This window comes from Lampris incognitus, chromosome 3, assembly GCF_029633865.1.
Source record: "Lampris incognitus isolate fLamInc1 chromosome 3, fLamInc1.hap2, whole genome shotgun sequence".
Taxonomy (NCBI): Eukaryota; Metazoa; Chordata; class Actinopteri; order Lampriformes; family Lampridae; genus Lampris; species Lampris incognitus.
In genome coordinates, this window is record NC_079213.1 from 102,273,704 (window position 1) to 102,334,651 (window position 60,948).

General features: G+C 42.1%; 4 protein-coding genes across 5 annotated transcripts; 3 read left to right on the forward strand and 1 right to left on the reverse strand.

Annotated features, from left to right (window-relative positions):
- Positions 1 to 6,801: 6,801 nt before the first annotated feature.
- Positions 6,802 to 27,526, forward strand: prkacba (protein kinase, cAMP-dependent, catalytic, beta a). Of its 2 annotated transcripts, none has more exons than XM_056276421.1 (10): positions 6,802 to 7,120; positions 11,895 to 11,956; positions 12,562 to 12,690; positions 13,298 to 13,396; positions 15,410 to 15,492; positions 17,183 to 17,309; positions 19,454 to 19,549; positions 22,536 to 22,658; positions 23,013 to 23,177; positions 23,462 to 27,526. In XM_056276421.1, exons 1-10 carry the CDS (start codon positions 7,075 to 7,077, stop codon positions 23,585 to 23,587), a joined length of 1,056 nt encoding a protein of 351 aa, XP_056132396.1. In that variant the 5' UTR covers positions 6,802 to 7,074; the 3' UTR covers positions 23,588 to 27,526. The 2 variants fall into 2 exon arrangements, with proteins under 2 accessions (XP_056132396.1, XP_056132395.1); XM_056276420.1 differs by lacking the exon at positions 6,802 to 7,120 and adding an exon at positions 9,766 to 9,916.
- A 625-nt stretch (positions 27,527 to 28,151) lies between these two features.
- samd13 (sterile alpha motif domain containing 13) lies at positions 28,152 to 31,905 on the forward strand. Its single transcript, XM_056276432.1, has 5 exons — positions 28,152 to 28,311; positions 29,243 to 29,360; positions 29,965 to 30,007; positions 30,125 to 30,236; positions 30,917 to 31,905. The coding sequence occupies exons 2-5, from the start codon at positions 29,333 to 29,335 to the stop codon at positions 31,058 to 31,060; spliced, it is 327 nt and encodes a 108-aa protein (XP_056132407.1). The 5' UTR covers positions 28,152 to 28,311; positions 29,243 to 29,332; the 3' UTR covers positions 31,061 to 31,905.
- Positions 31,906 to 32,050: 145 nt separating this feature from the next.
- uox (urate oxidase) lies at positions 32,051 to 45,138 on the reverse strand. Its single transcript, XM_056276428.1, has 8 exons — positions 45,003 to 45,138; positions 43,299 to 43,511; positions 41,971 to 42,087; positions 40,743 to 40,821; positions 39,760 to 39,946; positions 34,677 to 34,800; positions 33,882 to 33,965; positions 32,051 to 32,455 (listed from the first exon to the last, which is right to left on the reverse strand). Exons 1-8 carry the CDS (start codon positions 45,021 to 45,023, stop codon positions 32,381 to 32,383), a joined length of 900 nt encoding a protein of 299 aa, XP_056132403.1. The 5' UTR covers positions 45,024 to 45,138; the 3' UTR covers positions 32,051 to 32,380.
- Positions 45,139 to 48,602: 3,464 nt separating this feature from the next.
- dnase2b (deoxyribonuclease II beta) lies at positions 48,603 to 60,733 on the forward strand. Its single transcript, XM_056276426.1, has 6 exons — positions 48,603 to 48,705; positions 48,988 to 49,162; positions 55,865 to 55,943; positions 56,582 to 56,743; positions 57,933 to 58,130; positions 60,373 to 60,733. Exons 1-6 carry the CDS (start codon positions 48,632 to 48,634, stop codon positions 60,705 to 60,707), a joined length of 1,023 nt encoding a protein of 340 aa, XP_056132401.1. The 5' UTR covers positions 48,603 to 48,631; the 3' UTR covers positions 60,708 to 60,733.
- Positions 60,734 to 60,948: the final 215 nt, after the last annotated feature.

The following is a 60,948-nucleotide window of genomic DNA, read 5'->3' on the forward strand; positions in this document are numbered from 1 at the left end:
CTGTTTTCCCAGAGGAAAACTGCCTTTAAAATGACCGTCACATGTGGGGGGGTTGTCCACTACAATGGACTTGTTGTAAAATTTGAACAAAATCAAGTTTTAACATGTTTTTCTTTGCCATGTGTGTTTTAACACCCCGACACTTAATTTATGTACAAAAAAATAGAAATTAAATAACATTATTTTTCCTGGGTCTCAGGATTAATGTAGCTCTTTATAATAACAACACCTGACATTGTCCCATAGAAACCTGTAGCTTGCGGTCCTGGTTGTTCAATCAGTCCTGGAGAGAGAGGGCCAGCGGGCAAAACCACTACATTCATTTCAATCTGTGGGGTAAAATTGTGGAACAGTCTGAACATGGAACCCACTATTTTTCTGTCTTGACTATCTGTGTTTTAAACTTTAGTTGAATGCCTTGCATCTTGCGTTTTCTTCTTGTTCTAATGATTAAACATATGTCTGTGTAAATTTGTAAAAAGAAAGAGGTGTGTTGTGTATGTTTTTTCATTAAAAAAGTGGGTTTTTTTTTTTAACTTATCAAAGTTTTTTTTTTTTCCTTTTCATGTTTACATTTAACCTACTGTAATGTGGTTTAATTCTGTTCCGGGAGGGGGCCTTCGGGACGGGGCAGAAGTAGATAGAGGGGAGCAGGGTGTGGGTAAATGGGCTTTGGGGATATTCAAATGTTAAAAAATATCATAGAGTCTTTCAACTGTAATTGTTCCGTTCGATTTGTTTTCCTTGAAAAAATGTAATTAAAGCAAGGAACTCATACAAACTACAAACATTACACAGTTCAAGAAGAAGTGCAAAGGACCGGTTATCAAGAGATATAGAGATGACGAAGAGTTGTGTTAACTGTGTAAATTTTATTTACCTCTAAACATTTATTATATTTTTTTCTTCTTTCTATGACACCGAGTGGATATTTGGGTTACGTAGCATTGAGATCTGTTTATTCTTGGTACATGACGTTAGGGTGTGTTTTTCTTTTCCTTTTTTCTCTTTCGCTCGTTTTTTTTTTCTTCTTCTTTTTCCTCTTATTGTTCACAGTAGCTGAGTTTGTATTGTGCAGCACAACTTGCATTGAATGTGAACTACACAGCACAGTGGGAATTGAGTTTGAGATGTACAGTAGCTGAATTAACTTAAGAGTAGGTGAGAAGGGGTAGGAAAAAAAAGTGTACTTCCTCCTGCTCCTTTTCCAACATGTAACAAATATTCTGATGCATATGGAGATTTGCTCGCTGGGTTTGACGTGTGGATTTATTGATCACTTCAGATTATTGGCAATGGATCATCATCTGACAGATGGTGGTGGATTTTGCGAAAAGGATGGAAATGGCTGTGGTGAATACATATTTCAAGAAGAGGGAGGAACACAGGGTGACGTACAAGAGTGGAGGAAAGTGCACACAGGTGGACTATATCTTATGTAGAAGGGGCCATCTAAAAGGGATTGGAGACTGCAAGGTGGTGACAGGGGAGAACGTAGCTAGGCAGCATCGGATGGTGGTCTGTAGGATGACTTTAGAGACCAAGAAGAGGAAGCGAGTGAAGACACAGCCGAAGATCAAATGGTGGAAGTTGAAGAAGGAAGACTGTTGTGTGGAGTTCAGGCAGGAGTTAAGACAGGCACTGGGTGGTAGTGAAGAGTTGCCAGATGGCTGGAAAACCACTGCAGAAATAGTGAGGGAGACAGCTAGGAAGGTACTTGGTATGTCATCAGGACAGAGGAAGGAAGACAAGGAGACTTGGTGGTGGAATGAGGAAGTACAGCAAATTATACAGAGGAAAAGGTTGGCAAAGAAGAAGTGGGATAGTAAGAGAGATGAAGAAAGTATACAGGAGTACAAGGAGATGCAGCGTAAAGCAAAGAGAGAGGTGGCAAAGGAAAAGGAAAAGGCGTATGGTGAGTTGTATGACAGATTAGACACTAAGGAAGGAGAAAAGGACTTGTACCGATTGGCTAGACAGAGGGACCAAGCTGCAAAGGATGTGCAGCAAGTTAGGGCGATCAAGGATAGAGATGGAAATGTGCTGACAAGCGAGGAGAGTGTGCTAAGAAGGTGGAAGGAATACTTTGAGGGGCTGATGAATGAAGAAAATGAGAGAGAGAGAAGGTTGGATCATGTAGGGATAGTGAATCAGGAAGTTCAGCGGATTAGCAAGGAGGAAGTGAGGGCAGCTATGAAGAGGATGAAGAGTGGAAAGGCAGTTGGTCCTGATGACATACCTGTGGAGGCATGGAGATGTTTAGGAGAGATGGCAGTGGAGTTTTTAACTAGATTGTTTAACACAATCCTGGAAAGTGAGAGGATGCCTGAGGAGTGGAGAAGAAGCATACTGGTACCGATTTTCAAGAACAAGGGCGATGTGCAGAACTGTAACAACTACAGAGGTATAAAGTTGATCAGCCACAGCATGAAGATTTGGGAAAGAGTAATAGAAGCTAGGTTAAGAGGAGAGGTGACGATCAGCGAGCAGCAGTATGGTTTCATGCCACGAAAGAGCACCACAGATGCGATGTTTGCTTTGAGAATGTTGATTGAGAAGTATAGAGAAGGCCAGAAAGAGTTGCATTGTGTCTTTGTAGATTTAGAGAAAGCTTATGACAGAGTGCCGAGAGAGGAGGTGTGGTATTGTATGAGGAAGTCAGGAGTTGCAGAGAAGTATGTAGGAGTGGTGCAGGATACGTATGACGGAAGTGTGACAATGGTGAGGTGTGCGGTTGGAATGACAGATGGGTTCAAGGTGGAGGTGGGATTACATCAAGGATCGGCTCTTAGCCCTTTCTTGTTTGCAATGGTGATGGACAGGTTGACGGACAAGATCAGGCAGGAGTCTCCATGGACGATGATGTTCGCGGATGACATTGTGATCTGTAGCGAGAGTAGGGTGCAGGTTGAGGAGAGCCTGGAGAGGTGGAGGTATGCACTGGAGAGAAGAGGAATGAAAGTCAGTAGGAGCAAGACGGAATACCTATGCACGAATGAGAGAGAGGACAGTGGAATGGTCAGGATGCAAGGAGTGGAGGTGACAAAGGCATTTGAGTTTAAATACTTGGGGTCAACTGTCCAAAGTAACGGGGAGTGCAGAAGAGAGGTGAAAAAGAGAGTGCAGGCAGGTTGGAGTGGGTGGAGAAGAGTGTCAGGAGTGATTTGCGACAGAAGGGTATCAGCAAGAGTTAAAGGGAAAGTTTACAAGATGGTTGTGAGACCAGCTATGTTATATGGTTTGGAGACAGTGGCACTGACGAAAAGACAGGAGGCGGAGCTGGAGGCGGCAGAGTTGAAGATGCTAAGATTTTCACTGGGAGTAACGAAGAAGGACAGGATTAGGAACGATTATATTAGAGGGACCGCTCAGGTTGGACGGTTTGGAGACAAAGCAAGAGAGGCAAGATTGAGATGGCTTGGACATGTGTGGAGGAGAGATGCTGAGTATATTGGGAGAAGGATGCTGAATATGGAGCTGCCAGGGAAGAGGAGAAGAGGAAGGCCAAAGAGGAGGTTTATGGATGTAGTGAGGGAAGACATGCAGGTGGCTGGTGTGACAGAGGAAGACGCAGAAGACAGGAAGAAATGGAAAGGGATGATCCGCTGTGGCGACCCCTAACGGGAGCAGCCGAAAGTAGTAGTAGAGATCATCATCATTCTGGAGAGGGTCAACAGGAAATGTTACTCTTGTCTGAGCCATGTTTTCTAGTTAGTTGAAAATAGTCCCCTTTACTAAAACCATATTTGTAATCATTTTATCTATCAGTAATAAGTGAAATCTACCAAAAGAAAGGGCTGCGGAAAGAAAACATTGCTGAATGTAACTGAACCATTTTCACACAGAATTCCTCCCAGGGCTATAATGTATTCAAGCAGAAACTGTGAATATGCAAATGACTTTTTTTTTAAGAAATAGCTCGATTTTGAGCAGTCTACCATATACTTAAATGGAGCCAGAACCACAAAGTGGGAACCACGAGAACCAAGAATGGATATGCTCTTATTCTTCTCTCACTCTAATGCGTGATTGTTTTTGGGGTTTTTATTCTTGTCTCTTCTCCCGTGTATGTGAATGGTGGGATGTGAGTCTCCCCTATGTGTAGTCTGTCCTCCTGCCAGGTCTACATGGTGATGGTGATCACGTGGCTCAGGTCCTAGGATGTTCCGGTGGCATCTGGACACTGCTTGGCATCCTCCTCGTCATATTCTTCATCCATTATCCGAACTGTTTATCCTGCTCAGGGTCATGGGGATGCTGCAGCCTATCCCAGCAGTCATTGGGCGGCAGGCAGGGTGACACCCTGGACAGGCCGCCAGGCCATCACAAGGCCGACACACACGCACACACACACACACACACACACACACACACACACACACACACACACACACACATTCACACATAGGGACGATTTAGTATGGCCGATTCACCTGACCTACATGTCTTTGGACTGCGGGAGGGTATCATCATCATCACTGTTGTTAATATTAACAACACTACAACACAACAATCTTCAGATATATATACACAAGGATTGACTTATACAAATGAAAAAGAGATGATAAAGTGCAATGGTGCAGAGAATATATCAGAGATGCTGAAATAGATGTTAGCGGGTTACTTACATACACGCATGAGGTAGCTGGGCATGACAGAGCATACCAGTGTACGTACAATGTACAGTACAGTATACACAAAATATATTCTCTGCACCATATTCTTCATATATTCTATAATTCCATTATAAATCTGTTATCCTCTTTCAATGTTGTATTGTGTAAATTGTGTTAACACAACAGCCATTGCACGTTGTCCGTCTTGGGAGAGAGATCCCTCCCTCCTCTGTTGCTCTCCCTGAAGTTTCTTCCCAGTTTTTCTCGCTGTTAAAGGTTTTTTTTTACGGAGTTGTTTTTTATCCAATGTGAAGGTCAAACGACAGGATGTTGTGTTGCTGTAAAGTCCCCCGAGGCAAATTTGTGATAATGGGCTACACAAATAAAATTGACTTGACTTGTGACATCAGCTGCAAGGCATGGACAATGAATGGATTGTCCATTGCAGATGAATAGCTCTGCCCATGGACCCCGTTTTCATTATCCTGTTTTATCTTAAACTGCAGTCTATTTCTGAGAAAAAAAAACAAGTCTTGCTACTGCTAAAAATGATATTACATCTGTCAATTGGCCTTTACCCTTTTTACTCTTTTTTTTTTACAAGTTCAAGAGAAACCATGATGATTTCCTAGAAACTGTGTCGCTGGCCGTTGTGCTAGATGAGAACTTAACCTGCCCCATAGGTTCACCAACAGGGCCAATAACGAATTAACATGCTGTAAGGCAATTATCACACCTCTAATAAGATGTGTTCTTTGTTATAAATTGCAACATTTTCCCTCTCTGTCATGCCTGGCGTTTTTTATTTATTTATTTATTCTAAACTAAACTCAAAGTGTACCCTTATTGTTGATGTTAATAAATTTGATGTGAGTTCGATTTTTATTTTGTTTTTTCATTGACCTGAGGAGTTTTGTGTAAAGATTGTAGTTTTGACAGAGTTAAATGCAGACTAACATTTGAATTAATTAAAATTTAGATGTCCTGGTACTATCTTTTTCTACTATAATCTCTGGATAAATATTTGGAAAGCCTCTTTGATTAGCCCAATTTTTACAATTACGGTAATACAGCTACTATAAAGCCATGGAAAAGAATCAGTCAGTCAACCAATTACTCTATCTATCTATCTATCTATCTATCTATCTATCTATCTATCTATCTATCTATCTATCTATCTATCTATCTATCTATCTATCTATCTATCCGTCTATCTGTCTGTCTGTTATAACTCATGACTGTTGGAGGACCTTATCAAGTATACACAAAAATTACACATAAAAAATACAAATTTTAATTATGATAATTGAATGAAATTGGAAGATAAATTGCAGTTGTTCTCACCTGACTTTTAGGTTGTGATTCTATTTGTGCAAATAAAATATACTTCGTGTATAACTTTCCATCTCTGAAACTCCAATTTTTGTTATGAAAATAGTGAGATAAACTACTAACAGTTGTTATCTCAACAAATTAGGACAATAATAGGGCAAATACTAGATGGTGTTCTTGGACATTCTTGTGCAGAATAGCTTTTTTGTTGTTGTTGTTGTTGTTGTTGTTGCTTGTTTTGTTTCAGCAAAAGGGCGGCTCTCAAATGGAAAATCGACCCAAAGATGACCAGCAATCTATCTTTGAAAGATAAGCGAAATAAAAATGTTTTATCCTTTAGCTGATATCGCGGCCCCCATCTAGTCATCACCATTCTGAAAACCAGAGAGGGAAAGTTTGAGCCACAACCCACTTTTCCCTCCAAGTGTCTCCAAATGGAGAACAAGAGACCAGAGTTTCAGAATAATAACCTAAATATTTAGCAAAATATTTCAAACACAAATGTTACCATTCGAAAATTAGTTAATCCTATATTTGCTGCATTTCTAAATGAGATATCACACAAAAAATGTCTAACATTTTGCGCCCCATACTTACATGTATGAATATCTATGTATTTTAATTTCTGATTGACAGCTTCTTTAATTAAGTTTATCTTCCTCTATTTATCGTCATTGCTCACTCTATTTGAATTTGGTATTTTCTTTGATATGACATTCCTTTTTGAACGTTAAAAGAGGTAGAGAAAGCAAATCCCGGGTGCGTATGGCTTACTTCCGGCATGTGCGTCACTTCCCGTGTGTGCATAATTGTTTTTCTCCCTGGTATGGGTGAGACGACAGACAAGCGGAGACGGGCGGAGAGCCTGCTGCGCTTTGTTTGAACTCCGACCGAACCGGATATTAACAGCATATTAACCGGATATCCGAACATCCACCGAACGCGCCGACGTTCTGCTCGGCACGAGGCGACGCTGACGTTGTTGTTAGCCGGCCAAGCTAGCGCCAGCGGAAAATTTGTTAGCGTCAGCTAGCTTACGTCGGCTAACGAAGAGCCCCGCTAGTTAACCCCGTCACCGTCATCGCTTTTAGCCGGCTGTGCGTGTCTGTCGTCCTGTCTTCCTACGATGGGAAACGCGGCTACCGCCAAGAAAGGCAACGAGCAAGAAAGCGGTGAGCATACGACCGAACGATCTCGCTATCTAGTTAGCTTTAGTATTGCGTTCGCGACACCATCCAGCTCGGTAGTGGTCGATGTGGTTAGCCTGTAGCCGCCGCTGGGTGGTGTTAGCAGACTACCAGAACATAGCAATGTTTATAGCCATCTCTGGCTGTTTAACTGGCAGGCAGCCCTTCATGACTGCTCATTCAATTTAACGAGACTAAACCTAATCCAAACAATTAGTTATTGCAAAGATCCTTTCATTCAAGTTCTTCTTTATTCGGGGTTCAGAAATAAGACAGAGAATATAAATGCGTTGTACCATACAGACATAGAGTTATCGAAATGTCTTTAATTCTCCAAAAACCCTGCAAGCTGACAGTGTTGGTCTTGCATTACTGACAAGGTTCGGGGAAAGTTCAACCCCTGTTTTGTAATAAGGTCTACAGTGGTAACAAAATGTACCAGGACTGATTTGACCACTAATGGAAATCATATAGTAATTTCTCCAGATGCCTGCATGGTGCAGCCGTGAGGGATCTACATATATTAACTGTTGGAACTTCAGCTGTCGACCACAGAAATAAAATGAATTTCTTGGTTAAGTTGACAAAAGTATTTCACAGGCATTTAGAGTTCTTGTCATAAATTATGTTGAGGTCATAATATAGCAGGTAGAATATAGATGGTAAATGCAAATAAATTTTATGTTGCGGTCATTCAAGGCAGGCCAGTTAACCCTAAATCACAGTTCAGTCCCAGAGGGCTATGCGATCACAATCACATCACATCCTCCAACAGATGTAAATAGAATGAATGACCAGGTGCAACACCCCACAATCCTTAGACCCTTGATTTGGATTAATAAAAACAACTCCACTGAAAAAACAATCCGGAAAAAAATGTGAGAAACCTCAGGAAGAGCATCAGAGGAAGGATTACTCATCCAGGATGGATAGACATGCAGTAGTTGCCGAGTGGACAGAGTAGGCAAACCGTAACACATTTACATTGATCCCTTAATGTGGTATTAAATGGATGCACAAAGTTTTAGTCAAACAATGTGGAATATTTTTATTGACACATCAAACATCCTCCCAAACAGCACATCAGGCACCACCCACAGACGCCACCACAGAGCAAGAAACTGAGAAGCAACACCCATTGTTTCTCATTCTTGTCAGTTGATTCAAAGAGGCAAATCCTTGGTTCAATGTTATGAGAGTATTTTTATATTGAAGCCATCCTTTACAGCTAGCAGTTACATTAGCAGTGCACACAGTTCCTCACTTCCTTCTTACCAAAGATGTTGCTGGCTTCAAGGCAGATTAAGTCAGCAAACATGTTTTTTTTTATGTATTTGCAGTAGAAGGCCTGGATTGTACTTGTCCGTCCATCATCAAATATTGATTTTGGCAAAGCAGACAAATGATTGTAGTTCAGCTGTTCAGAAGGTTTCCAATGTTGCTTTATATTTCAAGCAAGGACTCTAACATGGCACACTTGCTAAAACGCATTTCTTTAGTTTCAGGTTTGCAGTAGCTACCCAACATCAATATCTAAAGCCAGCTGTCAACATGTTTACGACAAATCAAGATATTACACCTATATTACCTCATTGTCATAATGTCAGGAACTACTTGGGTGGGGGCCAAACAAGTTATAAATTGAAATCTAGCTTCTAGTTAACTCACGCATTAAGAAATTCAGTCAGGATATCTAGATTGCTAACGTTCTCTATCACTTGAAAGCTGTAGCTTGGACATTATGTTGTGTTTTGATTGCGTTTGGCAGTAATCACAAAGTTAATCCACTAAACTCTACCATGTCCAAGCAATCAGTCTGAAGAGTGCTGATCTTGACCTGCTTTCTGAATGGCAGTGTCCAATCAGACACAAGGACCAGTGACACCTGTAGCTTCCATAGGGAGGTGCAAAGGGTTGTGCACAGTGACACCGGCTGTGATGAATACTGCAAGATCCTTAGAACACATGCTAAATGTTGAGGTGGGGTGTGACAGAGGACCCGTCTCAGCTCACTTTCTATTTGGATGTGACATCTTTTACATAACATGTATATCTAAGGCTTTTAGAAGGCACTTTAACCAAGCATGACTTGTCAAGAGTGCCTCAGTTTATAGATTAAAAAGAATCCTAAGTAGCCAGTAGGGTCTACTTAATGATTTGGTCATCAAGTTGGCATGAGGCTTTAGTGAGCATAGAACGTGCTCACTAAAGGGCATGATCTTGTCACTAGGGTAGCTAGTGGGTGTTATAGGGCTTCCATTATCTTATCTGTACGCTGTGTATCAAGTGAACCCAAGCTGCACGATGTGAAAGCATTAGAGCCTATTACCTTGGCCTTAAGTGCTCAGTGTGCTTCTTTTTTTTTTTCATGAATGCCAAACAAAACCACGCATTTGTGCCTGGAAAACACATAAAGCATCCAACTGGTACAGTGTAGTCAAAGGAAAAATGCAGTTGACTGCTTTAACTGAAGCGCCATACTTGAACAGGAAGCTTAAACCATATGTGGTAAGTCAAGCATTGCAATGTATTTCACTGCATGCAGGAAGGGCTTCACTCTGAGCTGTGGTGCAACACTGTTACTTGGGCTGGAGCTTTGTTGATTAAACTTCAGGGAATTCCTCTCAAAAATGGCCCAGGGAAAGGATCATTCCTTCCTAAAACTGGATGACTTTGCCAGCCGACTGTTCAACAGATACCGCAAGGGCAACCAAGACCAGAAAGGACAAGAGAGCGAGGGGCCTCATGTTTCTGAGTTCACTGTCATTTGGGATAACTTGAGTAAGAGAGGATGTTGCTAGCAGATGATTTTTTTTTTCTTTCCTGGATTGGGTTAGTCTCTACTACAGTTAAGCTACATTGTTGGTTTGGGTTTTGTGTGTGCAGTTTTGTGTTTGGATTTGTAGAAAAGCTTTTGTTGAATTCACGTTTTGTTTTTAAAGCAAAACATATTGGAAATTAGCCTAAATGGAGCTGTGTATTTCATAAGTTTGATGCTAAAAGTTTTCCGATGTACCATTGCTCTTACAAGCAGCCGTTATCACTTCCTCAGGCCTCAGAACCACAAACTGCAACCTGTTTTAGAGCTCTTCTTGTTCTGAGCTGCCATGATCTTACTCATAATTTTCCTTTTTACTTTAAACAACCGCTGTCTCGAAAGTGACAGAAAATGACTTTGCAGTTCAAATGAGAAAGTTCTTCACTGTGTTGCAGAAGAAGCATTTCTGACTGAAATGTGGCAAAGTAAGGTTGCCGCACTTCAGCCAGGAAGAAACTGTCAAGTAACTCGGGCGTTATACGTATATGTTCAGTGTCGGATGTTTGCTACACTGTCGGAGAACAACGCTTTGTATCGTGCAACATTTTCAACACTAAAACCACTCTGCTCATCTTATTATCTATGTCCTGTCATTTTGTGTACGCTATTTTCCAACTTTGTGTTCTGTGTTCTTTTTCAAATGTCTGCTGTTACTTGTTTTTTTAGATATTGCTTTGCTGCAGATGTTTAAGTCTGAACGGCATTTTTTCAGTGTAGGCTAGGGAGAACATCCCCCAACACTGGTAAGAATCAGGCATTTAAGTTCAGAGAGTGCTGTGAGAATTGACTATTTCTGAAAAGATATGTCCATGTATTTCTTTTTAGCTAACAGTATAGAACCTAAATGTTGGTTTCGCCTAGAATACTCGGTAATAATGCTCTTACTATAGTAGCAATCCTTTCGATTGTCAAAATATGTCAAATTATTTTCATGGACATAAGAAATGATATAATCAGTTGTCTTCCTGATAAAAATATATATTTCTGTTCAAATCCAGAATGATTGAGCAGGCTTTTACTTGCGGTTGATGGTAGGCATGTCTTATGTCGTCCTTTTCAATGATGTTTTGTTGTGTCACATTTTAATCCACTTGAATCGCCAGTGTTATTGTTTTTGGCACTTCTTAAACCTTTCTTCCCTCTCTTTCTCCTCTCCATTATTTCCATCCATGTGGGTGAATGTTCCTGCAAACCCTTGGTGAACTGTAGAGCTTTTTGGTATGCTCATTTCTGCATAAGCCGTCCTAGGTCACAGAGAGAGCGCGTTGGGCTTCAACCTCAAATTAGTTCATGGTATATAGGCTGACCATGCCCGTATTTTGCCTAAAATATCACATCAGCTTCCACACATACAGCAGTACCTCATTGCAAGAGATGCATGCAAAGCCTCCAATAACATCACCAGGTACACCGATTGGGTCGAGTCACCTGCTGCTCCTCTGTGACTTTGGACGGCTCATGCCTGCTGTGATTTATTTTCACCTTGCACTGTCTTTTTAATGCCTGCACGGTAGACTCAGTTATGTGATGCCTTTTGGTCTCTCAGACTCCTTTTTTATTGCCCTTTTCCCCCTCAACCACCTTTGAAAGGGATGCAGAACAGCCCGTTTTTGAATTGGCCCGATCCATAAAGCAAACAAGGGCTCTTTGCATCTCTTTATAATTTTAAATTGCCTGCCCAGGTGTTTGGTTTTGGACTGTGTAGTTTATGAGTGAGTTTTTTGTTTGTTTTTGGTTTTTTTGTCCCCTCATTGTCAAGTACAGTACAGCCTCTTTAGTACTTGACATTGGCCTGACCTTAGTATGGGTTTATTTGGCAAGTGTACCGATCCCTTCCCTGAACGTTCTTCCCGCTAAACTATTGTAGCTACCTGCCTACTTTGCCCGTGTTTGTGTACCCACATGCTAATGGTCGCCTCTCGTCTTTGTCCTGTTTTGTAGTGAAAGAGTTCCTAGCCAAAGCCAAAGAAGATTTTCAAAGAAAATGGGATTGTCCGCCACAGGTACAAGAGATGGAAAAATATTTGCAGTGAAAATCGTTCAAGAGGGAGTTTGTGACTTTCATTTCTTTAACCTTAAGGGCTCCGCTGGTCGGTAGTTACAAACCGATAAGACATTTTTATGTGATAGAGCCCAGCCACTTCCTCTTGTGCAAATCTTGTAGATTGGAGAGGAAAATGTTCGTTGCGCAACTACACTTTCAAAAATAACACAAGTACACCAGAGAACCCTTGTTAATCTTAGTTTTCTAGTTTCCTTTTTTTTCTATTGTCATTTATGTATTTCGAAAAAATAATACACTTAATTTGAAAACTATAATACAAATACCATGCGGTTGTTTTGATTTTTAGAATACATGTTATACTTTTGTGTATTATTTATCACACAGACATTTGCAATGTGAAATTGTGGGCAAAATACAATGGTGGTAAAATATAATTTTTTCTAAAATGTTAACAAATACATAATGCCAATTTGCGTGTCCGTTTTTCTTTCTATTGTTAAAATGGCATTCATGGGCTGTATACAGGCAAACCCTACTAACAGACTGAGATGTCTCCTGTTCACAGTTTACTGGCTTGTTCACGCTGATATCATGTCTCCCCAGAGCACAACTTGCCTGGAAGACTTCGATAGGCTCAAGACCCTGGGCACTGGCTCATTTGGGCGGGTCATGCTCGTCAAACAGAAAGGAACAGACCAGTTCTACGCCATGAAGATCCTGGACAAACAAAAAGTGGGTGATAGTATTAAAGTCGCAGCACTCTCAGCCAACATTAACAAGAATTAGTGAAGTGATGTACTTTGCTGAACCTTTAATCTGTCAAAGGCGAATCTTTGCACATTTCACAAATGCTGCAGCCAGTTGTTATGCGCCTATCAAAAGGAAATGGAATGTGTCATACATTTTTGGTCACGACAAATGGAAACCACCTCATAGGCCTCTCTGCAAATACTGAAATGAAAGTCTTATGAGGTTAGTGTGTGTTCTACACATTGGTCTTTTTTTGGTGCAGTCTGACTATATTTTACAAAGTTAACTTGTCAAGAAGGAAAGCTAGTGAATTTGTACATTCACAGCAAAAAAATGTGAATGGGTCCTCATTTGTTGGTCGAACTGCTGCTGAACTGTATCCGTACATCACAGGTCTCAATCGTGTGGTATTTTCAAGTAATATAGCACTGTTTTGGGGGGAGAGGATGTTCTAATGACTTGCCTTTATCAATTATATCTAAATGTACAGAACACACACACACACACACCACACATACAGTTCTTGAAGGATATATCCTGCACAGTGTACTGTAATTTTGTCTCACGCCTGCATTCAATGTTTTTCCAGGTGGTGAAGCTGAAGCAGATAGAACACACGCTAAATGAGAAGAGAATACTACAGGCTGTCTCCTTCCCCTTCCTCGTCAGACTGGAGTACTCCTTCAAGGTACACACTCACCCATTCCAACCAGTGGTTCAGATTTATTTTGGATTCATTAGGAATTTAATTCAGGCGACAGGCACAGGCGCAAATCCATGAATACTGGGATGGCATCCAGCATTTTACCTGTGCCCCTGTCCATAGGGTTAGTGGTTGTGTCAGGAAGGTCATCCAATGTAAAATTTTGCCAAATCATTATGCGGATTGACAAGACCATACCGGATCGGTCGAGGCTCCATACGGGATCAGTTGAGGCCTGGCTGAACAACGGGCGCCATTGCTGCTGTGCCCTCACAGGGTACTGATGGAAACTGTAAAATCCGCTGTGGCGACCACTGAGAAACGGGGAACAAGCTGAAAGAAGAAGAAGGAATTTAATTCTTTTTTTTTTTTTTTTTTGGAATTTATTTTGACACTGGCTCCCAGGATGGCAAGCATTCTATTTTTATGATTTAGATGAAGCGGCCACAGTAATTGGTACATCACAGAAAAATGTCAGTTAAGTATCTTTCGAATAAAAGACGACCTTAAAACCATGGCTGACAGAATAGACTGAAAATACCAGGGTATACTGAAATATATCAGCTGATGGCTATCGTTACTCAAGGCAGCTTGTGAGCAGTAAATGTTACCCCAGAATATGAGAGGGGGCAAAACGAACCAAAAACATTTCAGCAGAACTTCCAAGTTAAGATATGTTTATCATGGCTTGAAAATTAAAACAAAGAAATTTAGAAAAACATTTAACAATTTCCCCCTGGTCTTGTGCATGGGTTGTTTCAATTTCAAGAATCAAGAAGGAATGACTCAAAGATCAGCCCACTGCAAGCCCCCCTTATACAGGTCATTATATAATTTTTCCTCCAACTATGAGCTGCTTAGAATTCTTTGAACATATATAGAATAATGCCTTGTTAACACCAGATGTGGTGTGAGAAGGTATGAATGCTCACAGTTAGTGCAGACACACCAGGAGCGTTCACTCAAGCGTCACACGCTAGTGTACATACTTTAAAAACGTTGTTTGACACTAGATAAATACCTAAGTATCTTTTTTTTTTTCTAGGTTACTTAAAACATTAGTCTGTTTCTCTCTCTCTCTCATACTCTCACTTCCTACACCTCTTCCTGTGTGGGAAGATGGCGGTGCGAATTCACATTTATGGAGGCCTCACCCAGTACCGTTGATGCAGTGTCTGCATCTAAATTTTTGTCTTCCTTTGTTGGCTGCGAGAGCTTGGTCTGCTGCGTTGTGGGCCCAGGGACTGCGGCCTTGCCCGGAGCTGCACCCGAGGAGGTAACACCGAGGGCGGTCTGACAGGATGCGGAAGTGGGGCCGGCTAAGCTAACCAGTAGCCCATGCAGACCGGCTGTTCCGATAACACCAAGGGTGTTTTTGATGCCGTTGTGTGGAGTGCGGGGAGGTGTGTCAAGAGTGTCTGGCTGGGAGAGCTGGCACTGGATTGGCTGGGACCGCTTGGTGTGGTTCGTCCGGTTGCCACAGGGACCACGGCCCCTGCCTGGATCTGCGCCCGAGGAGGAAACACGGAGGGCAGTCTGACAGGACGCGTAATCAGGGCAGGCTAGGCTAACTGCTAGCTCATGCAGACCGGCGGCTCCATTATTCATCCTGGCTAGCGTTTGTTCCCTTGGACAGTGATTTTTTTTGTTTGTTTTTGGTTTGGATATATGTGTTAGTTTGAATGTGTGTTCTTGTAGTTCTTGAATGTGTTTTTGTCTGTATGTTGCACTGCTGTGGGCTGGGGAAATAGCATTTTGTTTCACTTCATGTGCGCAAGTACATGAGGTGAAATGACAAAAGTGTTCCCAATTCCTGATATAGACAGTGATGGTAGGCTATCCTGTTAGTCTTAATGTTCAACGGCCTTTTAAATTTTATCAGTAGGGGTATTCATTAACAATGACAAAAAGGATGATGTGATTATCAGTTTTATGTAAAATTCTGCTTCAAGTAATGCTTCATGACTATGACACTCACTGTATGTCCTTGTTTACCAGGACAACTCAAATCTTTACATGGTGATGGAGTACGTCCCCGGTGGCGAGATGTTCTCGCATCTCAGGCGCATTGGAAGGTTCAGGTAGTGTGAACTTTTTTTTTCTTTTTTTTTTTAATGTGACTTGAATGGTTGAAATTCAGAGCTTCAGTGTGTCTCTATGCGGAAAGCTGTCTAGAAATGTTTGAAAAATTAATTTAATAATTTCCGACTTTAAAAAAGATTGCAAATTGTACACAAGGCCATGAAACAAATGAAAAAAAATGTTTGTGTGGATTCCTAATGCTCAGGATATTACATGATTTGATGTCCATTGATGGTTAGTTCACAAGTTATGAGATTTTTTCTTGTAGAAAAATGATCGTCAGCTTGTACCGCTAGCAAACATTAATCCATATCTTTTAATCACATACGGTGGAAGAGATCTCGGGAACTCTATTTACATATTAAAGTTCAATGGAATTTCATGCATATAAATGCCCTTTTTGACAGTTTCTATAACTTGGGCTTTTAATACAATAACTAATCCACAAATGTCCAATTCATGAAGTTTTGTTGTTGCAAATTTTATCGGTTACCGTTTGGTTGGACTTGCCTAGGAAAAATAATTTGGAGCATAGTGTTCTATGTCGTCAGCATAGTAACCAAATGCAAAATAATAGGCAGGTATTAGCAGATTTGAAGAAGAGAAGTTGTTGTGTAAAACAATCAGATATGACAGAACAAACTGGTAGAAGAACTTTACCAACAAATACCACGACATCAATCAGTAAAACTCAGCTTCATCTAGTTTGTTTTTGGGGTTTTTTGGGCGGAGGGGAAGGTGTTGACACAATAGCACTGCTGACTGTCATTCATTTTGAATGGAGCTCCTGCATTTTGGGTGCTCAAACACCAATACTATTATCATAGGCATCAATACATTAAATAAAAACAAAGCCTTTAAGCCACATTTAAAAAAACCTTTAAGCCTTTTAAGTCATAGTTTAAACACAGGGTTTTAAAACACCATTTCTATTTGGTTGTGCTAATTTTTTTGATTAAGATTCACCTTGTTGGGCGTGTGGGTGGTATGGTGGTCTATTCCGTTGCCTACCAACATGGGGATCGCCGGTTCGAATCCCTGTGTTACCGCCGGCTTGGTCGGGGGTCCCTACAGACACAATTGGCCGTGTCTGTGGGTGGGAAGCCGGATGTGGGTGTGTGTCCTGGTCGCTGCACTAGCACCTCCTCTGGTTGGTCGGGGCGCCTATTCAGAAGGGAGGGGGAACTGGGGGGAATAGCGTGATCCTCCCACGCGTTATGTCCCCCTGGTGAAACTCCTCACTGTCAGGTGAAAAGAAGTGGCTGGCGACTCCACATGTATCGGAGGAGGCATGTGGTAGTCTGCAGCCCTCCCTGGATCAGCAGAGGGGGTGGAGCAGCAACTGGGACGGCTCGGAAGAGTGGGGTAATTGGCCGGATACAATTGGAGAGAAAGGGGGGGGGGGTAAAAAAAAAAGAAAAAGGATTCAACTTGTTTAAGCATTTGTAATCTCATATGAACATTTGCTACATCTACTTTTGTTTATTCCCCGCTCTCTGTGTTTATTTCTATGGCACAAACTATTATCATGTTTGTGTCACTAATGGTTCTAAAAGTCTTCAATTGTGGCCAGTCAAACCTGTAATCCAGGGTCACAGCCCTGATCCTTTGCTTAGCATTGTTCCTACAGTAGAGACTTGTCTGTGTTGGGTCCATGTCTGATTGTCTGCCTTCTTTTCCTTCCTTTAGTGAACACCACGCACGATTTTATGCAGCTCAGATTGTACTCACCTTTGAGTACCTACATTCACTTGACCTCATTTATAGAGACCTGAAGCCTGAAAACCTGCTCATAGATCAACATGGGTACATCCAGGTAAACAGTCATTTATAGTTTTAGCAGCTGGCCATAGCACTGAATGGAAGTCGTAATATGGGTTCTTGTTTTAAGTGCATCATCCAGTAATCCTTTCCTGAAATCAACAGCCAAGTCAAACCTCAGGTTTCTTTAAAGTATCTACATATTTGTTATCCTACTGTAATTGACCAGATATTTTGCTCATATCATCTCAGGGAGAAAAGTGAATGAGAATGAGACTCATTCCTTCAACAGGTATTGTTGGGTAACCCTTGAGCAAATACCTTACCCCAAACTGATCCAGCAGGTCAACAGTAGAAGATGATAGGGCATTCACAACTGCTGCATTTTAATAGTCGTCAGCTAACCCCAAAAAAGTAATCGATTAATCAAGGCAGATATATCATGTTTCTGTCACCCAATAACAACGATCAGTTCTCTTCAAAAAGGTCTCAAATACAACCAGTCAAGGGTTAACTAAGTGGGATCAACCTGGCAATGGATGAAGTAGGAGAGTCCTTGACTGGTTCTGAGATGCTTTTTACAAATTAGCTGCAAACTTGCAATCTGATTGGACTAAACCCCCAGCAAGCCAGCCTGAGCTGGAGATACTGTTTGACTGCAGTAACAACGCGACTGCTTTCTCACAGGTGTTTTGGTTTAAACCAGTGACCGCGTTCTGGTGACTTTAAGATGAGTGCGTCCATGGTTGTCATGGTGATGGCAGCTGTTGAAAAGCCTAAAAGCCTTAAATTGAATGTTCAATACAGTATATGTTCGTCTGGTCCTTTTTGCCCTACATTATTTAAAATTAAATGGTGTCACCAACAAGAAGCATTCACATTTCTTGAAGTCACTTTCAGTGTGGGAAAACATAGATTATCAGAGCAGCTGGCGTCTAATGAGGAACTTGACATTATAACGTTACAGGTTAAATTATTGAATATGGGTTCCTTTCCAGCTGTGGATAATGATATAAAATACAACTGCACTGCTGGCTGCAGTTTGTTTCCCACATTAAAAGAAACATTACGGGGCGTCCGGGTAGCATGGTGGTCTATTCCGTTGCCTACCAACACGGGGATCGCCGATTCGAATCCCTGTATTGCCTCTGGCTTGGTCGGGCATCCCTAGACACAATTGGCCGTGTCTGCGGGTGGAAAGCCGGATGTGGGTATGTGTCTTGGTCACTGCACTAGCGCCTCCTCTGGTCAGTTGGGGCGCCTGTTCAGGGGGGAGGCGGAACTGGGGGGGAATAGCGTGATCCTCCCACGTGGTGAAACTCCTCACTGTCAGGTGAAAAGAAGCAGCTGGTGACTCCACATGTATGGGAGGAGGCATGTGGTAGTCTGCAGCCCTCCCCCGATCGGCAGAGGGGGTGGAGCAGTGACTGGGATGGCTTAGAAGAGTGGGAGTGGGGTAATTGGCCGGGTACAATTGAGGATAAAAAGGGAGCAAAAATCCCAAAAAAAAAAAAACGTTACGAGAGGTGAATGAGTCTTGCTGAGCACAATTTAACTTACGTAAATGGTTAGCATAGATAATAAACACGGATGAGTGTGCATTTAAAGTTGATTTTAAAGTAAAATTAAAGGCTTTTAGGGGGATACTACGCATTCTGTTCATGTTTTCAGCAGCTACCATCACTAAAGTCACCAGTTAACATGGTCATTCGTTAAACCGAAACACAGGAATAGCGGGAGTCTTTCCTTTTCTAAATACCATTAAATTCTGTTTATTTGACATGGCATACCGTAGAAAATGATTGTTCCAACAAATCTATGTTGGAACCACAGCGCCTCCAGCTGCATATCTGCTGTAGATGCATTGCCACTGCTTTATTGCTGCACAGCACAATGCTTAGAACCACACATGAACGATTAGTCTACAACTATGCACAGTGTCAACTAGTGGTCTTCATAGTCGGCTAGTCGCCTATTCTGGGAAACCTCTCGAAGATGGTGGGTATATTACGCAGTAAATGTGTAGAACTGAAACACAGTGTTAAAGACACATTCTCAGTCATTCCTAAATAGATAAATAGAATTTTATTAATAAAGAGTGACTCCTGTCCAAATTGTGCTTGATTGAAATTTTTAACATATTAACTAGATTCTTTTACTGATTAGTTATTGTGGTGTTGCTGTTGCTCACTGTCCCAGGTCACAGATTTTGGCTTTGCGAAAAGAGTAAAAGGTAGAACCTGGACCTTGTGTGGGACTCCTGAATACCTGGCACCAGAAATCATCCTCAGCAAGGTGGGTTCCTCATACTCAACAAATCCCACACACACATAGACTGTATAACTGTGCCTCAAGGTTATTCAGGTTGTTTGTTTTTGCACATAACTCTCTTTATAAGTCTGCACCAGATTCCACCACATTCTTACTTTACACTTAGTCCAGTTTGTTTCATAGATCCATCCAGCCCAAAATGTGGAAATAAGGACATGAGCGCAGTGCATTCTGAGCTCACAGCAGATTGTTATGGTTGTTTTTAGCTTGCTGACTAGCTAGGATATGAATGAGTTTTGGCAGAAAGACAGATAATGGATTTATCGTACTGAGTTGTAGGCTCAAATGGACAAAGTGTGGTTATAAATCACTAGCAATCCATCTCTTATGCTGTTTCTAGAGTATTTAGGTCTTTAATCCTACATTGCATTGAATCATGTCATCATTTCCTTAATTTAGTTTGCACTTTGTTGAAATCACCTTTACGTTAGAGATTGTCTGCACTATGGTCTAACTGGAAGCAGACTGATACCTCTGATGAACATTTTGTGCTCGTTTGGTGCAAACCAGAGTTCGCATTGAGCATTCATACCTTTCAAAAAGATTCAAATTTAACAGAAAAGGGGCATCCGGGTAGCGTGGCAGTCTATTCTTGTTTTTAAATGTATGTATTAAATGTATGTATGTATTAAATGTGTTGTTGTTATGCGGACCCAGGTAAGACTAGCGGTGCTTTAGGGCACAGCTAATGGGGATCCCGATAAATAAACATAAACATATTCCATTGCCTAGCAACACGGGACTCGCCGGTTCGAATCCCGGTGTACCTCCAGCTTGGTCGGGGGTCCCTACAGACACAATTGGTCGTGTCTGCGGGTGGGAAGCTGGATGTGGGTATGTGTCCTGGTCGCTGCACTAGCGTCTCCTCTAGTCGGTCGGGGCACCTGTTCGGGGGGGGACTGGGGGGAACAGCGGGATCCTTCCACGTGCTACGTCCCCCTGTTGAAACTCCTCGCTGTCAGGTGAAGAGAAGTGGCTGACAACTCCACATGTATCAGAGGAGACATGTGGTAGTCTGCAGCCCTCCCCGGATGGGCAGACGGGGTGGAGCAGCGACCAGGACGGCTCAGAAGAGTGGAGTAATTGGCCAAGTACAATTGGGGAGAAAAAGAGAAAAATCCAAAAAAAATAAATGTTAACAGAAAGGTCAGAAAGTCCGGACCACATGCTGTAGGTATAGAAGCCACCTTGGTGGACATACAGTGCATCCGGAAAGTATTCACACCCCTTCACTTTCCCCACATTTTGTTATGTTACAGCCTTATTCCAAAATGGATTAAATTCCTTTATTTTCTCATCAATCTACATACAATACCCCATAAGGACAAAGCAAAAAAGGTTTTGTAGAAATTTTTGCAAATTCATTAAAAATAAAAAACTGAAATATTGCATGTACATAAGTATTCACACCCTTTACTCAGTACTTGGTTGAGGCCCCCTTGACAGTGATTACAGCCTCAAGTCTTCTTGGGTATGAAGCTACAAGCTTGGCACACCTATATTTGGGGTATTTCTCCCATTCTTCTCTGCAGATCCTCTCAAGCTCTGTAAGGTTAGATGGGGAGCGTCGCTGCACAGCTATTATCAGGTCTTTCCAGAGATGTTCAATGGGGTTCAAGTCTGGGCTCTGGCTGGGCCACTCAAGGACATTCACAGACTTGTCCCGAAGCCACTGCTTTGTTGTCTTCGCTGTGTGCTTAGGGTCATTGTCGTGTTGAAAGGTAAACCTTCACCCCAGTCTGAGGTCCTGAGTGCTCTGGAGCAGGTTTTCATCAAGGATCTCTCTGTACTTTGCTCCATTCATCTTTCCCTCGATCCTGACTAGTCTCCCAGTTCCTGCCGCTGAAAAACATCCCCACAGCATGATGCTGCCACCACCATGCTTCACTGTAGGGATGGTATTAGCAAGGTGATGAGAGGTGCCTGGTTTCCTCCAGACGTGACGTTTGGCATTCAGGCCAAAGAGTTCAGTCTTGGTTTCATCAGACCAGAGAATCTTGTTTCTCATGGTCCGAGAGTCCTTTAGGTGCTTTCTGGCAAACTCCAAGCAGGCTGTCATGTGCCTTTTACTGAGCAGAGGCTTCCATCTGTCCACTCTACCATAAAGGCCTGATTGGTGGAGTGCTGCAGAGATGGTTGTCTTTCTGGAAGGTTCTCCCATCTCCACAGAGGAACGCTGGTTCTTGGTCACCTCCCTGACCAAGGCCCTTCTCCCCCGATTGCTCAGTTTGGCTGGGCGGCCAGCTCTAGGAAGAGTCCTGGTGGATCCAAACTTCTTCCATTTACGAATAATGGAGACCACTGAGCTCTTCAGGACCTTCAAAGCTGCAGGAATTTTTTTTTACCCTTCCGCAGATCTGTGCTTCGATACAATCCTGTCTCGGGGGTCCGCAGACAATTCCTTTGACTTCATGGCTTGGTTTCTGCTCTGACATGCACTGTCAACAGTGGGACCTTATATAGATAGATGTGTGCCTTTCCAAATCATGTCCAATCAATTGACTTTACTACAGGTGGACTCCAATCAAGATGTAGAAACATTTCAAGGATGATCAGTGGAAACAGGATGAACCTGAGCTCAATTTTTAGTGTCATAGCAAAGGGTGTGAATACTTATGTACATGCAATATTTCAGTTTTTTATTTTTAATAAATTTGCAAAATTTTCAACAAAACCTTTTTCGCTTTGTCATTATGGGGTATTGTGTGTAGATTGATGAGAAAAAAAAGGAATTAAATCCATTGTGCAATAAGGCTGTAACATAACAAAATGTGGGGAAAGTGAAGGGGTGTGAATACTTTCCGGATGCACTGTATATCTTTGCTCGTTTTTAAAGATACATACATTTATTTTTACCCAGATGGCTATGGTAAATTCTCCTTAAAGCTGACAAGACAGAAGGCTAATGGAGCTCTTTTTTTGTGTTGTGTTATGATGTGACTGCCTCCAGGGCTACAACAAAGCTGTAGACTGGTGGGCACTGGGAGTCCTGATCTATGAGATGGCTGCTGGATACCCTCCCTTTTTCGCAGATCAGCCAATCCAGATCTATGAGAAGATTGTTTCAGGAAAGGTACAGAAAAATAGTTGTTTGGCAAATTATGGATTTTAATACTTTTCAAATGTTTTTGAACTCTGACATTACTGTTACACTGAATATAAAGGAGGGTTTGGAAACCACGAGGACACAATGTCTTTTTGTTTTTAATTTAAAAAAATTTATTGGTATTTTAACAAGTTTACAGTGAATCCTCTCCCACTTCGGACCCTTACATCCTCTTGTAATTAGAAAGAAACACAAGATAAATGTTTGTTTTTTAACAACTTTCTAGTAAGCAAGCTTGCCTAAAACAAAGTTTAAGACAGATTTATTTGTACATATACTTCAGGCTGGATAATCCCGAATATCTCTTTCTCGTTGGGTCAGGTACGATTCCCCTCTCACTTTAGCTCTGACCTCAAAGATCTGTTGAGGAACCTGCTCCAGGTAGACCTTACCAAGAGATTTGGGAACCTAAAGAACGGTGTGAATGACATCAAAAACCACAAGTGGTTCTCAACAACAGACTGGATCGCAATTTATGAGCGAAAGGTGGGTCTCTTCTGTTACTGGTTGACACCTATTCTTGTGAGAAGATTTATAAAAGATGAAATTATTGTATTTTTAAATTAGTGTAGATAAATCAACTGCTTTGCTGCCAATTATATGTATTTAACCTTATTTAAGAATTTTGTTTTATTTATGAAAATTCTGAAAAATAAATTTTAGGTAAAGATCTTTTGCTAAAATATATATAAAGCATTTGGAAAAGGATCTTATCCTATTGTGCTGCACTAATTTTCCCTGGCGTAATGTTTTTCCTCCATTGTGTTCAGGTGGAGGCTCCCTTCATGCCAAAGTGCAGAGGGCCAGGAGATACAAGCAACTTCGATGATTACGAAGAGGAGGACATTCGTGTCTCAGATACGGAAAAGTGCGCAAAAGAGTTTGCTGAATTCTAGTGAGTGGGCCAGGTTCTTGTCAGGGCTCACACGTGGGGATATTTTTTGCACTCTTTTGAAGGGTGAAGGTGGAGCTGAGACCATCATGTGTTCAAAACAATTGCCTAGTTCCTTCATTCCACAAGGCTGAATGAGGTCCTTCCTGCCATGATCCCTCTCGCGTGCAGTTAGCACTAACTAATACACAGGCGCATCATGCAGACACTCCTCGTGCTGCAACACAAGAAGTACTAGACCATGTTCTTTTCTTTTCCCTTTCTCTTTTTTCCCCCCTCCATTTTCTCTTTTCTTTATCTTTGCTGCTTTCTAGAATTTTGTCCTTTCTCCACTTATTTCAATTCAAGCGATCATTTGCGAAGTGAGACAAAAACCAATTATATGCCCGTTTCACAGTGGCACAAAGAGTGATTGATTGTATTAGCTGGTATTGCACATTTTGTGATTTCAGTTCTGGGGAAATAGAAGAGGAGGTTTTGGTCCCTGATCCTGCCAGTGAGTCTTGTCTGTTACATGCCTGAGTGTGTTTTTAGGGTTCGATTCAACTTTACTGGCCCGGTCTATAATCCTAAACATTTTGCTGTCCTTAAGAAGTAGAACCTTGTCTTTGTGCATATAGAAATATACATATATCAGACATGAGATTTTAAAACACCTTGTGTTTTTAAAGCATGACCAAAACTTTAACAACTGATAGGCAGTCAGTTGAGGTTAATACTGAACCTTTAATTTCAGTGTTTTTCACACCTGGGCATTCAGTACTTGAACAGAGGGGTTCGCATATAAAGGCGAGCCTAACTATGACACAGAACTATGTCCATGCTGTATTAGTTTATCACTTGTAGCATTTCTCCCTATCTGCTGAATAGGGCATTTTCTTTTACCTCAGATTAGGTATGGCATTCAAATGAATAAAGGACAACGTATATTTTTCAGGTACAATAACAAGTTTCATTAGTCGGAAAGGAAATTCATGGGTTTAAACTTAAGTAGTTGCATAAAAAGGGTCATCTTTCGTTGGCACATCCAGAAAATATGAAGAGCGTCGACAAGACTTTTTTAACACATTGTTAAAAGTTGAATGGTCAGTTTTTTGGTACGCAGTTGTGGCTGTGAAGCAATGTTGGTAACAAGGACAGGTTTTGTCCAATTTGGGTCATTTCTCACTTTTAAATGCTAAAGGTTCTTTAGCAAAAAGCACTCGAAAGGCGTCGTCTGTCTGTCACATTTGTTTCATTTCAGTTTTGAGTCTTGCATCTTTGTCTGTGTTACATTTTTACTGTCATGAAAAGCTAGTGTTGCCTTGAAAACGTATTTGGCTCCTATTGCATTTTTTCTATAAGAAAGCCTTGGATTCAAATGTATTGTAACGTAGATCTTTATTTGGTCCCCATCCAAAACAAAGGAGGAGAAAGAAAATCAGAAACAATAATAATCACGACAGAATTTTTTTTTTTTTTTTTTGGGTAAGATTTGCATTTTGTAGCTCACGGCTTGGTTGACCCAGTCAAATAGTGTGATGACAGCCCATGTTGTCTTTGGATAAATCTCTACCCACATTACACACTGATGGAGCAATATTTGCTCTTTTTTGTCTCACATAATTGCTCCGGCTGTGTTAGGTCAGTTAGGAAATATTATTGAGCCGAGAGTTTGCAGTAGTGCCTCATGTTTCTCAGAGTAAATAAGGTCAGAAGTCAAAGTCGGACTCATCTGAGGCCACTTCTGTGGTGCTTAGGAAGTGCACTGAGGGTCGATGCCCCCATCAAAAACACCACCTTTCCCCCATGTTTAAATTCCCCCTTTAGTCTGTTTTGGAAAAGAAGCACAAGTTTTTATCCTGGATTACTCCTAATTGTGCACTATTGGTTAACCAACCAGTTCTGATTCAAATTGACTTGACTGCTAAAAAATCAGTTCCTGACTCTGAGACCATCTCCATGGGGTTGCAGGTTGGTTTGGTGACCAAGGAGATTGTTGTAAAGCTAGTCAGTTGGTCGAGCTCCACAAAGAACATTATGTTTCTTCTTTTAATAGTCAAGACACCAAAGCTGTCATTGTTCCAGCTGTTTTGATACTTTTTGGGGGAAACGAGTCTTTCCGCATGACCTGTGACCTTTCAACAGGAAGCTCAGAGTGCAGGTCAGTTGCAGAGCAGCACCTCCCAGAGCCGGAAGGGCCTCAGTGACTCGGTCAAAGATGGGGATTTTTGTACAGGAAGTGTATGGGTGATGGAACCTCCTAGATAAGCTTTTTATTTTGCACATTGTTGAAAGCAATGATGCAATGTTGATTTTGTTAACCATTATTTCACATGGTGCTCAACAGTGTTGTAGTACTCGAGTCCAGGACTCTGACTCGAGTCCTGATTTTCGTGACTCAACTTGGACTTGAGCACTGGTGACTCGGACTTGGACTTGGACTCGAGCATTGACTGCACTCGGACTCGGAAGTTGGAGATGAGGACTCGGACTTGTTAATTGATAAAGACTTTTTTAGTTTTTTTGTAATAGGCCCTAATAATTTGGCATAAGATATTGATAGCTATAGTAATACCGTAACATTATTCAATGTTATGGTATTAATATAGCTATCAATCTCTTGTATGTCAGCTTTTTTACGGTGCCAGAGTGGAGCACTGGAGCCAATCTTGGAAGTCGACTCAGACTCAACCTTGATGACTCGGACTCAGGTAATGGGGACTTGACATTGACTCAACTCGGACTCTTCTTTGAGGACTCGGACTCGAACACTAGGGACTCGAGACTCGACTCAGACTGGAGGTTTAGTGACTCGACTACAACACTGGTGCTTAAGGCTTTGTGGATGCCTAGATTGAATTCTCAAATCTTCATAGTTCAAAACGAAATTTTCAATCAGATTCTAGTTCCTAATTAAAACTTCACAATCTGAGGCAAGCAAATGTGACAAAACTGTGGAGCTCAATACTTTTTTAAGGCACTGTATGTTGATATTGGCTCTGCCTGAATATGGCGTTGTAATTTCACACGTCTTTTGTTGTCGTCTTCCTCAGAGTAGGCACATGATGTGGCATTTCATTTAATTCTTATTTTAAAAGGCACAACTGTTTTATCATGCCTTTTTTATTTATACTTAGAGGTGTCTAATAAGTTTTATCTTCTAAATGTTTAATGTTGCATAGTTCTCTATGTATGAAGGATCCAGATGTTTTATTTACAGAAGTGTTTAACAAAGAAAAATATTGGATTATTTATTTGTACAACTTTCGTTTCCCCAGTACCCCATATAGAAAAACACGTCTGTTTTTGCCGCAGCTAATAGACATTGATACTCTCATGCCTATTTAAAGTCAGTCAGCTTTTCTTTTCCACTTCTGAAATGAAGGTCATGCTTAAACGGGGATTTAAAATCAATTTCAGAGTTTGGTAAGAGAAATAAATGTAATAGGTAATGGCTGAGCCTTCAGGGAAACCCAAGGTAATTTTCATTTGGAAAAATGTATGAAAAGTTTATCCCCTGGGAATTTAGCATGTTTAAATCCAAAATGCCCTAAATGTGTAAATCTTTCCAGAAATGTGCAGTAAATCCACAATGACTATGATGTGTCATTATCCCCCAATATGTGTGTAATGTTTCTTAAAGTTATTTGATGTGAAATGATGGCACTTTTTTCCTGAGCCACCTGACACTCCTTACAAAACAATATCAGTTTAATTTATAACTTCTTTATAGTCACACATGCCGATATGGCCGTAATATGGAATATCTACATATTTAGTTTGTTGGATATTTTGCACAATGTCATTTAGAAGGCTGACACTTTTCCCCACCCATATTTAATTGTATTTGCAAGGGAAGTATAACATACTTTGCTGTAGCAGGTTTTATGTAACAAAAGATATATGTCACTGTAATAAATTAAACTCTTTGTATTAAAAATGAGGATTGTTTCTGTTTAATCCAAATTGAAGAAAGATTTTTTTGTGAAACAAATGTTGCAGAGTCTGTGATAAATGTGAAATCTTGCTCACACATATTTCGATATTTTACCAGAAGAAAATTCTCAGTTCTTTGTTGGGGTGAAATATTTTATTCGGTCATCACCATCTGAAATGGGTGCCTTTTTTTAGGTTAATTACAAGCTTTTCCATATACAATTAGTTGATTAGTGTATGAGAAGTATGGTGTATTAGTATGATAGTTTAAAGGTATGTTCATATTAGTATGTTACTACAATTTAGTAGTGTACTTAGTTTATTGTAACTGGTTATTTTCTTGCCCGGTGCGGGATTCGATACGGGGTGTATTGCACCACAAGGCGATATCACTAACTGCTCGGCTAACGGGACCCGTTAGCTAGGGGCTAACGTGTCTTATTAGTAGTTTACATTATGTATAATAAAAGTACAATTCATTAGTATAAGAGATCTGTTCAAATTAGCGTATTTATCGGCTTCAAACTGGCATATGAAACAACACATGAATGCTCATTGGAAAATTAAAGTGAACCTCTTCTATTATGCTAATGGGTCCTAAAACTTCAACTCCCATGAACCGTTGCTGTCTTGTGGCAAAAGGAAGCTGAAACCGATGAGCAGAAAGCTGAGACGGTTGTACTCATTTTATTGTGGGGAAATATTTATTTTGCCGTTTGTAAAATATTTGTTATTAGAGGACTGCTAGCTCTAACAGTCGAAAGCTGAGGAAAGCTGAACCCCGGTCTAGCTGGATTCATCTGAAGGCAGGTAAGGTTAGCGTTGGCTAAGCAGACTGTTTTATACCATGTTGGCTCTATTGGAAATTCCAAGTAACGTTAGCATCTAGCTTCCTGACGTTAGCTAACGTCTATTCTGTGTTAACGTCATGTTTTACCTTTGCTGCCTTTTCTTGCGTCATGTTTACGATGGACAATACAATCTTCCGTCGGACCGTTTTTCAGAGACGTGAAAACTGATGCAGCTGTCAAATCCCCCGTCTATAAAATCTGACGCTTTGATTAAATCTGATCTCACTTTAATTTGTTTCATATTTTACTCCACTGTGATTAGAATGGCACGAATCTGTTCATTTGCTGGAAAACGTTCTCATTTGCTGTCTTTTGGTGTGACGTACTGGGCTGACATCCGCTTACTTGGGAGGAAACATTGACTTTTGCATCACTTGAAAAGTCACGTCAGTGTTGTTTGTGTCGTCCGATATCCACACGTTTGTCTGAGTGGAGGTGAATGAGTTCGTTCTGGACACGACGTTTACAGCCAGTCCATACCAGCTGATTCACCTTTCTGGGATTTTCTTACTTGGATTGTTGAGCATGCATAAAAAAACATCCACTTTTACATTTAATATTTCGTAATATTCAATAATGGTACTAATCACTGTTAATTTAAGATGAAGCATTCACTGTAATATTTTACATATGGTTTAACGTTTGGTTTAATGTGCCATAATGGTGCTCATCTCTGTTTACCTCAGAGGAAACTTTAACTTTTGATATTTCGTGTAATGTGATATAATGGTAATAATCACTTTGTTCTGTGAAGAGACATTCACATTTTATATTTCATTTGATGTGACATAATGGTACTATAGCCTCGATAACTTCCGTAGAAACATGAACTTTCACTTTTTTCTTCTTCTTCAAATGTGATATAATGCTAATACTCTCTGTTGCTTCAGAGGAAACGCTCACTGAATGCCAGACTTGAAGAGACAAGATGGTCCCGGTGGAGCCGTCAACCCACTAAGTTCACCGCCAGAAGACGTCTGATGAAAATTTCTCCTAACAGTACACGTTGTAAGAAAACCTCTTCTAGCAAATTTGGAAACTTACGCTAACCTTTATTGTTTGAGCCAGCGCACAGTTAATTTTATATTTTCACTTGGATTCTCAACCAGTTAAAGGTCCCATGAAATGAAAAATATATTTTCATTCTTGTTACCTTCTATCTTGAGTAATGTTTTTATCTTCTTGTGTCTTGACCAACGTTTTTCTTATTGTTTTATTAATACAGCCTTATCATCACATTAACAAACTAATTGTGCCTTGTGTTGCAATTCTTTCAAAATCGGTTCTTTCAAGTAGAATGCAGTTGTTGATGTGCTACTATACTGTTTTGATGTAGATATAGGGAAGATTTCTATTGCATGAGGAATTTCCTTCCTGTGTGTTGAAGGTTTAGCCACATGGACCCGACATCTAATAGAAGGCACTAATATCCCAGTACATGCTTCTATAAGAAGAAAATGATTTATGTCACCAACTGACTTTAGTGTCAAGAAAAAGCTTCAGAGAACATTGTCTGTCCATGTTTACATTTTGAACCGGTTTGTACACTTGCAGATTTTAATTTGATGGCTGTCTGGGGTGATTTATGTTTTTATTTTTATTCTTTTATCAGCCGGCATGGATGACAAGGCAAATGGCTCCGTGGACACTAAAAGGTATCAGATTAATTTTATGCCCCCAAGGAGGGATTTTAACAGTCATGTTGATTGCTTACATTGTAAAGTACGTCGTGAATGTCTAAGAAACAAAATATTTGCATGGATGTTATCTAGCCCTACAGAAAATGGACAGCTGCCGGATCCTGCTAACTGGGGGGTGGCGGACGTCGTCAATTACTTCAAAGCAACGGGATTCGAAGAGCAGGCCACTGCTTTCCAGGACCAGGTTAGTCAATGTCAGTCTTTTTGCTTTAACTTATCTGATGAAGCGAGCAAACCCAAAGCATTGAAACCAAACACACATAGCAATCTTTAGTATGCGTGTATACTTTTTAGACTGTACTGACATGTACACTGCATTAAACACTTATTTTAAACCAGTTCAGTATTCCTGCTGTATATATTCATGTTTATATGTTTTCTTATCAGTGCAATGTCTCTCTTAAAAGTGCAAATACTGTAGATTCCCACTAAAGGCAGATACAATATTACCCATTTGTGATTGATAGTTCTTACTTTCTGCAGCATGTATGAAAAGATACTTGTCACTCCCTAATTCCTTACTTAGCCAAATCAGGTACTTCTTTTAGGCACATAAATATTTTTTTCACAAATAATTTTCAACTGTTACGTTTTTGCATGGTGTACAAAAAGATGCCTACCAGCTGCAAATTCCTCTCATGGAAATTAGATATTTGGTTATTTTGATCATTTCAGGTATGTAGATATTTTTCGTAGAGGATGTTTGACTTAAGCTATTTCTACTACAAAACATTTGATTTCATGTCCTTGTGACTTTACGTCGAGCATCACACAATGACAAGATTCCTAGTGTTAACTTTGCCATCAGTAGAGTTGAACTTCTGAATAGGCTGTCAATCAAGTAATTCTCACCCCACCTGACAGGAAATTGATGGCAAGTCCCTCCTCCTGATGACGCGTAACGATGTCCTGACAGGACTGTCCATCAAACTGGGCCCTGCACTGAAGATCTACGAGTATCACGTGAAGCCACTGCAAACTCAGCACCTGAAGAGCAATGCGTCGTAGCCCCGCAGGGCTGCCCACCCACCCAAACACCCCCACCCCCAGCGACAATCAGCGTGTCAGGAGACGCCAGGCTAGCTGCCGCTTTACAAAGACTCCTGGCCACACTGACACCTTAGAGGGAGGACAGGAACAATTTGAATGCTGTTTGATTTTGTTTGTTTATTTGTTTGTTTTTTAAAGCTTGGAGCCTATTGGTGGGCTGCAGATGTGGTCTACTCAGCTGTTTACCCTTTCAGGCATTCTTATTCCTGCTGCTTGACAAATGTATTTCATGTTTCTTTTATTTTTTATTTAAAAGAGGGATCATTTTGGGGCGGGATACTGCTGGTTTGATTTTTGTTTTGTGTGTATGGGCGTGTGTGTTTGGGAAGTTATTTGACTAATGTTGGTTTAAAAAATATTTGTATATAAGATCATATTATTGTTGTTATTATTATAATTGAAAACTGTGTGTGCTCCATCGTATGTGAAAACTTTGATACGTACATGAACAGATCCAATTCTGTTTTCGCCCTTTAAGTTTTTATGCTTTCAGCTGCAGAGCTGAATGTATAAGTTGTTCATAGCATGAAATGAAGCGTTTTATTTTTCTTCTTCACGCCTGAAGCAGACCAACCCTCCTGCACACCAACTGTACCCCTATAGGTTACCGATATGGAGCTATTTATTTAAGACAGATTTACAGTCCCTTGATCTTAACTGTGGTGCTTTTGGCATTCTCAAAGACATTTGAAGTACATTAAGTATTGAAGTGCTGCGTATGTAAAACCAATGGTGTATGTCTAACAACACTGGAGTTTGAATATTTGAATCAGAGATTTGCAATAAATGGTGCTCTTTTCTCACCAAAGAACAATACCGATTGATTACGTTTTCGTTTTTTTTTTCCCTAATCAAATAGTTTTTTCAGTCATTGTCTATACCTGCTTAATCCAAATGCGGGTCATTGAAGGTGTGAGTCTATCCCAGAATGCATTGGGGATATGAACAGGGAGATGCCCTGCATAAATCACCAGTCATGGTTTATTGTACATTTAATTCATATGGACAAAGGCTTGGCTCATACCTGAATCCATGGTTTGCCATAAAAAGATTGCTTAAATGCTGCCAACAGAAATAATGAAAGACTCATAACCCTACAAATTATGTTCTTTATAAAGAAAATGGTCAGGCCTCAGCTGTCCGGTTGTTAAATAGCTTACAGCAGGTTCATAGGCGATTTCTGAGTAATCTCTACAGCTCTGCCTCCTGTTGTATAAGCAGGGTTAACATAACATTGTTCTGTCTAAATGTTTCTGTGGGGTTTTCCTGCAGTTGTCTTTACAGTCTGGCTAGCTGTTTCCTGCACACGGTCCCCGTGATGTTCCCTGACGGGTTATCTAGAGGGAGAAGAACCTAAAAGACAAAGGAAATGTGTGAATATCAGAATTTTACCATAACTGATCAACTTAGTAAAATAATAATGACAATAAAAACTTTACTTTGTGCAGCACTTTCCAGAAAAGAATTCAAATCTTGAAGTCAACAAATTCTTCTTTTAATAAATTTAAAGAGTAACTAAACACTGGACAATTTTCCTGGCATCTACAGGTTAAAAACCATGTGAAGGTTAAAAACATAAGCAGGCTGTCATGGGACTCCATGATGTTAGCATAGCAGGATAAACACTGCTGCTGATAATGGATCCGTTTGATTTATCAGCATTGACAGACAGACAACAGTAACATTTGTCAATACTACTGTCAATGCTGATAAATCAAACAGCCATTATTAATGTTATTATCTGCAGCAGTGTTTATCCTGCTATGCTAACATCACAGAGTCTCATGACAGCCTGCTATGTTTTTTAACCTTCACATGGTTTTTAACCTGTAGACATCAGCAGACTCATTAAAATGGTCTAGTGTTTATCAATCCATCCAATATCTGAACCGCTTATCCTGTTCTCAGGGTCGCGGGGATGCTGGAGCCTACCCCAGCAGTCATTGGGCGGCAGGTGGGGAGACACCCTGGACAGGCCACCAGGCCATCACACAGGGCTGACATACACACTCATTCACACATTCATACCTAGGGGCAATTTAGTAGTACGGCCGATTCACCTGACCTCCATGTCTTTGGACTGTGGGAGGAAACTGGAGCACCCAGAGGAAACCCACACAGACACAGGGAGAACACACAAACTCCACACAGAGGATGACCCGGGACAACCCCCAAGGTTGGACTAGCCCGGGGCTCGAACCCAGAACTTTCTTGCTGTGAGGCGACCACGCTAACCACTGCACCACCATGCCGCGGTTTAGTTACTCTTTAATACCATACATTACAGCCGTACAAGGGAGTATAAAATTGGCACAGATGTTTGGGCCTAAACCTTCGTCAGTGTGCATAACTTTACTGTTAAGTCTCAGGGCTTTTACAGCTTACCACCACCAACAAGCCACTAATTACAATCACCATTAGCTGTACAGGGAAGAAGTTGTAAAACTCACTCTGGAGTCTAAAAAAAAAATTCTAGCGCCGCTAGAATGCATGATATTAACTTTATTAAAAGAAGAATTTGTTGACTTCAAGATTTAATTTTTTTTCTCTCTGTATGTTCTAAACCATTCTTTTTCGGATTTCTACTCCAGTTACACAAGTCCTCTGCTTTTCTTTTTTTTCTTCTTCTTATTTTCCACTTTCATAACAAATTTTTGAAAGTGTCACAACATGCTTTGCTTGATATAATAAAAATGATTAGAAAGTGAAAAGATAGCAAGTATAACTAGCAAAGGTTGTAAGTGTATGTGCATGATGAGAATTGTTGGTTTTTGCTTACTTCATCCTTGTTGGTTAGGCCCATTTTGGTCATGTCTATGGTGAAGTAATGTTGGTTCGGCATGACAATCTCTACCTCCTCCACCTAAGAAACAGTAAAATCTCAGTCTATGCTTGTTTTTTTTATAAAGATTATGATTTATGGTTGAAATTTAAAGATGTGGGAGAAGAAGGGTTTCTATGTGCAAGACAAGTAGTGCACTGCAAAAAAAGCTTGGGAAGGGTTTTTATCTTATGTCAAGTCTCGTAATGCTCATCTCAAGATTTTGCTAACAGAATTGTTGCAAGTTACGTCCACAATTCCATCCATCTGTCCGTCCGCTCACTCTCATAATTGTGGACGTAACTTGATATGTACAACTTGAAACTTTTCACGAGTTTGCTGGTAGGTGCAGGTGAAAGTTTCTCGACAGTTCTGTGCATGTTGCTGACATTTATCCATAGTAAATCTTGCAGGCATCGCGAATATGCCATTGTCAACAGCACACGCCAACAAACAGGAAACTAGAATGACCGCTGCAGTAGAAACCGGAAGTCAGTGGAGTACAGTTATGCAGAGTCGATTGTGTCTGTTGGGACGCCCGACTAAGCCGAAGGTAACACGGGGATTCGAACCAGCGATCCCCATGGTGGTAGGCAACGGAATAGACCGCCATGCCACCCGGACGCCCCTTCCTTTTTTGTTGTTGTTGTCCTTTTTACAGTGTAAGAAAAATATATCTAACTTCCTTCAAAATGGTTTCAGGTGTTGGTGTGTATGTTGGTTTTTCATTTTTGTTTTTTTTATCTGGTTTACCTCAGGAACTCTGTCCAAGATCAAAACCTGTGTGTCGTAGAGGGTTTTCTGCACAGATGGTGAGTACTCTCCACAGTGGTATGGTCCGGCAAATTTATCGATTATCGTCTCTTTGACACATTTCCTGTGAAAGGAGTTGATGTGTGAGTCAATCCCTAGATGCATCAAGAAGCAACTTAAAGGATGGTTTTCCTTTTTTTGAACCCATAATTCACCCAGACAGCATCCGGATGTGGGCCATTTCAGGCAGTGATGCGGCACTGATGGCCTTCTTCTGGCCCTGACAGAATGGATGTGAGCCTGAAGTGGCCCACATGTATAATAGCGAATATGGCCCAAATATGCCAAATCAAATGTGGGCGTTTTTTGACAAAGATGCGGTGCTCTCGGCAACATGTAATCTGTATGTGACCCTGAAGTGGCCCGTGTGGTAAATGGTGAATATGGCCCAAATATCACAAAACAAATGCAGGCCACCTTTGGCAATATTTGGCACATGCAGCATTGCTATGGCTTGGTTCTGGCCCAGATCTAGCAAACAGGAGTGGACCACCCAAGTGCCATCATTCCACGCGGTATGTGGGCTGAATGCAAGTGTCGTGTGGGATGGGTCCGGGCCACAGCAGTTTTGCTATTTGGGATAAAAACATTTTCAGACATCATTTATTATCATACAGAAAAATGCAACACTGATGGATCCAGTATCAAGAAATGTTAACCACTTTACTGAATCTCTACGCTGGGCTTCAACACAGCCCAAAGGGGCAGTCATCTTAGCCTTGAAAAACTATGATATATCTGCATTTGAAAACAGGAAGCTCACAGTACAGTGACACACACCTTCATTTAGTATATCTGTATTGAGAATATGATTTGAGTAACAGCAAAATATGATTTTATTTGGAGCAACCTTTTGCAGTTGACAGTACAGCCCGACCATCCGCAGATGTCCATACTGGAGAGCAGGAGGTAGCGTTAGCTACAGCTGCGCATTTCCACAATGAATAAATGTGTAGTAAGACTACTAATGATGTAGCAAGGAAACCATATTGGCAAAAGGAAAGAACGGGTATTTTTAACTTAATATAAAGTGTACTTTGTGACTATTTCTATTTCATTGAACATTTTCCCCCCTTTTTCTCCCCAATTGTATCCGGCCAATTACCCCACTCTTCCGAGCCATCCCGGTCGCTGCTCCACCCCCTCTGCCGATCCGGGGAGGGCTGCAGACTATGCCTCCTCCGATACACGTGGAGTTGCCAGCCGCTTCTTTTCACCTGACAGTGAGGAGTTTCACCAGGGGGACGTAGAGCATGGGAGGATCACACTATTCCCCCCAGTTCCCCCTCCCCCCTGAACAGTTCCCCCTCCCGACCAGAGGAGGCGCTAGTGCAGCGACCAGGACACATACCCACATCTGGCTTCCCACCCGCAGACATGGCCAACTGTGTCTGTAGGGACGCCTGACCAAGCCGGCGGTAACACGGGGAATCGAACCTCTGAGCCCCGTGTTGGTAGGCAATGGAATAGACCACTACGCCACCCGGACACCCACTGAACATTTCAAGTTATGTCAATATCTAAGGAGATATATTGTGATTTTTTATGGCTGAAGCCATTTCCCCATTGGAGTTTGTTTAAAGTCCAGTGAGAAGAATCAGTCAAGTGGTTAAAGTTTGCAAATACTTGAAGGGGCCAGCGAAATCTGCTAAATGACCATTCGGGTTTTGTCATACAACTGTCGTGGCCTGCGTCTGGGCCAGAAAGCTCGCCACATAGTTGTTGAAAACCTTTTGGGGAACTGTGACATACTATGTATGCAAGAGACAGTTTTAGCAAAACAAGACTTGGAAAAACTAAACTCCTTCAATGATAACTGTCTTGGGGCTGGGGAGTCTACAACTGACGTTGGCGTGGGAATACTCAGAGGCAGGATACCAGGGAGTGTGGCTAATCTACGGAATAAGAAGCTTGTGAGGCCTGGCAACGCTACGTCGTGGCTGGACCATTGTATTAGTACAGCTGATGCACACACGTCATTGGAGCGTATGAGCATTCTGTATGGGGCAGTAACGACTGATCATATACCTTTTGATATGTCAATAAATGTTGAACATCTGCCTGTACTTAATAGGGATGGAAATAGTGTCAACACAGAAAAACTTGACTGGTCAGCCCTCACAAAGGAGTACATCTTAGCCTATTATGCTCATACAGACAAATCCTCGAGTAAATTCATCCACTTAGTGATGCAATTATGTGTAGTAATGTTAATTGTAAAGATGTATGTATGAAGCATAGCAGAGATCTTTACTTCATGCATAACACGTGCTCTGAATGAAGGCAGTAGGCCCTACTACAAGCATAAGAATAAGACGCATAAAGTGCATAGCACAGACAAGTGCAGACATAAAGTTCACTAATGCAAGATATAAGTATGCCATACGATTCATTTTTAAAAATGAGGAAGCCATGAGGGCAGATTCCATGGCTAAGAAGCTGCTAGGAAATAATCTTGCCAATTTTTGGTAAGAAATGAGAGTTTTCAACAACTGTAAAACATCTCTACTATGTGCTGTTGATGGTATCTCCAGTACAGACAACATTGCTGAGTTATGGCGACAGCATTATAGCACCTTATTCAACTGTGTCCAAAGTGATCTGTATAAGGTGGGCAATATTGAGAGTGATGATTCAATGGTGATCATGTCACATGAGGTGTACCAAGCTATAAACAAGCTGTCTGATAACAAAGCAAGTGGTTTAGATCATATTTCTGCTGAGCACCTTAAATATGCCAGTCTGAGGATAGCTCCTCTCCTTGCTATTTGTTATACTGGCTTTATGGTCCATGGCTTGTATACCAGACTCAATGTTGTCTGTTCTGTTAGTGCCAGCCATTAAGGACAAAGCTGGTAAAGTATGCAGCGTAGATAACTACAGGCCTATAACTCTAGCCAGCATACTGTCAAAAGTCCTAGAAAGAATCCTGCTGGATAGAGTGCATGAGTTTATCAACTCCACAGATAACCAGTTCGGTTGGCTTTAAAGCTAAACATGGCACTGACTTCTGTATACAACCTGCTTGTTCTAATTAGCACCGTTCTTCAGAGTCCTGGGCGAACTCGTAAAATCAGCTGGTTTAGTCTATAAATGGAGTAAATACTACATTACAGCTTGGTACAGCAACACCACTTGGGCAAACAAACTTCTTTATGAAACATGCCCTGAGATAAGTTCTGTTGTAATTTGGCACTACATAAACATAAAATTGACTTGACTTGATTTGACTTGACTCAAATGTTATGTGCCTTAAAGGAATTTGTGAACAAATATAGAGGTCAAAACTCATTGGTTCTTATGTGTTTTGTTCATGCTTTTGACCGTGTTAATTATAGAACGCTGTTTGTTAAATTGAGTCAAAGAGGGGCGCCTAAATACAGTGTGAGAATTCTGGCTTACTGGTATCCCCACCAGACTAAGCAAGTAAAATGGGGTAATGGCGTTTCAGCCCCATTTGGGGTTAGCAATGGTGTCAGACAAGGGGGGATTTTGTCCCCAGTTGTCTTTAATCTATGTATTGATGATTTGTCCAAGCAATTGAAAGCCTGTAACACTGGGTGTATGACTGGTAATTCTCTGTGCAGATGATCTTGTGGTCCTTAGTCCATGTGGCGCTGGTCTCCAGCAGCTCCTTACTATGTGTTCTGTGTACAGTGTGGAACATGATATCAAATACAATGCTAGTAAGAGTGTTGTCTTGAGCTGTGGAACCAAAGAGGACAAATGTCTAAAGTGTCCTGACTTCTAATTGTCTGATAATAATCTTGGGGTATGTAATAAGGTAAAATATCTTGGACATTATATTACTGAACAAATTACAGATGATGAAGATATTCATAGGCAATGCTGCATGATGTATGCACAAGCAAACTCACGCAAGTTTAGTATGTGTTCAATTAGTGTGAAGCTGTCTCTGTTCAGTATATTGCTCTCCACTCTATACTGCCCACTTGTGGTCAAACTACAAAAAAGCAAGCTTACCGAAACTTCAAGTAGTTCATAATGATGCCATGAGACTACTACTTAAGAGACCTAGATGGTTTTATCCATCAATCCATCCATTATCCCCACCGCTTATCCTGCTCTCAGGGTCGCGGGGATGCTGGAGCCTATCCCAGCAGTCATTGGTTGGCAGGCGGGGAGACACCCTGGACAGGCCGCCGGGCCATCACAGGGCCCTAGATGGTTTAGTGCAAGTGAAACGTTTGTGGCTGCAGGAGTCAGTACTTTCCAAACTGTTTTAAGAAATTTTATGTATAAGTTTATTTGCCAGCTTAATGCCTCGGTAAATGAGATCATCGTAGTTTTACCAAACATAAGGTTTCGTACTACACACTACCAATCTCAGCTATGGAGGCATCGGTACGGTTGTCTTTTTGTAGGACATTAACACATATTTCTTCTTTCCTAAACATTGGTCTTTTATGGTGCCTTTGTAATATCTTCTCTGTCTTTTTTCTGGGCCGTGAGTCTGATATAAAGTTTGACTGAATGAATAAATCAAGTCAGTTAGTCTCGGACAGACAACACTCTCCTTTACTCGTTTTTCATCAGACATTTTCACTGATTTCTGCGCTTGAGAAAATCCGTTTTAACTAAACCAAGTTTAGCGAGCATTCATTCCTCTGTCCGCTCTCCACGATCCACTGACTCCAGTTCAGGGTATTTAGCTTTAGCGCCAAAACTGTGTTAGATGAACATAATCTTGACTTTTCCCCAGGATTTCAGACATTTGTTGACATGCCTGGAGATTTGTGGTTAACTGATTTGGGTGTTTTCCTGGACCTGAACTCATTCCTAATTCAGGAATTTGTGAGGAACTGTTCATCCTTCTTCCATATTCCTATAATGTCTCTTCTCTTCATTCTGTTTGGTCTTATCTTTGAAATGGTTCCGAACATTTGCTATTCGGTTTATATGCGGCTTTGCAGAGTCCTCAAGGACAGTCATGGCCCTGGTGTCTTTTATCAACTCACTGAGGCAGTTTTCCCGTTTCATAGCCTGTTAAATGTGGAATTACCATGCAGCGTCAAAGTTGGTGTACTGAATCTTGTTGTAGCGCCACCTGGCGTACAGGGAGGTGCAGAAGAACCGGTCTTTGGCATCTGACAAGGTGGTGAAACGATCACGGAGGAAACCTTCAAAACCAGACTGGGTCGTCTTCAGCACCTTCATGTCCTTAATCCCGCTATGGACCACCGGGACACCTTTTCAGGTTTGGCAGAAAAGAAACGTCAGAACCAGAATCACTCTGACGTTTACCTTATTTCTGACTGTTTTTTTTTAATTTGCCCCTTGCAGCCCTCCCTGCCGATCCGGGGAGGGCTGCAGACTACCACATGCCTCCTCCCATACATGTGGAGTCACCGGAGTTTCGCCAGGGGGACGTGGCGCGTGGGAAGATCACAGAATTCCCCCGGTTTACACCAAAATGCATTTATTAATTTATTTTATCATTATTATTATTTTATTATTATACATTATTTATTAATTTCATAGATATGCTACTTTAAACAAAACATTCAAACAATTCAAATTCAGACTGTCAGGGATGTAGAACTCATTACACCAAACCACCTCACAGCATCTGCTCACTGTGCTTCATCACGGTGCTTCATCACTGTGCTTCATCACTGTGCTTCATCACGGTGATTCATCACTGTGCTTCATCACTGTGCTTCATCACGGTGCTTCATCACGGTGCTTCATCACGGTGATTCATCACGGTGTTTCATCACGGTGCTTCATCACGGTGATTCATCACTGTGCTTCATCACTGTGCTTCATCACGGTGATTCATCACTGTGCTTCATCACGGTGCTTCATCACGGTGCTTCATCACGGTGATTCAAGGGAAATGCTACACAAACGCTATTGAGTAATGAATTTATCCCACCACCACCATCACCACCCTTATGACCATTAGGGATGAGGCCTGCAGATGATCTGTGGTTGTTATGAACCCTTATAGACTTCAACATTGACTTGTTTGTCGCTGCTCACCATTGAGGTTTTGTTCGACGTCGCAGAAACGCCAAGCCTCTGGGCTGTAGATGAATGCATGGACATGCTGCACGCCATTCTTAGGAGAAAACATTAAAAAGACTCGAGCATCTTTAGTCGCCATAACAATAAAGACTATCACATGGATCCTCAAAAGCCAAGCAGACCAGATGTGATTGGGAACCTTTTCAAATATAGGATCTCCTTTTTTTTTTCCTTTAGATTTTTTTTGTGTAATTTCCCCGCCTTTTTCTCCCCAATTGTATCCAGCCAATTACCCCACTCTTCCGAGCCGCCCTGGTCGCTGCTCCGCCCCCTCTGCCGATCCGGGGAGGGCTGCAGACTACCACGTGTCTCCTCCGATACACGTGGAGTCACCAGCCGCTTCTTTTCACCTGACAGTGAGGAGTTTCACCAGAGGGACGTAGCGTGTGGGAGGATCAGCTATTCCCTCCAGTCCAGTCCCCCCCAAACAGGCGCCCCCCCAACCGACCAGAGGAGGCGCTAGTGCAGCGACCAGGACACATACCCACATCCGGCTTCCGACCCGGAGACACGGCCAATTGTGTCTGTAGGGACGCCCGACCAAGGCGGAGGTAACACAGCGATTCGATCCGGCGATCCCCGTGTTGGTAGGCAACGGAGTAGACCGCTACGCTACCCGGACGCCTAGGATCTCTTTTAAGTCCAGATAAGATAAATCGCCTTTACATTTTTCTTTTCACTCATTCATTCAGTCATGCATTCATTTATTCATTTTCGATACCTACTTAATCCAATTCAGGGTTGCAGTGAGTCTATCCCAGCATGCATTGCACATCACAGGAAGCACATACAATATGCAAACACAAGCTGACCTGCACACTCCATAACCTTGTCAAAGCAATTTGAATACAACAGACTCACACAGTCATGCATAATGGACCAGCAGAGCTCTCTCTCTCTCTCTCTCTCTCTCTCTCTCTCTCTCTCTCTCTCTCTCTCTCTCTCTCTCTCTCTCTCTCTCTCTCTCTCTCTCTCTCTCTCTCTCTCTCTCTCTCTCTCTCTCTCACACACACACACACACACACACACTATTCACCCTTATGAATGAACACTTTAGAGAACTCGCAATAAAACAGTGGGAAACATGCAAACTCCACACAGAAGGACCAGAATCAAATCCAGTTTACTTTTGAAAAAAAAAATTTTTTTTTCAAGCTATCAACCATTATTTTGCTTCTCATACCTTCTCCAGCCTCCTCCACGGGGCCTCTTCCATGTGGACCTTGGCTGTCAGCACGTGGTTGAAGGAGGTGAGGAAATGGCGGCAGATGTCCAGAGAGAACTCTTCAATGCTCTTCACCTAACGTGACACACACATCAGCCAGAATAAAACACAATCAGAACCAGAAACACTTTTCATTTCATGCACTTGTGCACATTTCCTCAACACATTCTCCATTATAATTCGGTTATCCTCTTTCAAATGTATCGGCTCTGTGCATAACTGTAGTCCACTGACTTCCGGTTTCTACTGCAGCGGTCATACCACTTTCCTGTTTGCTGGCGTGTGCGACATTTTTGGCGATGCCTGCAAGATTTACCATGGATAAATGTCAGCGACATGCACAGAACTGTCAACAAGCTTTCACCTGCATACCCACATACCGCATGATGGCACTTGGGCGGTCCGCTCCTGTTTGCTAGATCTGGGCCAGAACCAAGCCATTGCCACATATTTGCCAAAGGTGGCCCATATCTGTTTTGTGATATTTGGGCCATATTCACCATTTACCACACGGGCCACTTCAGGGTCACATCCAGATTACATGTTACCGAGAGCACGGCATCTTTACCAAAAAAGGCCCACATTTGATTTGGCATATTTGGGCCATATTTGCTATTATACATGTGGGCCACTTCAGGCTCACATGCATTTTGTCAGGGCTAGAAGAAGGCCATCAGTGCCGCATCATTGCCTGAAGTGGCCCACATTCGGACGCTATCTGGGATGGTTGGTGTCTGGTAGGACTTTACCAAGAAAAATGCCAGAGTGCATAGTGTTTTACATCTTCATCATAGCAGCCAAATGAAGAAGAAGAAGTGAAGTTGTGGTGTCTAACAAGCAGATATGATGGAATAAGCTGGCAGAAGACCGTTACCAACAGATAGCAGTACATCAATAAGTAAAACTCAGGTTCCAGCAGGTTTTCTGGTTGTTTCTGACACAACAGCCCTGCTGACTCTCATTCATTCTGAAGGTCTCTCTGGGATTTATGCCCCTTCTCCACTACATGGTCCTGGCTCAACTCGACTCAACTCGCCCTTTTTTCGTTTTCCATTACTGAAAAGTACCGGCATTTTGGTAACTGTTACCACTTTTTTGGTACCTTTGTCGAGGTTCCAAAAAAACTGGAGCGGGTACACTGAGGAGGTACTGTTACGGTAATGGAAAACGACACGAAGCAAGTCAAGTCGAGTTGAGCCGGTACCATGTAGTGGAAAAGGGGCATTAGAGTGCTCATATATTGTGGATTGCAGCTTTAAATCTTTACTGTATGGATCCATGCCTACCCCCTTGAGTTTGGCCAGGGCGTGGACGGTGTTCTTGATGGTGTCGGTGGGGATGATGTCGGAGTTGTCCCCCGTCAGGTAGTCTTTACGTGATTTGAGCGTCAGCTCCACATCGGCCTTCAGCTCGATGATGTAGTGCTGAGCTCCTTGCCGCTTGATGTACAGAACCTTCACCGCGTTCTTCCCATAGCCCGTCCGCACAAACTCCACATTCTGTAAACAGGCAGTTTTTGCAGTTTGACAAAATTAAACGGATACAAGTTCAACAAAACAGACGGGGATTTGGAATTATGATACAATACGATTTGATATATGATAAGATCCAATACAAAACAATAAGATACGATATGATATGGAAGCTGCAATACAAAACAATATATAAGATATGATATGGCAAGATATGATGCGATACAATACGATGCAACATGATAAGATCAGATATAGTATAATAAGATACAATACAAAACAATGTGATAAGATTGGATACAATATGATACGATATAAGTGTGGTTATGATATGATATCATATCGTCACCTTCTTAAAATAACTTTTTTTGTGTGAAATGATTAAGAAATATCATATATTCTATATTTGTTTCAGTTTATTAGGTTTTTTGAAAAACTTGAAAATATGACTTAGGCCATTATTTTAAGAAGGTGACAATATGATATGATATGATATGATATTGTACAATACGATATATGATATATGATATATGATATGATGTGATATGATGTGATGTGATATGATAAGATATATGATATGACATGATATAATATTATACAATGTGATATGATTTGATACAATACGGTAGGATATGATACAACAATCTTTACTGTGAGATTCCTCTGAAATCTGCTTTGCATAACCGATTCTTAATTTGAAACATTACACAAGAGAATTGACACACATAGCTGAACACACATAGTTGAACACACATCTGAATACACTTGGCACATATTCACATTCTCATTCTCACCTCCCCCCGTCTTTGTACTGCAGCTGTATATTCAGTAATTGCATAATGACTTTATGTCAGTGTCTTAAATGAGTGCTGTGGGTTCAACCTGATATGAGCTGAACTTGTTTGAAAATAACACGTTTTCAATGGTCAAGAAAAATTATTAAACAGGATTTCTAATTATTTTTCATCACTATCACAGCACTCAAAAAAACGTTGAATTTACTTAAAAATGTTATATCAAGTGGTTTCATGCCACCGTGTTTAGTAACTTCTTGATATTTGATTTAATAATATTTACTCAAGGAATTGGAAGTGCCTTAACACACTGAGGTGGAACTACTTGACATTACATTTTTAAGTAAATCCAATATTTCATTTTTAGTGTGCTAATCACAAGAGTAATCCGTATTTGATAAGCCACATTTAACTGGGATTTAAAAATGATAAATTATTATTGAAATAAAATTGGTATTTAAACAGTGTGTGCAGAACTTGCCATTGGTCTTTTACAAAATAAATATCAAGCAAAGGTTTAATATTCAAAAACAGATATTTGTTGTTATCAGATGTGACCACTGGCTCATCTACAGACAGTTTGTCTCCGTGGCCATTGACCTTACCAGTAACAAGGAGGCCTCAGATATTCAACGCATTTGATCATCTAGACTCCAAATAACATGACGCTGACTTTGTCTTTCAGGGACTTTTCAGCTGCGTAGGTTATAATAAAGTTGTGTACCTGAGCTGAGGTGAAGGCCATGACAGCGTCTCTCCCAGACGTCCTCTCGGACCACTAGAGCTGTGCACTGGATGTGGAAGGGGTTTTGTGGAGGAGGTGGTGCTAACCGTGGATTTTGAGCCGTGCACGCTGCCAGACACGTTTGAATCTTCCACCAGCAGGTGCAAACCCAGCAGCTTCAGGGCCATCCAGTTAGACATACTAATAGCAAATACAATAAAGCATTTGCACTTAGTAACGTTAATTTGCTTAGGTAAATTTGGTGTAGATAGCAACAAGGACACCAGCAAACAGACTTTAGGCGAGAATCCAGGTATGATGTCCTGTCTGAGTAATGCGCAGACGAGGCACCATCACCCAGCACCGTCACCTCAAATTAAAACATAAACCAACTGTAAGTATTGACCAAATAGCCTATCAAATAGACCCAGGCAGCCAACTGTCAAGATATTGGATAATAAAAGAAATGATGAATAAAACTAAGATGAGGAAATTGGCATAAATGAAGAGGATGGTATAAAAAGGAGCAAAAGCGGGAAGGATTAAAAAGGAGCAGTTGCCCAACACCGAGGCTCAGAATTAAAGCTGAGCTCGTCTGCCGCCAAGTATTGACAGAATACCTTTAGTGGTAATAGAAAATTATGGTTATTGTTACGGCACGGGAAAACAGGGATCAATTGCATTGGGGACGTTTTGCACCTCCAGATGTGTCAGGGCACACGCTTAGGAGAATTTGCACATAAATGGCATATGAAGGAATTTATGTTTAGATTAGCCTTTATGTTTAGTTTAGCCTCTCTGTTAATTCAAATAATTTCAGTGCTCACATATCAAGTCCTGTCATTCCTGTGGGGGGGGGGCCTCTGGTGACCCACGACCTCCAACAAACAAGTGTTTCATCAATACTAAGAAGAATTCAAACAAATAAACACAAGAGTGGCAGTCAGCCAATGTTTTATATTCAAGTTTCAAGATTCTTTATTTGTTGCGTCTCATTATGCAAGTACAAGAGAGTAAAATTCTTGTGTTTCAGAACAAAAAAGCAGTAATAATAATAATAAATAGTGTGGGGTGTATGTAGGGTGCTGTGTGTGTGTGTGTGTGTAGGCCCAGCCTTAATAAAGGAGCATATGTGTATGTAGTTGTTTGTCTATTTGTGTGTTTGTGTAAGCCAAGCTACATCTGTGTGGGTGTGTTTGCATGGAAATCCGCTGAAGACCATAGGTCAGTACCAATCAGTCCGGCACCAGGCTTAGTGTCTTTAATGTTCTTTGTTCAAAAGCCCGGTTGCTTGGTGGAAAAAGCTGTTCTGGAGCCTACTGGTCCGGGCTTTGAGGCTGCGGTACCAATTGCCTGACGGTAGCAGCTGGAACAGTCCATAGTTGGGGTGGCTGGGGTCTTTGATAATCCTATGGGCTTTGTGCTGACACAGCATCCATTGTATATGTCCTGGATGGAGGGAAACTCACATCCACTGATGTCCTGGGCCATCCACACAACCCTCTGCAGCGTTTTGCAGTTGTGGGCAGTGCAGTTCCCATGCCAGGCGGTGATGCATCCAGTCAGGATGCTCTCGGTTGTGCCTCTGTAGAAGGCCCGTAGAATCCTGGGCCCCATGCTGAACTTCTTCAGTCACCTGAGGTGAAAGAGGCGTTGCTGTGTCTTTTTCACCACATGGCTGGTGTATTCATCTCAGGTGAGGTCCTCGGTAATGTGACCACCGAGGAATTTGAAGCTCTTGACCCTCTCCACAGCAGTCCTGTTGACGGTGATGGGGTCCAGCCTCCCCCCTCTCTTCCTGTAGTCCAAAATCAGCTCCTTGATTTTGTCAACATTGAGAGAGACATTATTCTCCTGGCACCACTTTGTTAGACCGTTGACCTCTCACCTGTGTGCCATCTCGTCATCGTTGGTGACCCTTCACCGTCGTGTTGTCAGCAAACTTTATCACCAAGTTGGCGCTATGTGTGGCCATGCAGTCATGGGTGTACAGGGAGTAGAGGAGGGGACTCAGGATGCAACCCTGGGGGGCTCCTGTGTTTAGGGTCAGAGGTGCAGAGGTGTTGGAGCCCATCCTTACCACCTGGCGTCGGCTCAACAGGAAGTTCAGGATCCAGCTGCATAGGCTGGGGTTGAGTCCTAAGTCCCCAAGCTTGGTGTAGAGTCTGGAGGGGACTACGGTGGATACGATATGTATATGGTGGGTATATCTGAGTCTAGTAATGATACTGCCATTGTTGGAGTCCTTAGAGGTACTATATGTAAAATTCTGATTTAGTCATAGCTAAAAAAAAGAAACATATCAAGGGTCTTTGGACTGTGGGAGGAAACGGGAGCACCTGGAGGAAACCCATGTAGACACGGGGAGAACATGCCAAGAGAACAGTCCAAAGACATGAAGGTCAGGTGAATCGGCATTACTAAATTGTACCGAGGTATGATGTGTGTGTGTGTGTGTGTGTGTGTGTGTGTGTGTGTGTGTGTGTGTGTGTGTGTGGGCCCTGTGTGTGTGTGTGGGCCCTGTGTGTGTGTGGGCCCTGTGTGATGGCCTGGCGGCCTGTCTAGAGTGTCTCCCTGCCTGCCGCCCAATGACTGCTGGGATAGGCTCCAGCATCCCCTCGACCCTGAGAGCAGGATAAGCGGTTTGGATAACGGATGGATGGATGGATGGATGGATATCAGGGGTTTGGAAAGGCTCAGTGTATGCATACTAAATAGATGTAAATACGGAGTATGTAGCTTATAGTTACTAAATGATCGAAACCATCCCATTATTTTTTTGCGCCTTTGTCGTTTCCATGGAAATGATCAGCCAGGGGAATGTGCGCCAAAGCAATATGGCGGACAGTGAAGCGGGAGGATCATACAAACCAGCGCTACTCAACCATGTGCCATAGAGATGTATGTGCACACGAATCGATATCACTGGTGTAAATAGCGCGCCTATGACAAATTTGTGATAACAAGAAAATATGAAATAGCGGCTCTCTTCTACAGAGTATTCATGTTAAGAATGATGTGATTAATTTGGTATGGGTTTGTTTTAAGGGTTAAATACAGCTTCTGCTGTACTTCAGCTATCAATAGCAGACTGTGGTTGTGCCCACAGGCGTGAATGTGTTTGACTGTGTGAGAGTAAGACAGAGAGAGTCCAAAAACATAGATAGACAGACTGATGGATCGATGGATCGATAGATAGATAGATAGATAGATAGATAGATAGATAGATAGATAGATAGATAGATAGATAGATAGATAGATAGATAGATAGATAGATAGATAGATAGATAGATAGATAGATAGATAGATAGATAGATAGATAGATAGATAGATAGATAGATAGATAGATAGATAGATAGATAGATAGATAGATAGATAGATAGATAGATCGATAGTAGTATCTCTTAAGTCTCTCTTCACTGCCAGGGGGTTTCCCTGTCATGTGAACAGATTTCATGACTTCCTGTTTTTTAAATCCCTCGCCAGCGGTGCCTTTTTCACTTCTCAGAGTTGCTCAGTCATAAAACAGAAACTGACCAAAGATTTTAATTCCCCTTTTCTTCCGCATGTTTCATTTCAGATAGTTGGTGAAGATGGCAGCAGTGTTTAGCGTATGGCTGGGTGTTATCATGGTTTCACTAAGTTGCACAGTATGTAGGACAGAGATTTCCTGCAGAAATGAAGCCGGTGAGCCTGTGGATTGGTGAGTTGATTTTTTTTTTTTTTTTAGTAAATTGATATCGTATTTTTGACCTTTGTACTCAATTGTCATATCACATCAGCGTCAGGATAAAACAAGAGTCACTTTTGTTATTTCCAGTGAGGTCCTTGAATGTTCTTGTGTGTCTTTTTGACAAGCAAACAAGAAGGAAATGGAAACCTCCAAGTTTCGTGACCATTTTCAACTATGTTGAAAAATGGATCAAGACCTATGAGCAAAGTGACCTCTTTCATTCTACCAGAGTTTCCCCTCTTACTAATTCAGGTTCATTATATACAAACTACCCAAGTATATGATTGGAGAGGTGGGCAGTGGGGTGAACTACATGTACCTGGACTCCTCTGTGGGGAGCTGGAGGAAGAGTAAATTTGAAGTCAACACAACCGAAGGGGCCATAGGGAGTACACTGAGGCAGATCTACGAAGGACAAGCCTACAAGGTGAGACTGTCACTGTGTGTGTGTGTGTGTGTGTGTGTGTGTGTTGGTTGTTGTGATGGTGTGTAGATGGTGTGTGATGTGGTGGAGACGCATGCTTGTACTAATGATCCCAGCAGCTATGCTGTCTAGAGCGTGGCTCCTGGTAGGGTCACCCAAGGCAGATAGGTCAAGGGGGAGGTTCCAGATGAAGCGTGATCCAACAAAGACCTCAACGGTGGAACTGGTGGAAAATGTCACCAGGTCACAACGGCAGTGAAGGCGGATGAAGGCTGCGACTGAGGGTGGTCCCCAATCGTCTTGGTTTTCCATGCCATTAGACTCTGTCCACCCCCTGCCAAGGACCGTGTGGTGGCTGCTGGCGCATCAGCCGCTCCATGTCAAAAGGTGTCACGCGCAGGCGTTCTCCCACAAGGATCAACCCATAAACATCCAGGGTCAAAGCCCTGCGGTGATCAGGAAGAGGTGACGGGGGCAGGACAGTGAAATCTGGCAGCCCCTAGCCACAACCTGACACACAGGCGGTGGGTATATGATCAGTCGCTAAGCCCTGGGACTGAGGCAGAGGGGCTTCTCAGCTGCTGCACCCATGACTGAGCAGCCCTATCTGCTCTGCTCACCCCAGTTGAGGAGGGGGCTAGAAAAGGTGCCCTAAACATAGTCTGCCTCATACCTCCAGTCTGGACTACCACATCCAGAGGGATCACCACCATGTGGTTTTGGAACCTGGAACATACAAATCCTGATGGACAGTCAATGTAGCAATCGACCTGAACGGTGTACTGCCATCATCACTTGAGAGCTGAGAAGATTCCGGATCGATATTGTCGCACTCTGAAACCCGAACTGGCCGACCAAGGGCAGCTGAAAAACAAGAAGGGTGGTTGCACTTTTTTTTTCTGGAAAGGAAAAGCAGCCGATGAGCTGAGGCTTTGCCATCAAAAACAGCCTAATTTGCCACCTTGCTGAGCTTCCTCTGGGCATCAATGAACACCTGATGACAATACAACTGGCGTTTGTAAATAACCAAAGCATCACTGTCTTCAGTGCATACACTCCAACACTTGACTCACAAGATGAAGTAAAGGAGAGCTTCTATGTCGACCCGGACAATGTCCTCACCAAAGTCCCCAAGGAGGATAAATTAATCCTGCTTGGACTTGGAGATTTCAATGCGCGAGCAGGAGGAAATTACAATTTGTGGAAAGGCATAATTGGGAAGGAAGGAGTTGGAAACACAAACTCCACTGGCACCCTGCTGCATTTATTAAATAAAACTCGAAGCTTTTGATTTTCATCTTACAGTGCACTTTAACTTTTAATCTCTTTTCATGTTTTCAAATGTCTTTTTATTGCCTTATGTTGCTTCTCTTAATGCATTTTATGTTTTATGTAAAGCACTTAGCTCATCTCTCAAAGGATAGAGGGATTGTCTGTAGATAGTGACTACTACTACTTTCGGCTGCTCCCGTTAGGGGTTGCCACAGCGGATCATCCGTTTCCCTTTCTTCCTGTCTTCTGCGTCTTCCTCTGTCACACCAGCCACCTGCATGTCCTCTCTCACCACATCCATAAACCTCCTCTTTGGCCTTCCTCTTCTCCTCTTCCCTGGCAGCTCCATATTCAGCATCCTTCTCCCAATATACTCAGCATCTCTCCTCCACACATGTCCAAGCCATCTCAATCTTGCCTCTCTTGCTTTGTCTCCAAACCGTCCAACCTGAGCGGTCCCTCTAATATAATCGCTCCTAATCCTGTCCTTCTTCATCACTCCCAGTGAAAATCTTAGCATCTTCAACTCTGCCACCTCCAGCTCCGCCTCCTGTCTTTCGTCAGTGCCACTGTCTCCAAACCATATAACATAGCTGGTCTCACAACCATCTTGTAAACTTTCCCTTTAACTCTTGCTGGTACCCTTCTGTCGCAAATCACTCCTGACACTCTTCTCCACCCACTCCAACCTGCCTGCACTCTCTTCTTCACCTCTCTTCTGCACTCTCCGTTACTTTGGACAGTTGACCCCAAGTATTTAAACTCAAATGCCTTTGTCACCTCCACTCCTTGCATCCTGACCATTCCACTGTCCTCTCTCTCATTCACGCATAGGTATTCTGTCTTGCTCCTACTGACTTTCATTCCTCTTCTCTCCAGTGCATACCTCCACCTCTCCAGGCTCTCCTCAACCTGCACCCTACTCTCGCTACAGATCACAATGTCATCCACGAACATCATCGTCCATGGAGACTCCTGCCTGATCTTGTCCGTCAACCTGTCCATCACCATTGCAAACAAGAAAGGGCTCAGAGCCGGTCCTTGATGCAATCCCACCTCCACCTTGAACCCATCTGTCATTCCAACCGCACACCTCACCATTGTCACACTTCCCTCATACGTATCCTGCACCACTCCTACATACTTCTCTGCAACTCCTGACTTCCTCATACAATGCCATACCTCCTCTCTCGGCACTCTGTCATAAGCTTTCTCTAAATCTACAAAGACACAATGCAACTCTTTCTGGCCTTCTCTTTACTTCTCAATCAACATTCTCAAAGCAAACATCGCATCTGTGGTGCTCTTTCGTGGCATGAAACCATACTGCTGCTCGCTGATCGTCACCTCTCCTCTTAACCTAGCTTCTATTACTCTTTCCCAAATCTTCATGCTGTGGCTGATCCACTTTATACCTCTGTAGTTGTTACAGTTCTGCACATCGCCCTTGTTCTTGAAAATCGGTACCAGTGTGCTTCTTCTCCACTCCTCAGGCATCCTCTCACTTTCCAGGATTGTGTTAAACAATCTAGTTAAAAACTCCACTGCCATCTCTCCTAAACATCTCCATGCCTCCACAGGTATGTCATCAGGACCAACTGCCTTTCCACTCTTCATCCTCTTCATAGCTGCCCTCACTTCCTCCTTGTTAATCCACTGAACTTCCTGATTCACTATCCCTACATCATCCAACCTTCTCTCTCTCTCATTTTCTTCATTCATCAGCCCCTCAAAGTATTCCTTCCACCTTCTTACCACACTCTCCTCGCTTGTCAGCACATTTCCATCTCTATCCTTGATCGCCCTAACTTGCTGCACATCCTTTGCAGCTTGGTCCCTCTGTCTAGCCAATCGGTACAAGTCCTTTTCTCCTTCCTTAGTGTCTAATCTGTCATACAACTCACCATACGCCTTTTCCTTTGCCTTTGCCACCTCTCTCTTTGCTTTACGCTGCATCTCCTTGTACTCCTGTCTACTTTCTTCATCTCTCTTACTATCCCACTTCTTCTTTGCCAACCTTTTCCTCTGTATAATTTGCTGTACTTCCTCATTCCACCACCAAGTCTCCTTGTCTTCCTTCCTCTGTCCTGATGACATACCAAGTACCTTCCTAGCTGTCTCCCTCACTATTTCTGCAGTGGTTTTCCAGCCATCTGGCAACTCTTCACTACCACCCAGTGCCTGTCTTAACTCCTGCCTGAACTCCACACAACAGTCTTCCTTCTTCAACTTCCACCATTTGATCTTCGGCTGTGTCTTCACTCGCTTCCTCTTCTTGGTCTCTAAAGTCATCCTACAGACCACCATCCGATGCTGCCTAGCTACGTTCTCCCCTGTCACCACCTTGCAGTCTCCAATCCCTTTTAGATGGCGCCTTCTACATAAGATATAGTCCACCTGTGTGCACTTTCCTCCACTCTTGTACGTCACCCTGTGTTCCTCCCTCTTCTTGAAATATGTATTCACCACAGCCATTTCCATCCTTTTCGCAAAATTGACCACCATCTGTCCTTCCACATTTCTCTTCTTGACTCCATACCTTCCCATCACCTCCTCATCACCTCTGTTCCCTTCACCAACATGTCCATTGAAGTCCGCTCCAATCACCACTCTCTCCTCCTTGGGTACCCTCTCCACCATGTCGTCCAACTCACTCCAGAATTCTTCTTTTTCAACCATCTCACACCCAACTTGCGGGGCATATGCGCTGATAACATTCAGCAATAAACCTTCAATTTCCAGCTTCATACTCATCACTCTGTCTGACACTCTCTTCACCTCCAGCACGCTCTTGACATACTCTTCCTTCAGAATTACCCCTACCCCATTACTCCTCCCATTCACACCATGGTAGAAGAGTTTGAAGCCACCTCCGATACTCCTGGCCTTACTCCCCTTCCACCTGGTCTCTTGCACACACAGTATGCCTACCTTTCTTCTTTCCATCATGTCAGCCAGCTCTCTCCCTTTACCAGTCATAGTGCCAACATTCAAAGTTCCTACTCTCACCTCCACATGCCTACCCTTCCTCCTCTCTAGCAGCCTCTGGACATGCTTTCCCCCTCTCCTTCTCCTTCGCCCAACAGTAGCATAGTTTCCACCGACACCCTGCTGGTTAACAGTACCGGTGGCGGTCGTTGGTAACCCGGGCCTCGACCGATCCGGTATGTAAGTCTTATTTATGATCCGCATATTTGATTTGGCAAAGATTTTACGCCGGATGCCCTTCCTGACGCAACCCTCCCCATTTGTCCGGGCTTGGGACCGGCACTAAGAATGCACTGGCTTGTGCATCCTCAGTGGCTGGGTTTGTCTGTAGATAGTGAATTAACTGAATAAAATATCTTGAATTCTGGAGTAAAATAGGAAGTGAAATTATCATCTTTGAGAAGAGATGATTGAAGTCTCCAGTGCCTTGACAATGCCCTTTCCTCAGAAAGATAATAAACCATACATAAAGGGGTGTGGTCAGATAAGATGATGCTACCTATGGTACATGACAGAACCAAAAAGGTTTTTGATGAAGGCATGAAAAAGGTAATCGATTCTAGTATAATTTTTATGAAAAGGTAATCGATTCTAGTATAACTTTTATGGGGTGCAGAGAAAAAAGTAAACCCTGAGTCAGTGGGATGGAACCCCCTCCTTACGTCCGAGTACCCATTGTCATGACATATAGAAGTAGCACCCTGGCTTGCTTTGAAGGAGGAGAGAAGCCATGTGGAAATTTATCGAGAGGGATTAAGATGGCAGTTGAAATATCCGGCAAAGGAATTCTCAGATGCCAGTTCAGCAAACTCTGCAAAGGCCTTAGAGAGAAAATCAGGGGAATAACCAGGGGGGCAATAGAGATTCATAAGTGTAACAGCCTTACCTGAGAGTACCCCCATGACAACCACATAGCGGCCTCAACTGTCTTTAACACAGTTAAGGGGCCTAAATGCAAGATTTTTATTGACCAAAATGGCCACATCCCTACTAAAAGAAAAATATGATGTTGCAAGAACCTGCCCCACCCAGTTCCTTTGCAGTTTGACATTGTCCTTGTCCAAGTGAGTCTCTTGGAGGAAAGCAATGGAAACATCCTCTTTTTTCAGAAATGTCAATACTGCCATTCTCTTGGCAGATTTTTGAAGACCCCGGATGTTCCAAAAACAGGGCTTAATGGTGTTTAAATTAGACGTGCCTATGAGACAGTCACTGCGTTTACATGCACAGTTAAGTTGAGCTACGCTTAAAGCTCGATTAGGCCATGTAATTGGACTACTGTCGTTGTCCCTGTATACAAGAACCGGAGGAGACTCAATTTATTGACGGAAGTTTGTCCAACCCTGGTATGGCTGGTGGCGATATGCCCCCTTTCAGCCCTTTCAGCTGGTTGCTACCCCCCCCCTTTCTCCCCCCCAATTGTACTTGGTCAATTACCCTATACTCTTCACATCCGGCTCCCCACCCGCAGACACGGCCAGGCGCCCGACCAAACAAGAGGTAATACGGGGACTCAAACCGTCGACCCCCATGTTGGTAGAATAGACCACTACACTACCCAGGTGCACTGCTGCTTTCTATTGGACCTTCTTCCGGTTGACCTATTGCGTCACATACCAAACAAGTGAAAAACAAGTTTGCAAGCGGAAAAAAGAAAGGAGGCACAGGAGATGACTGGCTTGGTGCGGGTGGTGATTTGAGAATGATGCCTGAACTTGAGCTGAATTTTCTTCCTCCTGCTTCTCACGTCTTTTTGTGACAAATTTAAGCAAACTGCTTTGTTTCGCCATGGTTTTTTTCTTAACCTACATTACAAGTAGCTAGCTGGCGGAAAGTTGGCTTCTATTCCTCTGTGCAATGTGCACCGAGTGAAAGAGGAGGGGCTGCTTACAATCTGGCATTTGTGAAGTGCACTGCCGCTCAAAAGATCTGGCATATCATCGTCATATGGTAAACAAGAAGCAAGGAACAAGAATTGTTTTATTTTTATTGTTCGCGTAGTCTGATTTTTGAAACAGTGTTCATTGACTTCTATTCACTGGATGATCCAGCAAAAAAGGAAGCCTCCTGATTGGGTGGGCCTGAGTACCAAGTGGGTGGGCCCAGGCCCACCTAGGCCCACCTGCAGCTACGTGGCAGTAATATTATAAATCATTCATAACTTCGTTTTAAAGGTGGTTTATTGTACAGTGGTACTGATTCATCAAACCCCTAAACCGTCTGTTAATGCAGAACTGTATAACAATGTAACCTATCTATCTATCTATCTATCTATCTATCTATCTATCTATCTATCTATCTATCTATCTATCTATCTATCTATCTATCTATCTATCTATCTATCTATCTATCTATCTATCTATCTATCTATCTATCTATCTATCTATCTATCTGTCTGTCTGTCTGTCTGTCTGTCTGTGTAACATAATGTAATGCATCTCTCAGTCTAACAGCTCCGTCTATGCCTTCTACAATGATGCACCACCAAACCTGGATTACTTAAAAGGATACGGGCATACAAAAGGTACTGTCTGGCTATCTTATCTATCTATCTATCTATCTATCTATCTATCTATCTATCTATCTATCTATCTATCTATCTATCTATCTATCTATCTATCTATCTATCTATCTATCTATCTATCTATCTATCTATCTATCTATCTATCTATCTATCTATCTATCTATCTATCTATCTATCTATCTATCTATCTATCTATCTATCTATCTATCTATCTATCTATCTATCTATCTACCTATCTATCTATCTATCTATCTATCTATCTATCTATCTATCTATCTACCTATCCATCCATCCATCCTCCCTGTTGGGCCTCATGGTTACATCAGAGTTGTCAATGTCATATTTTAGTAATAGACCAATGCTCTTGTGGTGTTTAAGGAGAGTAAACAGAACAAAGAGCATCTCTCTGATAACACCTGTTGACTCTGGACCACTCACTAACCTGACCTGCCATAGCCTACCTACAGTGTGTGTGTGTGTGTGTGTGTGTGTGTGTGTGTGTGTGTGTGTGTGTGTGTGTGTGTGTGTGTGTGTGTGTGTGTGTGTGTGTGTGTGTGTGTGTGTGTGTGTGTGTGTGTGTGTTGGTTGTTGTGATGGTGTGTAGACGTCATGCATTTTGCTTATGTACTTCCTGGTAGGAGTTCTGCACTTGGACCGCTCACAGGGCTTCTGGCTTTCCCACAGTGTTCCTCATTTCCCCTCCTTCCCAGAGCAAGGTTACCTTTACCCTTCCTCTGGCAAGGTCAACGGCCAGACAGCTCTGTGTGTGACCTACAGCTATGGACAGTTCCCCCTTATCGGTGAGTGAATGGACATGAAGCAACAGGCCTCAGATAAAGAGACTTACAGCAGCTCAGAACCCACAGCAGCTAACTCACAATTTACAAAAACCAAAGATGTAAACACAGCAAAAGGCAACGACTGTCAGTTTTCTATTCATAGATAGGGTGCGGAAACATATCAAGATATCTATTTGCTGATATGAGACTAGATGTGTTGTGGGATTGTGGTTGTGGTAATATGGTGGTAAAACAGCGTCGTGGCCCAGTGGTTAGTGCTGCCTCACAGCAAGAAGGTCCTGGGTTCGAACCTCGGGGTTGTCCAACCTTGGGGATCATGTAGGTCCTTTTCTGTGTGGAGTTTGCATGTTCTCCCCGTGTCTGTGGTGGGTTTTCTCCGGGTGCGCCGGTTTACCCCACCATCAGGAAGACATGCATGTTAGGGTTAGTACTCCTGTCTGTGCCCCTGACCGAGGCATGGCAAGAAGAACTGGAGTTGGTCCCCGGGCGCTGTACGACCGCTGCCCACTGCTCCTAGCTACACAGCCAGGATGGGTTAAATGCAGAGAAGAATTTCCCCACAGGGACCAATAAAGTATCTCAAATCAAGTCAAAATAACTTAAATGTTGTCATTCCCGGGTCTTAAAGGCTGCATTACAGTAAAGTGAGACACTTTTCTGAACTTATGCCACTGTTTTAGTGAAATGAACAATGAATGCTTCTACCTGCTTGTTTATCATATACATCCACATTACTCATGATCATTTATCAACATTTTCTGCTGTGTACATATCTTATGAAAGAACCGAGAGTCATCCACTAAATATCACCACGTTATAGATATCGAGATGTTCAGTCAGAAATATTGTGATACTTGATTTTGTCGATGTCGCCCAGCCTTATAGTACATGTTTTTACACACAAACCTGCAGCGCAGCTGACCTTTCAGTGTTGTCACGAAGACATGTCGTGGAAGCTTGTTTTTCCATAATGCAGGTAACATTTAAATGTAGTTTTAGGATTTTGTGACAACGCTGAATCATCTGATATTGATGAATATCACGATATCAAATATCACGATATGTTTGACTGAATATCGTGATATCGATAATGTGAGGATATTTTGGGAATGATTATTGTTGCTGTTAGTGTCGCTCTGACATGTTGTGTCATATTATAGTAATTATTATCTCTCCCCTGCCCACGCAGCCCATCAGATGGCATACCTCTTCCCACGTCTCTATAACTGCTCGGTGCCAGCTCCCTTCCAGACCGACCTGGCACCGCTGGCCCAGTTGTGTCTGGGCTCCAAACCACCGCTGATCTCCAATAAGAGACTTGAACATCTTATTTCAGCCCAAGGGGAGAAGTTTGTCAGTTTTGCCAAATCAGAACACTTTGTTGATGGTAAGGAATTTTTCATGGACATTACAGTTAGTTATTCACATCACAGACCCACAGCAGATGATGTTTGGTGTATTGCAAAGTTTGCTATGAAGCCAGTGTTGCATTGTGGGGATACACAATCATTATGGACATATATCACAAAATGTCACTGAAGACTCCATACTTACTGCATAGACTTTTTAATATGATATGAACATAATATTTGGTCAGTACTTTCACAGGGTCCCCATAGGTACCCTCCCATGATGCCTGTCTAAAAGGCACCATGAGAGGGTTCTAGATCATGTTTGGTGGCTCAGCATCAGGTCTTGCTATGGAGGCATGAGGAACTGGGGTTTTTTTTAATTATTATTCTTTGCAATCTTGAAGAATAAGAAGGTATAGAGATGTATGGTTCAATCGGACTGAACTTGAATTGTAAAAAAAAAAAAAAAAAAACAACTGGTACCCGCATCTGCTTTTTTTCTTTTCTTCTTTTTATGTTACTTTCTTCGTGTTTATCTTTTTCCAAGTTCCATGATTTAGTTCTCCTGGTGCCTTTAAGATTCACATCAATGTTGATGTTCACTGTGATAACAATATATCTATATATCAGCATATATCAATATATCAATAATATATCAATAATAATAATAATCAAATAATATCAAAAAATAAAATATCACATATTTCAAGCAGATAGTATTATTTCTTTTATTGCAAAGAATTATCTCAAAAGTAACAAAATATATTTCAAATAGAATAATAATAATAACAATAAATAATACATTTTATTTGTGGGCACCTTTCAGAGCACTCAAGGACACCTTACAGAACACAGTAAAAACTAGCAGCACTGTATCAGACAGCATAAAATCAATAAAAAGCAGGGTAGACAATAAAAAGGTAATACAACAGATAAGTATAAAATCATCATCTGCACAAAACGCGTGTATCAGACTAATTATGCCAATTTGAAAAGGTACGTTTTGAGATGGGATCTGAAGGTTGAAAGCGAGTCAATGTTGCGAATTTAACTTTTGAAACGATTAGCTGGGGTGCAGAATCCCTGGCAGCACCCCAGACATGTAGACAGTGTGACCGGTTGGTCAGTTTCGTGACGACCACTAGAGGGCGGAGTTGAACGACACGTCATTATTGGCTAGTGCAGTAGGACAGACACAAACATCTCTATCCCTTATAGATTAGTTTGACATAAATCATTGTTATGCAGCATAATAATGGCTTTAGTGTAACCTAAACACGTGGTATTAACTTACTTTAATATGAGAGACAGAGATATGTGTGACTTATTATTATGCAAAGTAAAACCCTGGTTTATAAATCACCTTTTTAAATATCAGGGCTCGGCAGCATGGGAATAAAGATAAACGTATCAAGGTATTGTATCTGGTTTTAAGTCTCATAAGTCTTAATTCCTGACATTGCTGGTAAAATTTTCTTTCCTCATTAACAGATATTATCGCTTGTTTCAAGAAAGTGTACTTGTTTCATGATTGTGAGACTATAAGGGACTTTCAGGAAAAGAAAACAGGAAACAAATCTTGAAAGAAGAAACGATTTAAGATGATCTTCCTTTTTTTTTAGAGTAAATGTCTAGAAACAAGTCCTGTTATCATGAAACAAGTACACTTTCCTTAAAATAAGTATTAATATCTATAAATGGGTGAGAACATTTTACCAGCAACACCTTGAAATATGCATGATGAGAGTTAAAACAAGACGAAATACCTTGATAAAATGTTCTTTTTTTGTAGTTTACAACTGTGAGAAGGCGGTACGGTGGTTAGCGCGGTGGTTAGCGCGGTCGCCCCGGCGTAGTCCAACCTTGGGGGTCGTCCTGGGTTGTCCTCTGTGTGGAGTTTGCATGTTCTCCCCGTGTCTAGGCGGGTTTCCTCCGGGTGCTTCAGTTTCCTCCCACAGTCCAAAGACATGCAGGTCAGGTGAATTGGCCTTACTAAATTCTCCCTAGGTATGAATGTGTTGGCCCTGTAATGGATTGGCGGCCTGTCCAGGGTGTCTCCCCACCTGCCGCCGAATGACCGCCGGGATAGGCTCCAGCATCCCCGTGGCCCTGAGAACAGGATAAGCAGTTTGGATAATGGATGGATGGTCAACTATGAGGCCCTCCCAAGCTCTGATTTATAAAAAGGTGTGGTTTTACTTTCAATGTTAATGAGTCAAATAGGTAAATTAAACACCAGCATGGTTAGCAGTTAGCTTAACATGGTCTCTTTTCCAGACATCTATGTGGGCTGGGTGGCTCAGGCCCTGGACACCGACCTGCTGGTGGAGAGCTGGCAGAGGAGAGACTACGAGCTCCCCTCCAACTGCTCCCTCCCCAAACACGCCATGAACGTGAAGCGGCTGCGGCTCCCGGGGCTGGTCCTGTTCAACTCCCACTATGACCATTCAAAATGGTGCGTGTCCCGGGTGTACGAGGACATGTGGACCTGCCTGGGGGACCTGAACAGGGAGAAAGCCCAGGCTTGGCGGGGGGGAGGTCTGCTCTGCAGTCGCAACCCGCTCATTTACAAAGCCTTCCGACAACTCGTGGACTGGTACATTAGCTGCTAGATGTGTGTGTGTGTGTGTGTGTGTGTGTGTGTGTGTGTGTGTGTGTGTGTGCGAGAGAGAGAGATGACTCAGGAGGTCTCCCTTTCTCATGGATGAACGGGAAAGCATCAAGTTTGGGTCAAATAAGACAAGAGAGGCAGCAAAAGCCAAAAAACAAAAAACAAAAACCAAAACAACATAATAACACAACTTCTATACAAACCACACGGTGTGGGCAAGGACACCAATCAAAAATAGTGCT

What these genes read in the sequence shown, in the direction of transcription:
- samd13 (XM_056276432.1), top strand. Translation starts at nt 29,333, where the DNA reads ATGAAAATTTCTCCTAACAGTACACGTT. An exon ending in GGCTCCGTGGACACTAAAAG is followed by an intron (nt 30,008 to 30,124) that starts GTATCAGATTAA and finishes GATGTTATCTAG; the next exon opens with CCCTACAGAAAATGGACAGC. An exon ending in CCACTGCTTTCCAGGACCAG is followed by an intron (nt 30,237 to 30,916) that starts GTTAGTCAATGT and finishes CCCACCTGACAG; the next exon opens with GAAATTGATGGCAAGTCCCT.
- prkacba (XM_056276420.1), top strand. Translation starts at nt 9,766, where the DNA reads ATGGCCCAGGGAAAGGATCATTCCTTCCTAAAACTGGATGACTTTGCC. An exon ending in AATGGGATTGTCCGCCACAG is followed by an intron (nt 11,957 to 12,561) that starts GTACAAGAGATG and finishes ATGTCTCCCCAG; the next exon opens with AGCACAACTTGCCTGGAAGA. An exon ending in AGATCCTGGACAAACAAAAA is followed by an intron (nt 12,691 to 13,297) that starts GTGGGTGATAGT and finishes ATGTTTTTCCAG; the next exon opens with GTGGTGAAGCTGAAGCAGAT.
- uox (XM_056276428.1), bottom strand. Translation starts at nt 45,023, where the DNA reads ATGGCCTTCACCTCAGCTCAG. An exon ending in CGTCGAACAAAACCTCAATG is followed by an intron (nt 39,947 to 40,742) that starts GTGAGCAGCGAC and finishes AAACCTGAAAAG; the next exon opens with GTGTCCCGGTGGTCCATAGC. An exon ending in TCTTGGACAGAGTTCCTGAG is followed by an intron (nt 33,966 to 34,676) that starts GTAAACCAGATA and finishes ACTGTTTCTTAG; the next exon opens with GTGGAGGAGGTAGAGATTGT.
- dnase2b (XM_056276426.1), top strand. Translation starts at nt 48,632, where the DNA reads ATGGTTTCACTAAGTTGCACAGTATGTAGGACAGAGATTTCCTGCAGA. An exon ending in GCCGGTGAGCCTGTGGATTG is followed by an intron (nt 48,706 to 48,987) that starts GTGAGTTGATTT and finishes TTACTAATTCAG; the next exon opens with GTTCATTATATACAAACTAC. An exon ending in ACGAAGGACAAGCCTACAAG is followed by an intron (nt 49,163 to 55,864) that starts GTGAGACTGTCA and finishes TGCATCTCTCAG; the next exon opens with TCTAACAGCTCCGTCTATGC.